The sequence below is a fragment of the Lactuca serriola genome, chromosome 8, assembly GCF_051521515.1.
Source record: "Lactuca serriola cultivar US96UC23 chromosome 8, Lser_US96UC23_V15, whole genome shotgun sequence".
In the NCBI taxonomy this organism is placed as follows: Eukaryota; Viridiplantae; Streptophyta; class Magnoliopsida; order Asterales; family Asteraceae; genus Lactuca; species Lactuca serriola.
Genome location: NC_136415.1, coordinates 258,120,027 through 258,192,115, shown reverse-complemented (window position 1 = coordinate 258,192,115; position 72,089 = coordinate 258,120,027). Strand labels below are relative to the sequence as shown.

The following is a 72,089-nucleotide window of genomic DNA, read 5'->3' as shown; positions in this document are numbered from 1 at the left end:
GTTCTTCGAGCTAAGAAGATTGTCTTGGACTCGCCGAGTTGTATGAACAACTCGCCGAGTCCCTCCATTACTGAGTCTGGCCTCCAACTCGCTGAGTCCACTCTACTACTCACTGGTCCCCACTCGGCATCACTCAAAAAGGGAAAATCGGGGACTCGCGACTCGACTCACCGAGTCGTTCTTCCGACTCGCCGAGTCACATCCATGCAGCTACTCTAAGCTCAATTCTGCTTGAATCCATCATCTAAAACTTATAGATCTGGGCTTCCTTAACTCGATTAGCACGTAAAGATTCTATCTTTACGTGCCCATAAGCGACCAAGAAGATAATAAGGCTCAAAAAGCATCATAAAGGCTAGATCTAGGGTTCTTATGCAAAGCATCCTCAAAAAGGCTATAGATCCGGGCTCTACAACTCTTAAATGAACAGATCTAGGGATATCTCGACCTATTAAGGCATCCATACAACCACAAGGCTTGGAAAAAGCATCAAACTAGCCCTAGAAGAGTTCTAATGGAGGTCTAAAGCATAAAACAGAAGGAATCCGGGAAATACCTCAATGAACTCTGATTTTGCCCTTGGATCTTTGCTCTACACCTATTCTCTTTGCTCCTTTCTTCTTCTTCTTCTTCAAGCCTTCAAAATCCACACACAAAAGCACTTAAAACAATAAGGGATGGATTAGGGTTTTCTCACAGCTCTCTAAGGGTGAAGGAGGGGGGTTTGGGGCACATAACATTGCTTAAATAGGGAGCAAACTGGGGATTTAGGGTTTCTTCCTGGCAGGCAGACTCGCCGAGTCCCGAATATGGACTCGCCGAGTCGCCGACTAACACGTGCACAAAATCCCGTCCCTACTGGGCGAGTTGGGCTATAGATTCGCCGAGTCCCTCTTGAAAACTTCTAATTAAATGCCATGGAAGCAACATACCAAAGACGGGTCGTTACAGTTAAGGCCGAGCACCAGTGTCCACATGGCAAGTTGCAGCCACTTGAGGTTCCCCAGTGGAAGTGGGAACATATTTCCATGGATTTTACCACCAAATTGCCGAGGACTGCGAGAGGCGTCGATGGAATTTGGGTGATCGTCGACCGGCTGAGAATGAGCGCTCATTTTCTTGCTATCAGCGAGAGCTCTTCCGCGGAGAGACTGGCAGAGGTGTATGTGAGGGAGGTGGTATCGTGGCATGGTGTACCGATCTCAATTGTGTCAGATCGTGATGTGCGTTTCACTTCCAGATTCTGGAAGAAGTTCCATGAGGAGTTGGGTACTAGGCTGCATTTCAGTACCTCTTACCAACCACAGACGAACGGACAGAGTGAGCGGACGATTCTGACGCTCGAGGACATGCTTTGGGCATGTGTGTTGGACTTCGGGGGGAGTAGAGACATATATCTGCCTTTGGCTAAGTTCTCCTATAACAGCAGCCACCATTCGAGCATTGGTATGCCTCCCTTCGAGTTGTTGTATGGGAGGAAGTATCGAACTCCCATCTATTAGGGAGAGGTAGGATAGCGAGTGATGGGTAGCATGGAGATAGTGCTTCGGACGACTGAGCAGATACAATAGGTCAGGCAGAGGTTACTGACAGCTCAGAGTCGTCAGAAGAGCTACGCGGATAGGCGTTGCTTAAAGCTCGAGTTCCAGGTTGGTGATTTCGTTCTCTTGAAGGTATCACCTTTGGAAAGGTGTGATCCGGTTCAGGAAGAGAGGCAAGTCGGGGCCTCAGTATATTGGTCCATTCAGGGTTATCGCGAGGGTAGGCAGGGTAGCATATCGTTTGGAGTTACCTGTGGAGTTGAGTCAGATTCATGATACCTTCCACGTGTCTCAGTGGAGGAAGTGTATTTCCGATGAATCGGTGGTGGTACCGTTAGAGGATATTCAGGTGGATGCGAGCCTGAATTATATTGAAAGGCCAATCGCGATTCGGGATCAGAGAATCAAGGTTTTGTGAAACAAGGAGGTGTCCTTGGTGCAGGTTCAGTGGCAACATCGGAAGGGGTCCGAGTTGACATGGGAACCAGAGATTAAGATACATGAGCAGTATCCAGAGTTATTTGCAGAGCGATACTTCGAGGGCGAAGTCTGATTCTAGTGGGGGAGAATTGTAACATCCTGAGTTCGGGTATGTTAATTTAATTATTTATTTATTGTTTTATTGAGAAACTCGAAGAGTTGATGCCTCAACTCGTCGAGTAGAGCCTAATCTATAGGCGCATTTTCACGAACGGACTCGACGAGTCGGGGACCTGACTCGCCGAGTCGGTGCTGATTAGGAAAACCTAATCCCCGGGTTTGGGAGCCTATTTGAAGACATTTATGGCCTTCATTTGCGGCCACCTTTTTCCAGAGAAACCCTAGAGAGCTGAGATAGTGATTTTGAGGGCAAGAGGAGGCTATTTCTTCATCTTTTTGTGTGGTTTTGCTTGAAGGAAGATAGGAGCACAAATATAGAGTGTGAAGGGGGTTGGATCTGAGCTAATCATCTCATGATATCATCTTTGGAGGTATAATCCTTTCCATTTCATGCTATATTGATGGACTTCTTGATTTTAGGATTTTTACCCTCATTTTATGAAAGATCTAGTGAGTATGAGGTCCTCTTTGGGATTATGACATCAGATTTGGACCATGAGAGGTCCCTAGAGTCACTACATTCTAGCTTTTTGAAAGAAAATAAGCAATTGGAGACTAGGTTGCCCTTTCTAGTGTTATTTATCCATTTGAGGCTTGAAATGGGTTGCATGCACGTAAAGGTTGCACCTTTACATGACTTTCGAGTGTTTAAGGGTTAGATCTATGATTGGGCTAAGCAGATTTGACCTCAGGAGGTTGTATGAGCAAGTCAATAGAGGAAACTCGCCGAGTCCATATGTAGACTCGACAAGTCGGACCGGGTTGCCCCGAGGTCTGACTCTAGTGGTGACCCGGTGAGTTCAGGGGTGACTCAGTGAGTCGAGTGAGGCTTAGAAGGGGAAGAGTCTGTAGGGACGATGGGACTCGCCGAGTCGTCGTATGCATTCGACGAGTCTAGTCGAAATGGACAGTTGACTATTGGGTTGACTTTTAGGGTTTGTCAACAAAATGGGCCTTGGGCCTGTAGAGGGGTAGAATGGTCTTTTACCCTTCTAGGGTTTTGCATGAGAGAATATCCAAATTGTCAGAGACATTTATTTAGTGAAATTTATTATTGTGACTAGGCGGAGGCTAGGGCAGTATTCTGATATCGAGATTTTACCGAGATTCCCGAGGCGAGTCTTCTCACTATACTTTACCTAGAGTGGTAATCAGAGCTATGTGACAGTGTATCTTGTATGCTATCTATGTGTTGTGATACTATCTGATATGTGATATGCATGATTTCAGAGTTTACAGAGTTAGGACCAGTGGGTCCACAGAGTTATGGGACCAAGAGGGACCCACAGAGATATTCGACCAGAGGGTCATCAGAGTTACAACCTTGAGTGGCTGATATGTGTTTATGTGGTATTTTGGGGAACTCACTAAGCATTTACACTTACAGAGTTTTGTGTATGTGTTTCAGGTACTAGTGATGATCGCGGGAAGGCGCCAGCATGATGTGTACACACTCATGGAGCTTTTGTTTATATGAATTCTAGGATATGTTTTTCTATGACGATAGTGGATACATTATGTTTATTATTATTTTATGAATGAAAGTATGTTTTAAAATTGTGAAAAATTATTTGAAAATTTTGGGTGTTACATCCTCATATAAGATAAACCTCAAAAACCATTAAATTCGCCACATTATATTCATACTTCCTCATATTAGACCTAGATCAGTCTCCTTCCTTTCCTCTGCAAATCACACATGATCAGTAAGAATTGGTAGCTTTACATGCAGCTTGGCCAATTCAGTTCAAATATCAAGATGTGAAATATTAATACAAGAAGCATGTAATAGTTTTCAGCTTTTTAGACACATCCAATCCACTGTAAAATGTAAATACACCCAAAATAAATAAATATATATAAAACCATAGTTCAAGATTCATGATGAAGTATGACTCATCTTCTTGATTTAACCACTTTAACAAATCATGACTCCTCTTCTTAGCCATAAGTTTGCATTAAGATGTCCTTAGAGGATAAATTGTGATATGGTCTCATAATCATTAAGAAGATCATAAAACATGATACTAAAGTACTCTCCCATCTTTTCAGATTTGAGAAACTTGTATCTTTCTGCCTAATTTAATTCTTCTCATTCGTTTTGTCATACATTGAAACTTTTCCAATGTTTCACATTTAAAATTCAGCTTGTAAGTATAAGCATATTTACTGAACTTTAGTAAATCATGACGAATAATCTTAACGATCTTTTGTGGTGGAATTTGACCAGTGCACTAAAAAATGTACTCGATCCCTTAGTCCTTCACATGACTCACATATACATGTGAACAAGGAATTAGTCTTAATTTTCCAAAGATGAAAATTCTCATTCATCATACAATATAACTTGCGTGATTCCACGTTTTGGTCCAATTGAAAATTGGTTGATTAGAATCTTTCCTTATTTGGTAAATTTAGACACTTCCACAAATGAAAGAATCAAATTAATATTTCTAATATTGCTAGATACATCCAAACATAAATTTTTCATAAGTGCCATTTCAAGGAGATATAAAATAAAGTAAAAAAAAATTTATTTATCTATAAAATGCGGAAAAATTTTCCTTACAATGCAACTTTAAATGAAAACTATGCTATTACATATTTCCTGCGATCTATCATAGCTCCTAAGCAGCAACTCAAAAATCCAATCTTCGAACCATGTGATTGAAATCCATCTTCGCGATTAAATTCAACATACTCTTCCTTTAAGTTTCCCTCCCTTTGCTTGATCCTGCCAAACATCAAAATGCAACCTAGTCATATCTTGTATTAAGAATAAAAAATTAGGAACTTAATTGAGTTAGATAGTGGACTTTACCTGAAACAGAGTCAAACTTTTTGATTCTTCATTCTCTCAAATCTTTCAAGTAGCTAGGGTAGCTTCGTAACCAATTCCCCTTCTCTCGACAATGAAAACATATAGACTCTTTGGGAATGGTACATGGGACTATCACAGACTTAGCCTTTCACTTAACCTTTTGGTCAACCGGGTTGACCAAGGTCGATCCCTTTCCATTGGGAAGAGAATGCATTTATGGACTTCTAATGTTACCATTTTCAATGTCCATGGAAGTTTGAGAAACAGACCTTCCACCCAAATTTACTTTACTAATGCGCCAAACATTTCTGATTCAGCAGCAACAAGCAAATAGTTAAGATCAATAAGGGTCATGTTGTGATCTTTCACGTAGTAGTTCTTAATGAACTCACTATACGACTCAGGAAGTCACTGAAGAACCCAATCAATAGCCAACTTACTTGGAACAACGACACCCAATATTCTCAATCTGTCAATGTGTGACTTTATCTCTAAGATATGAGTACACACAGGTCTTCCGTCTTTATGTTTCATTGCGTGTAGGGATTGAGTGATCTTGAACTTTCAAGTCTTCGAGCTTGTGGGTCAGGGAGAATAAATGGAGGAGGTGGAGGAAGAGAAGAATGATTTCCATGATCCAATCACGGGACATCATCTTCATTAGGGAAGCTTGTTCCAAGAGATTTGGGAAGATCATAGTTGTCTGAACCAGACATCTACAGTGGAAGAAATTCAAGTTAGTTGATTTAAGTCCTTAATAGAACACCCAATATGAAATATTAAGTCTAGGACCCAACACAATATTTTATAACTTGGAAGAGGGATGCCGTAATCCAAGCTATAAAATATTTGAAGGTAAGTGAATGACGATTCACCAATTTCCACCATGAAAAATGAAATAGGAATTAGGTTTTAATTGGTTTCAAACTCCTAGATCTTTTAAGATTCATTGAACTTTTCAATGGCATGTTTAAATCTTGATTGTGCCCCCTCAAGTTTGTGATTAGGATGTCGAGGATCACAAACAAGGTGTGAATAACCATGCAAATATACTTGGTACTCTTGATTTTTATCACCTAATCGATGTGCCGGTGAACCACACGCGCTCCACCGATCTATGATAAACCTTAAGCCACCCTTTGACAACCATGTTAAATGCCAGTTAGCATGCTGGTTAACCACACGCGCTCCACTAACGACTTAAGCAAGGTGCAAAGTTTAATTTCATGGGTTAGCACCAAATTCACATTTTCCTTAAGTAACTAATATTGGGAATTTATAAAACATTTAGTTACTTTATAATAATCATTATACTTTTAATGAGAATTAATGTCATTTTCTTACCTGTTCGGCTAACGACCCTCCACCAGTCAAGGAAGCATTGGGTGAGAGTGGACACCCATTAAGTTGCCATTTTATAGGCAACAACCTTATACCCCCCTTATAGACTGACTTCGTGAACGAGACCTACTAACGGTAAAACGACTTTATCTTATACATACATATATATATATATATATATATATATATATATATATATATATATATATATATTATTAACTTATAATGCTATAAAGTATAAGGGTTGAATTTTAACTTTTAAAATTCTAGGGGTTTTGAAATAAACTGTGAGTGAGACTTTAGAAATTCCAAAACTTGAGTGCAAGTTTTGAACAATTTAAAAACTTTTCGTTTCCATAACTTATGAGTTTAATATGGTTTTTTATGAAAAACTTTTCAAATTCCATAACTTGAGGACAAGTTATGGAAGACATAAAAAAACAGTTTATGATGACATTCAAATTAGAGACTCTTCCATTTTCATAACCTATGACTTTTAATGACACTTTAAAAGAAAAAACTCTTCATTTTCCATAACTTGAGGACAAGTTATGGAGTTCATAAAAAACATTAAGATCAAATTACCCATTAACACAATAATAAAGTAATTTTTCTATGAACAAGATCAAACTCATAAGTGAAGAAAATTCATATCAACAATTTTCAATAATAACTTAGCTAATCACATAAACTAAAACAAGTCTTGCAACTTTGACAATTATCATTTATTTGGATGAGAATGAACATTACCATAACATCAAAATCAAGTTTTATGAAGAAAAACACTTTGTGGTAATGATTCTAATGAAAATAGGCCAAAAAACTAATTTTTTTCAGTGAACAGTCACCACCTCGTGGTGAACTGGCAAATTCCAAAAAAATGATTTTTCTTGCAAATAGCATCAAGTATAATTGAAAACAAACTTTACTCTGATACCACTTATGGGTTTTGAGCATTCTAACACTCCTATGGTGTAACGTCCCAAAATTCGTACCAAAAATTTTCTTTAAATCATTACCAAAACCATGTTCATAAAAACATATCATAAGTCATCACATGAACTCGGAGTATCATTTCCAAGACATATTTTCATTATCAGAGTAAAACATCCCAGCCTGTCTAAACTATGGTGTGTGCCATGCGATCAACCCGAGCTCTTCCCTCCACCAACGGAAGTACCTTAAACCAAAACTGAAAACCGTAAGCACGAAGTTTAGTGAGTTCCCCAACCTACCACATAACCTGCATAAACACATACAACATATACTGGGCCACACTGTGACAACCCGAAATTTCTATTCTGTACAAACAATATCAAGTCAATAGAAGTTAGAACAGTTGCAGTAAATTTTCAGACTTTTGGTATAAGTTTGAGTATTTCAGGATTTACACTTAGAGAGATATCAGGAGAGAGGATGCACTAGGGTATTGTGCAACTCTGTTATTCCAAAACTCTATGATATTAGAGTTCAATGCCTGAATAAAACATTTTATGCCAAATACCCCAGGGGTATATATATGGTTCTTAGCCATATTTATTCATTTGTTACATTTCCAACTAGAGAAAAGCCAAATTCTCTCTCACGGATCTTCGACCTTTCATCCCAAATCATGAGTACTTCTATCTAAGTGTATTATAGGGCTTGATATGTGTCTAGTAACCAAGAAATCATAAGAAACCCACAAGATCAAAGAGTTTACGGCCCAAGAACATCTTGGACCGTATACCCTTCTTTAAAGGGCAAAGAGTGCCCTAGTCCCTTCCTTTTGCAATGAAACTAGCCTAGACTCGTATCCTAATGTATGTAGGACTAGAAAACACCCCATGAACACCAAGAGTAAGGTGTTCACGGCCCAAGAAGTTCTTGGACCATGAACCCCAATCAAGAGTCCCAAAGTGTGCTTTAGCTCTTCATAAGCCTTGGACACTAGCCTAGATTCATTCCTAGTTAAGTTAGGGGCTTGAAAACACCAAAAACACCCTTTCCATGAGAGATTATGGCCATAATCTCTAAGGGAATTGGTTCCAGGGCTGTGAACTCCCCAAAGGAGTTGAAAGGTGCCCTAATCTCTTCCAAAGACTTTGCCATTAAGTAGAAATGCTTCTTAGGGTCTTGTAAAGCCTCAAAACATCAAATGGTCAAGTAAGTATGAGCTTACGGCCGTAAAACCATGAGTTTACGACCGTAAACTCATTGGTTGATGACCTTAGGGCCTTGAACTCCATTAAGGAGTTTTCCTTGAACCCTACACACACTAGCTTTTCCCTACAACAATTAGATGCAATCCTTGAGGCTTATAACACTTGTTAAAGGTGTTTAGCATGTCCTAGGGTGTTTAGACCTTGTTGATTAGTTGTTTAAAGACTAATTTGATACATATATGTGATATTATATGTTAACTAGGATCATAGAGTCTGTTCAAGACTTCACTTGACACCTAGCAATCCTACATCTTCAGTTCATTCGTACCACTCAATACAGGTGAGCTCATACCCCTTAATCAATGTTGTAAATGTTTTTAGATGTTTTTATGGGGGGATACAAGTAGAATCATGCTAGTTATTATATCAATCACATGTGATTAATAAGCAACATTCAAATGATTTATTAATCATTAGCTGTTTTACCAAACAGATTTTCATAAACATTTTATATGTTTAAAACTCCTTATTAAACTGTTCATTATACACTATATGTTTCATTTCAAACTCATTTAGAATTATGTTTCACACAAATGTTTCTTTATACTTATGCTGTTTTATCAAAAAAAAATACTTTCGACCCGTTTTATATGCTGACATCAAGTCGACCTTTTCTTAGATAGTAATCATGTTCAAAGGTGTTACAAAACTTATTTTATGCTTTTATATTGTCAATTGCATGCCTATGTATGTATAGTTATATAAGAAATTTTTAAAGGACTTAGGAAGGCTAGCCGCTCTATTTCCTTTTCCCTGTTGGGATGTGGTCTGGTGAGGTACCAGGTATCCGTCTGAAGGTCGTTTAAATATTAGTTATGTATCATGTGTACATATATAGTCATAAAGGTTCTACCAGTCAGTTCAATACCCTTGGATAGCAAGGGTATACTCCCATGTTCATACGTACCAGTTATATTACTAGTAAGCTACCATATGGGTTGTTTAGGAAGATACTAATACGTTTACTAGAATGCGGAATCATACCCCGAGTCAGTTCATTCATGAGTCTATACATGCTAGATAGAGAGAAACACACATTACAGCTAGTACACATAGTACATTACTATACATGCTAGATATAGAGAGAACACACATTACAGCTAGTACACACAGTACATTACTGTACATGCTAGATAGAGAGAGAACACACGTTAAAGCTAGCACACACAGAACATTACATTACACTACTATACTATTATATGATTACGTTTACATGATTACGTTAAGATGATTACGTTTACATGGTTACGTTTAGATGATTACGTTTACATGATTACGTTTAGATAATTACGCTTACATGAGTACGTTTACATAGATACGTTTACATGAGTGCGTTTACATATACGATAATAGGACAGACATCACTAGGTGCTATAGCATGGAACGATTTCAGGATCTAATTTTACCAATGAATCACAACGTATTGTGATAGTTATATTGGGTATACGTGATCATAGTAATGTGGATGTTCACGGCTTGCAAACATGCATGGGTCGTGTATGGGTCCCAAAATCTCTTTGATAGTGGAGCGTCTAGCCTGGGATCTAGCCATCACATTATGCCTTATCCCTCAAATAAGGAAAATAGTACAAAAGTAGTCACTTATTACAAATACTAAAGTACTTACGAGATTACAATAAGTTAAAGGTAATTAGTACGGTTGTAGTTATTTGATACTACACCATAGTACTATTTCATTTTCCCATTACATTCACTTCGTGAACATTCACACGATGCACGGTAATGTAGAAGCTATATTTTTTGTTAATGATAGACGGATTTGGTAAAATACACACTCTTACAAGAGACACACACAGATACTAGATGCCTTAGTAGAAGGCTACTCTCAGTAGGAAGCATAGGGCTTTCTAGGATGTTCAAAACATTTTCATACTTACAGTTCATATACATACATTTACTTACAGTTCATATACATACAAATACTTATAGTTCATATACATACAAATACTTACAGTTCATATACATACAAATACTGACGGTTCATATGCATACAAATACTTACATACAAATTAAGACACTAAAATACTTATGATCTCACCAACTTTAAAGCTGATACTCGCTTTCAAAATAACTTGTATCCTCAGGTCAACAGTAGATAGGTACCGATGCAAGGTTTAGACTCGTTCAAGACTCATCTTTCATTTTGATTTATACTTTAGTGTTTATCTTAATTTGACAGAACACACTTGTATTAAAATTATATTATTAATGGAATGGATGATGTTGTTGCTTCTTTACTACTTTTCATTGTTGTGATACCGTACATGACGTCCTCCGTACCAGAACGTTTCCGCCGTTCATGGTTTTGGGGTGTGTCAGATTGGTATCAGAGCATTGTTTATAGTGAATTAAGTATATCAACCCATAAAAGATATACATACTATAAATACAATGGGATTAAAATACTCTGACCAAGAGTGTATACTTTAAATAATAAAATATTTAATTAAGTATACGTGCCTGCATTCATACTAAAATCAGTGTCACTAGGACAGTACAAAAGAATTATGATTGTTGGGCAACACAGGTGGACTTAGAAACATATAGTCAAAACTGGAAAGAAATAGCCTGATCAACTATATTATCCGAGGGTTGACTAGCATGTGCCTAAGTGTAGTTGTGAGGTTGCAACAAGTCTAAAATCTTACCAACAATACCAGAATGAGAACAACAGAACATAAACCTAAAATAATATAGGGGTATTTGGGGTTACTATAGGTACTTTATACTTGAGAACTAAAAAGGATCTTCATTACTAAGTTGATAGTTGCTAAGTGGATACACTAAAGTTACATGTAACAAGGATGTTATAGACTTAGAATCTATGAAAAATTTTCTTTACCCCTATTCTTTGTGAATTTGGAGTTAAGGTCACTTATTCGAAGGCCTATCCTGTTTCGATTATATATAACTGGTCTGCACTTCACAAATAGTGATGTAACTAATGAATATTTTCTAAATAATTATCCAGATAGTTCATCTAATAATTATTTTATTACCTCAATTCTCACATAGATAACATGGCTGGACTCCATCCCCACGGCAACCAGTACCTTCCGAACGAAGTCATTGCTGGATGGTTTGGAGAAGAACTAGAGAATGATCATCCTATCCCTTTGAATGATCACCATGGTGAAGACCTTTCGGATGATGCTAACTCCGAACCCGAGGTTGAGAACCTACCCCAGGCAGCTCCCTTTCCAAATCCTAACCCTCGTCCGACTTTTCATGGCCCGACCCCTCTGTGGGTGGAATGCTTAGAAACATGGAGCCAAGGACAAGATCAGCCCATGCCATTTAATGGTGACCGAAGCTTTTATGACCTGAGCAATGGGGGCTAAACAGACAGAATCTTGCCAATCCTGGTCCGTAGAGTGGCTCGAAATGAGATTCAAGGCAGGACAACCCTATATCAGATCACAGAAGTTGTCACCAATGCGAGAATGCATACCCTCCGCACCATTCGTCAAGAAAATGCTCGTGAGAGATCTGAGAGAGACCATGAAGCCCGACTTCAAGCACTAGCTGAATCACGAGCCGAAGTTATAGAACTTCGAGTACGCCAGAGGGTGTACGAAAGACACCTACTTGATGTGGAACGCCAACTGGCTGAATTGAGAGTTCACCAGAGGGATGAACGTCGCCAATAGTAGATGCCTTACTTTATTTTTCCTTGTTAAAAGGAGTCGTTTTCTGTCTATGCCCGATGTGGCATTTTCTATGAAACTATCTTGTACTATAAGTACTTTAGTTAGGCCTTTTTGATCTAAAGGACTATCTACTCTGGATATGATGTAAGACCTTTTACAAGGTCATTTTCCTGAAATTTTACATCTTAAATATCAAAGATATTGAAAGTCGGCTAACTTCTGTGTCATTCTTTATTCAAATACTCTCATCATACTTTCATTGGAGTATATCTGAAACATGCTTTAGTCAAGGCATTGGACTATAGCAATTTAGCTCCGGAGACATTTCCATGTCTCTTTTAGTGGTTGGATCATGTTATTCACCAACCAACGATACCTCGGCTTGAACGACAAGCGTCTTGAGACCATTCTACAAACTTACTTCCACTCATTACTAGGAATGCATCATAGGGATGTAGGTCAACCCTTCATGAACACACTTCCACTCAGTACTAGGACTGCATCATGGGGATGTAGGTCAAACCTTCGCGAACATACTTCCAATCCGTACTAGGACTGCATCATAGGGATGTAGGTCAAACTTTCGAGAACATACTCTTACTCTTTACTTGAACAATCGAAGTACATCTAGGGTCAACCAGAATCGCTGACAAAATCCTTATCTTTCGTATTATAGAATCATGTCGTCATCCAGAAACAGTCAGCTGAACAACGAAACCCCTGTTTTTCCTATGGACACCTCTACTTTCCAAGTCGCAGTTACAGCTGCCGTGATGGCTGCCGTGATAGCTTTCATTGCAAACCGCAGCACTGTCAACGCAAAGAAAACTAATAAAGGAGTTGACAATCTCGATCATGGTAACGATCCGAGAAATCAACAAATAGTAACAGTCGCCACCGCCCAAAACAACAACTCGGAGATCAAGAAAAGAAAACGTCAAGCCCAAGTGGAAAGCAAGCGATTTCAAAGAATTGTCATGCAACAACAACAAGTGGAAACCTCTGCCATCCCAGTACCGAGCAGACCATATGAAGGAACACTTCCGAAGTGCAACCAGTGCAACTATCACCACAAAGGAATTTGCCGAGTATGGCAATGCAATAATTGCAACAAGATGGGCACATTGCTCGTTTCTGTAGAACTACCTCAACCACGGCAGCTAGCCTAGTTTGCTATTATTGTAGTGAGTTTGGGCACTATAAAAGAAATTGCCCGAAGATAGAGATCAAGGAAAGAACCTGTGTCCCCTTAACTCCTACTCAACACTTCACTTCCACTACCGATGCTGGCACTAGCCAGATATGTCATTTATGTGGAGATATGGGACATCTCAAGAAGGACTATCCAATAACAATGAACTTGGGCACAGATGGGAAGATTCTTAGGATCACAGCTGCAGGAGAACCTACTTCGGACCCACGTTAATGTAATTAAGGCATTTCGTTGTAACAGACTTATAAACCATCCAAAACTAGTGCAACTAGAATCTTATCTTTTGCGAGATCTCGTCGGTATAGGGATGCTCGTGTTGCGTATACTTGTCTTTTGTAGTATACCTTGTTCGCAGCAATAGTCTTATAGTAAGTCTACGGTACTGTAACTCGGTTGATGGTTACACAGTTGTGTTTTGTCTGTAACGCCTTATGCTTAAATCTAATGTCTTTAGTTCCCATATTATTCCGACATTATCATACGACTAGATTCAATTTGATCCGCACAAAAACAGCTTCATACGTACACCTCTTTCTTCGAAATCGCCTTTCCAGCGAAGCCGTCATACCAGGTCACCGAAGTACTCATGCATGGAGTACCTCATATTTCTTAGCCCTTCCAAAGAAATCTCCACAAACCTCCCCGAAGTACCACTCGTACAGTACGTCAAGTTCAATCCAAAGATCCATACGGTTCATCTGTCGCTGAAGAATGTATACATAGGGGTGATATATAAACAAGGTTCTACAAGTTTAGAATTGATGATTCCACTTTAACTTCTTTTTCCTCGATGGGATGTGAGCTTAAAGAAGAATTAGTTATTCGACTACCTTTTCAATCTTAATTATATACAAATCGTATACACGAGACTACAATTGATGAACCATGTATAACGTCTAATATGAACGTCAGGACGGAGACTGGCCAAGACTACGAGTAATCGCATCATCATGTAAACAAGCCTAGAGCCCAATACGACTTCTGCAACCAGATCGCCCTACAGTCTAAACACCCACAGAAATACAAGAACAATCCGGACAACTTAGCGAACTACTCAGCAATAGAATTGGAAGACTAGGCTTCTCACCCTGGAGAGCTTCGGTCTTATTCTTCCAGAAGTCGACGGATTGCATCTTTTGTACCTCGGCTATCGAGGACTCCGTCAAGATTTCCATTAGAAATCGTTACCTCTGCCTCGCATAGACTAATCGGTTGAGCAAACGCAAGGAACGAGTTACCTTTCAGAAATGGACCGAGATCCAAATATCAGCAGTTTCGAGTGTTAGGGAAGGATGTCCTGAAGACTACCCTCCGAACTTGATGCGGACACTTCGAGTCCGTAGTGATACCCCTCGGATATGACCAATACGCCCATAATATTCATGAGCTTAATGAGTAGGGTACGCCATTCTTACTTGGATCAATTCGTCATTCTCTTTGTAATGACTTACTTATCTACCCTCATAGTAAGAAGGAATCCATGGAAACATTACCCTCAGAGAAACTTTCGCAAAGTTCTCTAAACACGAGTTTTGGAATTGAAGAGTCAAATTCCTAAGACACACTATTAGTGATTTGGGAATTCCTGAGTACTCTTTCAATTTATCATGACCGTTGAGAATTTGTCGACAGCAAAGACGCCGACAGAAATTCGCCAAATTCTAGGTCTTGCAGACCTACTATCGTAGTCCATTCAGAACTCCTCGCAAATTATAGAAACCCTTACGGCTTTGACCCAGCAGGGGGTGGCCCTTGACTGGGAAGTTAAGCAAGAGAAAGAAACCTTCGAATTCCAAGTAAGAGACCAAATTCTTTAGGATGACTCACTCTGGGAATGGCTTAATACGCTTCGTAAAGCGTGGAAAGCTAAATCCAAGATAGTTAGGACCTCCGAGATTCTTACTAGAATCGGTCGTGTATCTCACAAACTAGACCTACTCCGCGAGCGTAGTAATGTACACTTTACCCTTTGCGTCTCGATCTTGAAAACATACCTTTCCATCAGGACTCTTGTAAGTCCACTCGATGAGATCGAGATTAACGAGATCCTCGCCTTCGTAGAAGAACCGTAGTAACCCTCGACCGAGAGGTTAAGTGGACAAAGCAGCGCCGCCTCCCTTTAGTGAAGGTTCGTTGCGATACCAACCAAGGACCCGAATTCACTTATAAGCACGAGAACCAATCGATTAGGAAATTCCCACCTCATGACTCGATCATTCATACCTACTTCCTTACCTAAATTCTAATTTCAGGACGAAATTTCCTCTAACAGGGGGATGATGTGACAACCCGAAATTTCAATTCTATACAAACAATATCAAGTCAATAGAAGTTAGAACAGTTGCAGTAAATTTTCAGACTTTTGGTATAAGTTTGAGTATTTCAAGATTTACACTTAGAGAGATATCAGGAAAGAGGATGCATTAGGGTATTGTGCAACTCTGTTATTCCAAAACTCTATGATATTAGAGCTCAATGCCTGAATAAAATATTTTCTGCCAAAAACCCCAGGGGTATATATATGGTTCTTAGCCATATTTATTCATTTGTTACATTTCCAACTAGAGAAAAGCCAAATTCTCTCTCACGGATCTTCGGCCTTTCGTCCCAAATCGTGAGTACTTCTATCTAAGTGTATTATAGGGCTTGATATGTGTCTAGTAACCAAGAAATCATAAGAAGCCCACAAGATCAAAGAGTTTACGGCCCAAGAACATCTTGGACCGTAAACCCTTCTTTAAGGGGCAAAGAGTTCCCTAGTCCCTTCCTTTTGCAATGAAACTAGCCTAGACTTGTATCCTAATGTATGTAGGACTAGAAAACACCCCAAGAACACATGGAGTAAGGTGTTCACGGCCCAAGAAGTTCTTGGACCGTGAACCCCAATCAAGATTGCCAAAGTGTGCTTTAGCTCTTCATAAGCCTTGGACACTAGCCTAGATTCATTCCTAGTTAAGTTAGGGGATTAAAAACACCAAAAACACCCTTTACATGAGAGATTACGGTTGTAATATCTAAGGGAATTGGTTCTGGGGCCGTGAACTCCCCAAAGGAGTTGAAAGGTGCCCTAATCTCTTCCAAAGACTTTGCCATTAAGTAGAAATGCTTCTTAGGGTCTTGTAAAGCCCCAACACATCAAATGGTCAAGTTAGTATGAGCTTACGGCCGTAAACCCATGAGTTTATGACCGTAAACTCATTTGTTGATGACCTTAGGGCCGTAAACTCCATTAAGGATTTTTCCTTGAACCCTACACACACTAGCTTTTCCCTACAACACTTAGATGCAATCCTTGAGGCTTATAACACTTGTTAAAGGTGTTTAGCATGTCCTAGGGTGTCTAGATCTTGTTTATTAGTTGTTTAAAGACTAATTTGATACATATATGTGATATTATATGTTAACTAGGATCATAGAGTGTGTTCAAGACTTCACTTGACACCTAGCAATCGTACATCTTCAGTTCATCCGTACCACTCACTACAGGTGAGTTCATACCCCTTAATCAATGTTGTAAATGTTTTTAGATGTTTTTATGGGGGGGGACACAAGTAGAATCATGCTAGTTACTATATTCACATGTGATTAATAAGCAGCATTCAAATGATTTATTACTCACTAGCTGTATTACCAAACAGATTTTCATAAACGTTTTATATGTTTAAAACTCCTTATTAAACTGTTCATTATACATTGTATGTTTCATTTCAAACTCATTTACAATTGTGTTTCAAACAAATGTTTCTTTATACTTAAGCTGTTTTATCAAACCAATACTTTTGACCCGTTTTATAGGCTGACATCAAGTCGACCTTTACTTAGATAGTAGTCATGTTCAAATGTGTTACAAAACTTATTTTATGCTTTTATATTGTCAATTGCATGCCTATGTATGTATATTTATATAAGAAATTTTTAAAGGACTTAGGAAGGCTAGCCGATCTATTTCTTTTTCGCTGTTGGGATGTGGTCTGGTGAGGTACCGGGTATTCGTCCGAAAGTCGTTTAAATATTAGTTATGTATTATGTGTACATATATAGTCATAAAGGTTCTATCAGTCAGTTCAATACCCTTGGGTAGCAAGGGTATACTCCCATGTTCATACGTACCAGTTATATTACTAGTAAGCTACCATATAGGTAGTTTAGGAAGATACTAATACATTTACTAGAATGCGGCATCATACCACAAGTCAGTTCATTCATGAGTCTATACATGCTAGATAGAGAGAGAACACACATTACAGCTAGTACACACAGTACATTACTATACATGCTAGATATAGAGAGAACACACATTACAGCTAGTACACAGAGTACATTACTGTACATGCTAGATAGAGAGAGAACACACGTTACAACTAGCGCACGTAGAACATTACAATACACTACTATACTATTACATGATTACGTTAAGATGATTACGTTTAGATGATTACGTTTACATGATTACGTTTACATGATTACGTTTAGATGATTACGCTTACATGAGTACGTTTACATAGATACGTTTACATGAGTGCGTTTACATATACGATAATAGGACAGACATCACTAGGTGCTATAGCATGGAACGATTTCAGGATCTAACTATACCAATGAATCACAACGTATTGTGATAGTTATATTGAGTATACATGATCACAGTAATGTGGATGTTCACGGCTTGCAAACACGCAGGGGTCGTGTATGGGTCCCAAAATCTCTTTGACAGGGAAGCATCTAGCCTAGGATCTAGCCATCACATTATGCCTTATCCCTCAATAAGGCAAAATAGTACATAAGTAGTCACTTATTACAAATACTACAGTACTTACGAGATTACAATAAGTTAAAGGTAATTAGTACGGTTGTAGTTATTTGATACTACACCATAGTACTATTTCATTTTCCCATTACATTCACTTTGTGAACATTCACACGATGCACGGTAATGTAGAAGCTATATTTTTGGTTAATGATAGTCGGATTTAGGAAAATACACACTCTTACAGGAGACACACACAGATAATAGATGCCTTGGTAGAAGGCTACTCTCAGTAGGAAGCATAGGGCTTTCTAGGATGTTCAAAACGTTTTCATACTTACAGTTCATGTACATACAAATACTTACAGTTCATATACATAAAAATACTTACAGTTCATGTACATACAAATACTTACATACAAATTAAGACACTAAAATACTTATGATCTCACCAGCTTTAAAGCTGATACTCGCTTTCAAAATAACTTGTATCCTCAGGTCAACAGTAGACAGGTATCGATGCAAGGTTTAGAGAAGATGGTGCTCTTTCAAGACTCATCTTTCATTTTGATTTATACTTTAGTGTTTATCATAATTTGACAGAACACACTTGTATTAAAATTATATTATTAATGCAATGGATGATGTTGTTGCTTGTTTACTACTATTCATTGTTGTGATACCGTACATGACGTCCTCCACCCCAGAATGTTTCCACCGTTCATGGGTTTGGGGTGTGACACACACCCGCTACTTCGGGCCTCACCCGCTACAACAGCCCTGTCGCTCCAGGCCCCACTTGGCTTCGAGCCCCGCTCGGATACAAATCTGTTTCACTTAGGCCTCGCCTGTCACTGGGCCTCGCCCGCTAACATATACTAACACATAGGCATGTCACAACACATAAGCTAACATATACTAATAAATCCTGTCCTGAGGCCTCGCCTATCTTGGGCCTCGCCCTTGTCCTGCTACTGATGATTCATGGAACCCCGTCCACACTCCTACTGATAATGAGATACGGGCCTAGCCTACACTCACTCTTTCCCTAACTTGGGCCTCACCCCTGTTTTGCTGCTAATGAGATGTGGAACACCGTCCACACTCTGCTATTGGTGAGATACGGGACCTCGCCCACACTCACCTCCCTACCAGGCACATGCATGTATCACACAGACAACAAGTATAAACTATAATATAAACCATTCCTTGGGCACCCGCCCGCTATCATTGGACCTTGGTCCTGAATATCATTCTAGCATACTGCGCCTAGGGCTAACCCCCGGGTCTTCCTACTCATAACTACATGGGCTGGCATTGTGGCTGTAGACCCATTCACACAAAGGGAAACTCACCTGGTACTGCTGAACTTGCTGGTAACCCCTCTAGATGCTGACTGACAATTCCCTGAACCGCTGCTCCACTAGCTCCCCGAGCTACAAATACCAAAACATATATCACTTAGCTTAACTGTTCTCCAAAAATCAACTAAGTCAACTCTGGTCAAAGTCAACCTTCCAGGTCAACCCTACTCGTCGAGTCTGCCTACTGACTCGTCGAGTTCATTAGCTCATAATCCTTTCATTCGCGACTCGACTCGCCGAGTCAGCCCCTGACTCGCCGAGTCTACCGATTTCCGAGTCCTGACTAGGGCTGTTCACTATTCGGATAAAACCAAATTATCCAATTGGACAATTTGGATTGGACTATTTGGTTCGGATATTCGGATTTTTGGATGTGTTTTCAACAAAACCGAATTATTATTTTGGATTTCGGATTGGTTTTAGTTTATAAAATCAGAACCGAATAGTCCAAAAAAACCGAATAAACATTTATAATTTATCCATTTATAATATATATCTATAGATATTTATTAATTTTGTAATTTGTTTTTCAAAACAGGTTCAAAACGTTTCACCTGATAAAATAAACCATTAATATGCATTTTCTCTCAAAAGTTTTCTATCTATAAGATAATTAAGTTTAATATATCTTCTTATTTGTTGTTTATAAATTTCAAATCACAACTAAATAATTTGTTTTTGCTTCTTGTATAAAGTTGGTTAATATTATAATTATATGTCGTTTTTAAAATGTTTCGGTTTTTGTAAACAAAATTATAAAAACTGATCCAACCGAATTGTAATTGGTTCGGATCGGATCGGATTTGAATTTAGTTTGGACTATGCGGATTCATGTTTTGAAAACCGAAATCAATTTGGATTCACTTGATTGGATCGGATCAAACCGATCCATCCAAACCAACACCCCTAGTCCTGACCTGTCCAATTCACTGAGTCCCCACTCAACTCACTGATCCGAGTCCTAACTTGAAGGGTTTGGGGTTTCGCGACTTGACTCGCCGAGTCCAAGAAAAGACTCGCCGAGTCCCAGGCAATCTTCAACAGACTCGCCGAGTTGTTCTTCCAAATCGCCGATTTCCTGCCCAACTTCATCCAACTCGCCGAGTCCACCCATGTGGCTTGCCGAGTCGCTCCAATTCTTAATCCATTCAGTGGCTTTTCAAGCCATGCAGGGGCTCCAAATCATAGATCCTTACTTCCAAAGTCTATCCCTCACGTAAAGGTGCAAACTTTACGTGTAGCTAAGGAGATCTAGGCCCAAAACACTCCAAAGTTGGGTTTAGGACAACCATGCTTCACCTACACCCCCAAGACTGATACTTTATGACCCTCTAGGCCAGAATACACTTAGATCTGAAGTAGCAACTTCAGATTTGGGCTCTAACTCGAAATGGTTCAAGGACATGGCATGAAAGCCCCAAATCTCATAACAAAGGGAAAACTAGATGAAGAAGGGTGAAAATAACGACTTAATACCTTCAATAACTCTGAAAGATGACCCAAACTCTGGATCTAAATCCAATCCTTGGAGCCCCAAAGATTCCTTCCTTCCTTTTTCCTTTAAATCACCCAAAAATGGCAAGAGACTTGAATATGCAACAATAGAGGCTGAGGGTTTTAGTTTCTGGATGAGAGAGGCTCCAAGGAACCCTAATGGAGAGAATAAGACAATTAAATAGTGCCCGAAGTCCCGGATTTAGGGTTTGCCTCTTCAGACCGGACTCGCCGAGTCCTCTTTGCCGACTCGCCGAGTCGGCTACTTAATCGATCCCCCGGATCCCGCACCGACTCGACGAGTTCCTCCCTGGACTCAACGAGTTGAACCTTTGACTTAGGGTTTTTCCTTTTCTTTCCTGGTCTTTCTGATTATGGGTGTTACATATGGTGTACATGCAACCCTATAAACGTTGGATCTATGTTTTCTCTATTATACATGCAAATATTTAGTATTCCAAGATTTCATCCTAACTAGCATAATATGTAGCAACTATACTACAAAAGCCTAGTTAGATAACATACCTTTTGATGTAGCTTGAAGTCTTAAACTTTAAGAGCATAGCCCCAATAGTGTGGAAGCCTCAAGTGGAATCATAAATCACCAAAAACACCTTAGAAAGCTTGAGAGAATAGTAAGCACACTAGAAATTGGCTCACTCTTGTTTACTCACACACTAGTCTCAATTCATGTGCCAAAGACCTCTTTATATAGTATCGAGGATTAGGGTTACATTCATGTAAACCCTAATACCCATGACCTTTCATTTCCATAGGATCCATGGGTTAAAAACTCCATGGACTATCCATGCAAGCTTAGCCCAACCTAAATGAACTTGGCCCATCCTATATATAAGAGTCCATATTTAGTTAGTTCCTTTTTATCACTAAATTAATTCTAAATTAATTCTTGATCAATACTAATTAAATAATATGATTCCATATTAATATATTAGAACTTATAATATATTAATATAAATCATAAACACACTATTCTCAAAAGACTATCCATATAAATTGTTCCAGTGAAGTGCAATACCAATAATAGTTATGGGCTTAGACATCTAATCCAACAGGTAAGCCCTGAAAAAATGTAAGGAAAAGAAATAATTGGTTATTGATTATGATTTTTAACATCAACAAGGTAGATGACTTTTGACCTGTTGACATTGGGTTCACTTAGTTGTTTAATAACTGATTTGGCAATGCTACAATATTTTATATTCTTTTCAATTTGTGGGAGGGACATGGGCAAATCCCAAAGTCTACGTTTAAGATTTAGGTGTTGTTTCATTTTTACTTAATGGTTACAGCATTTAATCTTGTAATCTATATATGGGTTTTTTTGTTTTGATAGATAAGAAACAACCTTTGTTTATACAACATTTCTTTTAAGACGGAAAGCTAAATCAGTCATTTAATCTCTTTCCTTTATAAAGAGAAACAATATATGTTCACACAACACTTTTCTCAATCAAATATGAGGGTGAAATGCTCATTTGTTCTCATCAGTAAAAAGAAGAAAAAACCTTGGTTCATACGACACTTGTTTCAGACAGACACATGGCTAAAAATAAAGTCTTTCTTAATACAACAATTTTTTTTTCAAACAGAGAGAAGGGTAAAGCAGTCATTTACTCTCATCAGTAAAAGAAACAACCTTTGTTCATAGAACACTTTATTCAGATTTAGAAGACAGAAGGGTAAGAGGTCATTTTAGTCTCATGATTAGTAATTGTGACTATTTTTGTTGTTATACAGGATTACATGGAAGACTATGAAGTATTTGTTCCATCTCAATCCTTACAAGATCTTGAATTCCACGTAGACGCCATTTGCCGCAACAAATCAGCAAGTGACACGTGTCCTACAGATGTCCATGATTTTGAGGGGACCAAACATACAGTGCAAAAACGGGGCATGATTTCAAACTAACAAAAAATTTCAAAGACACAGATGCTTCAAGTTATGATGGTCTTGTCATCCATGGAGGCCTAGCTCCAAAATACTTGGCACTAGACCAAGATGTTATTAAAGTTGGTCAAACATTTCATGGATGCTGGAAAGCCCATAAATTCCATCTGCCATGGTAAACAGATTCTATCAACTACTAGTGTTCTCAATGTAATGGAAATATTTATATATAAATTTCAATCTCTCATCTGTACAAAAGAAACATCTTTGCCTTTTACTATAAATAATAGGTTTTTTACTTTGAGTAACCAACCAATGGTGAGTTGTTTTGACTTTTTACTATTGGATTTAAAAGGGGAAGAAATGTACTGCATATCCTGCTGTGAAATTGAATGTGGTGTTGGGTGGTGGAACATGGTTAGAACCGGACCCAATTGATCGTTGCTTTACGGATGGAAATCTTGTAACCGAAGCCGCCTGGCTAGCTCACCCTCAGTTCGTTTCTCAGTTCATGTCATTGCTTGGTATTCGTGTATGTTTCTAGTAACATTACATGGTTTTTTTATCACTTATATTATATACACACTAAAATCCGTATGCCTTTGGGACTCTAGTGCTCACAGCCCACCTGTGTTTATAAAAAATACCAAGATAATTAGATAAACCAGGTAATGATAGTACACCACCAATTTGTTAAAACTTATATAATAGCTTATATATTATATCCTCACAGTTACCATACTTTTTTTTCAAATTTATAATAGCTTATATATTATATCCTCACAGTTACCATACCTACGTGTCACATGTGCTACTTGTTACTTGCATCAATTAAGTAGTTGGAGATCTAGTTGGATATAAATAGTTGGTGAGTATCATATAAGAAAAGTAACAAACAAGGTTAAAAACTACAGAAATTACAAAAGTAACAATCAAGGTTTAAAACTACAGAAATTATAACAAAGTAAATGGATTTGATTATATAATTATGAAGTGTCTAACCTCCAATCCACCATGAAAGCAGAATGAAAGGAGATCTTTAGACCTTAATGGAAGCTGTTTATCTGGAGGGTAGACAAAAAGAACCTGAAAGTAATGCAAAATGATAAGAAATCATCATATCATATTTCATAACAATGGAAGAAAGTCAAAGTTTTGAGTTTTGACCAGTAGCTGAGGCTCAAGATTTGGTTCTACACGAAACTGATGCCTTCCTAGACCTTCAGATCTTCTTCCAAAATACTGCCTCTGAAGTGCCTAAATGTCATAATTTGGATGCAATCCAACCACTACCATGCTCTCAAATAGCCTAGAAGGTTCTTTCAATATCCTTTGATGATAAAAGATTTGGAAATGATAAACAATCATCAAGAATTCAAGTTTCAGGAATGAAAGATAGGAGTAGAGAAAAAGAAAAAAAATAAAGATATTACATATTTACATACTAGGGCATCTGAAAGCTTGCCCGTTGATGTTTTTGGCTAGTTAATACTTTTGGATTGTAAGTTGTGCTTTTATCTTAAAAAGGAGGAGATAAACCTTTCAGTGCTCTGAAAACTTGATTCTGAAGCTTTTGAAGAGGACTTGTATCCTCTTTTGATGAGAATACCACTGAAGGTATTGGTGAAGGAGAAGCAGGAGTAACAGTAGTTCCAAAAGCATCTTCAGGTGTCTGCACCAAAAATGAAGCACCCCAACCTGGGCTACTTGCCATTTCATGAGTTCCATTCCCTTTCTCCATGAGTGGAAGTGGAATTCGAAGTCCTTTTTGTTATTAATATTAGTATTTTGTTAATAAAAATTGCAACAATACCTAGCATAGTTCTTCCTTTGCCAGGATTAAAACATGGTTTAAAAGGGAAAGATAAAACAGAAACGCACCATTTTTAGATCTTGGGGAGTCAACTGAGATGATACTGCCGGTCGGATTGAGGGCGTTAGGGTTTCCATGAAGATGAAGATGGTAGACTAACACTGAAAGAAGAACAAGAAAGGGGTTTGAAATGATAAAGATGCAAAAACATGAAAGAAGAAATTATACTCTATTGAGGAGAGACTTACCTAAAGTCGCATGAGAAGAAGTGTTTGTGCAATCAGAGTAGTTTTAGGGTTTCCTTCGGTTACTCCCTTCACATCTCCGACAATCTTCATCTATGGAGGAGAGAGATGAGAGAAAACCCAGTGGAGGGGGAGAGACGAAAAGGTGGATGCATCGATAGGGAGAAAACAAACTCAGAGAGTGGAGTGAAGTCAGATTTAGGAGAAGTTGTATCAATTTTATGGAGAAATCAAACCAGTTGGTCTTTGTTGTTGATTTTCTTTATCGGGATTACTGGCTCGTGAATAGAGAGAAAGATTAGGGTTTCTTGATTGAGAGAAAGGTTAGGATTGATAGAACTTGCGAGAAAGATCTTGCAAAAGGAGTTGATAAAGCCCGAGGCTGTGACAATGACCATATGAGATAACAAACGGCTGACTCCGACGTAGGTGCAATATGCGTGCACTGATGCTTTTTCTGAGTTTTAGAATGGGGAGGCTCTCTATTGTGAGAATCTAAACTAATTCGAAGTTGAATTAACAGTTTTTGATCTAAGGCACCGTTTCTCAAGAACAAATTAGGGTTCTTAATATTTAGGGATTTATGATTTAGGGTGATTTGGGGATTTGTAGTAGGCGGGATGTTTAATTTTTTTGGGAATGGAAAATGGTTATGAATGATTTAGGGTTCTTAGTAGAGGATTTTAGAAGCAGAAGAAGGAGTATCAGGCGAGGTGTTTAATTTTTTTGGGATTTCATTTCCCAAAAAAATACGGAGAACACGCCTTCTTAAAAAATATAAAGTGACACCTTTATACGACACGCTTTTTATGATAGGTGCCCTCCATGTTTTTTTTCTTGTATGACACTAATTTCAGGGCACGCATAAATGCTTGTCCTCTATCCTTCAAATTGTAGAAGAGATGACATAATTTTTAGGGCACACACTTTTGCGTATCGTAAATCACTGCGTGTCATTGTTTGTGTGTCATTAAAGGGCTGTTTTCTAGTAGTGATGAGGATGACTACAGTGACATTTCAAAAAATATTAATCAACACATGATGATTCCTTTTCAACGTAGTTTCATTAAACCTGTTTGGCTATTCTAATATCTTAAATTAATAGTCAAAACTTGAGCTCTATGCCTCAAATTTATCATTTTTTACAGCTTCTCATAACAATGGAACAATTCCCAGAAAGAACATTGTTTGGTGGAGCAGTTTCCACTATTTTCTCACTTAGGTTGGAAGTTAGTTTTGTAATTTACCTTTTAGGTCTCTATTTGTTTAATATACATTCTTCACTCTATAAGAAAGTTCAAAATTTCAATTGTAGGATGTAAGCAATAGTCGTGAACTTCTTGATCATTAGCTTTGTTTTTTTCTTCCATGCTATTACAATTACACAATTGTATCCAACTTAAGTTTAATCCCAAATTGATAGATAAATTGTGAATCTAATTATTATTTTGTATTTGTTATTGGATATTTATTTGTTCAGGAGGTGTTTGTGGATCTTGCACGTGATGAAAGCCTAATGGAAGTGGTACTTCGTTTTTACATGAACTTGCTAGAGAACAAGGCGCCGAGGGCAATATTGTAATTTCCTTCCCCCCAGTATTGATCAAATATCTTAAATACCTATTATTTATGTTAAAAAGACAAATAAATCTTTTGTTTTTATTTATCGGATCCAAGTGACTGAGCAGTCAACAGTGTTTGAGGCTCCTGAACTCCAATTTAGAAACTTGTCAGCTGTAATAACAACTGCTATTACCCAAATGGTATAAAAAATAAATCTTTTTTTTATTTTTCTCTTAATAAACCCATATATTCATAACTAATAACAGATATAAAATTATTCAGTTTTTGTGTTTGGATTTCATTATTTCCATGGGAGGATAGAAAGAATTCAATTCCATCCTGCCTTTTCATTGAAAGACCAAAATACCCTTACTATTTACTTTAAAAGCTGATATAAAAAGTCAAACCAGTTATTTTGGTAAAATATATGAAACTTTTCTGGTTTGATTGAAAAAAAGAAAGTATTACTGGTCAAATTGCAAAAGTGGTCGAAATATAATATTTCTTCTTTTTGGTCAATTGCATTAAATAAAAAAAAATTCAATATTGTGTATTTACAAAAAATAATATATACATATATATATATATATATATATATATATATATATATATATATACTCACACACACACACACATGAACCAAACATATTGTAATTCCTTTGACAAATTCTGATTCCTTTATTGTTGTAGGCCATCTCTAAAGCAAGACAATAAAGAGAAGCACAAAATCTAGTGATGATATCTTTTATAATTTCATTATCCAATCCTCCATTAAATTGTTTTTTAAATAATATATATATATATATATATATATATATATATATATATTATTTAGGTATACTTGGTGAATTTGAGAGTCAAAGGAGTTAGGACAGATGTAGATATTACTGTATATGAGCTTGTCTTCATAAAGTATATCTTTTTTTTTTAATTTATGAACTACATTGTGGTTGCAGCCCATTGAGTGAAAGTGCGACCTCGGTTGGAGCCGGTTTAATCGTTCCGGCTGCACATTCTGGTCAAACCGTGATGGTTGAAGTTTTTAAACAAGCGGTCTCTTACAACTTCACATGTGCGCCGCCAAGGTGGCCGACGGTTGCGACAGGTTGCGTAATGATGACGTGGAAAAAGGAGAACATGTTCTGTTGATTTGTTTTTTACATGTATTTGGAGTTGATGGGAAGGACATTTTGGGTTGTATAGTTGGAGTGGTGGCTGATGAGGAATTACATGGTGACAAAGATGCTCTAGTTTATAGGATTTCACGGGGTTGAGGGATTATAGACCTCACTTAAAAGATTAAAGTACTCTTTTGTGTTGTTTTTATAGGGTCTTTGTGCTTTCGTTGCTAACATTTTTGGTCCTTGGTGTTGCAGGGAAAACAAGTGATAAGAACAATTCAGAATGTGATACAGAAAATTAGAGGATTGGAGGAACCTGATAGGTAAACTCTAATAGTTATGTACTTTAACTACTTTATTGCATAAAGCATGTTAAATCATAATATGATGTCCAGATAAGAAAACAAAATCCAAAGTAGACAAAAACGAAAGTGAGAAGGTTAATTGTGTGTAAAGCTTATCATTACATTTATAATATTAGGTAATCATCGAGATTCTGAATAAAATTACTTAATTGCAATATTTGAAGGTTGATGATGAGAAAGGAGCTAGAAGGATTAACCTATAAAGAGCTTGAACACTTAGAGCATCAACTTCATGATGACATGTTAGCTGTCAAAAATCGAAAGGTGTTAACTTTTACATCATTTTTATCATCAAGTCAAATAAGTGTTTCTTTCTATTTTCAAACTTAATAATGTAACAGCCAGAAAACTAGGCACCCTTCTATTTAGCTCCTTCATCTTTGTTATGTTATCATTTTAGGGTTGCATGTTAGGCGAGTACACTGGGCGTACAAGGAGTACGCTGCGCGTACTCGTGCGCTTCATTTGGACGCGTTCACCCTCAGGTACGCTGGGCGTACCCAAGGTTACGCGGGGCGTAACCGGTCCAGACCTAAAAACCCTAATTCATTTGGAGGGCTATAAAAGGAATGTGTGGCTCGACTTCTCAGCCACCATCCCTCAGAAAGAAACCCTAAAGAGAGTGTGCATCCATTCTTAGGCCATTTGTGAGTATTCTAAGCTTGGTGGTGCCATTTCAAGGTAGCAAAGGAGAAGAGGAGCTCATTGGGAAGGCTAGAAGTGGTACTCAAGTGTAGATCTGAGCTTTGCAAAGGTTGAGGCTTCATTATAAGGTAAAAAGCTCAGATCTTGTCCTATAGTTCTTGTAATATGCTTCATGTACCATTTTCTAGGGTTTTAGTCCCAAAGGTGGAGACTTTTGAGCAAATGGTCTCCATAAGCTTAGATCCTTTGTATCTCTGGTCTATTTGAGTTGTAGACTCATAAAAATGTAATCTTGGTCGTGAATATTGCACCATGCATGAGATCTAGGTCCTTGAGTTGGATTAGAGTGATGTTATGAAGTGTTGGAGCCTTTACAGCCATGCCAAGGCTTAAAGGTCTCGACTTTATGGGTATAGATGCATAAGCAGAGTCGGATCTAGAAGTTGGAGTAATGGCTTAACCGATTAAGACCAGAAATGGTGTATGTTAGAATCTGATGATTACGCTGGGCGTAACTTCCAGTACGTGCAGCATACTGGGTGGAGACCCCGATCCATGGTTGGCGATGTACGCCCCGTGTACATCAAGCTGTACGCCCCGCGTACTCATAAGGTTGACTTTTGTTGACTTTTAGGGTTTTGGTCAACATGAAGACTTTGGGTCAAGGAAGGGTAAAATGGTCTTTTACCCTCTGAGGAATGATGATAAGGGGTAAAGTTTTATTGTGAAAGTCTTTGATTATTAAAATGATATTTTTATGAGTACGCGAGGTAGAGTCGTCGTTGGATTTTGGGAGATAGCGAGTACGCGAGATCTTAGACTTTCCAAGAGGTGAGTCTTCTCACTATACGTTACCTTGAGTGGTATTTTGAGTTGACCAGAGGGTCTTATGTGCTATGTATGAGATTATGTGTTATATTTGAGATTACATGCTATGTGTTATTTGTATGCTGTATGACTATATAGACCGGACCGGAGGGTCCAACAATTCAGACCGGGTCAGAGGGCCCAATGAGCTATGACTGGACCGGAGGGTTCGACGAGCTGCGGGACTGGAGGGTCCCGCTGAGACATCTTGACCAGAGGGTCGGGTTAGCCTCGAGTGGCGTATTTGTGGTATGTGGTATTTTAGGGAACTCACTAAGCATTATGCTTACAGTTGTTGTGTTTGATGTCTCAGGTACCAGCGAGGACCATGGGAAGGCGACGGCTTGACTCGTACACACTCACACCGATGGAGTTCACTTTTGAGAGATCTTGGGAATTTGTTTTGAAAACACTGTTGTTTCGGATTTTAAATTATGATATGATATACATTTTGTGGTTTTAAAAATTAAAAATTTAATTGGAAATTTTACGTTGTTACAAATAATAATAATAATAATAATAATAATAATAATAATAATAATAATAATAATAATATGTGTTTTCAAATGATCTTTCATAATCACAAGTAACATAAAATTAACATGAATATACTTAATTACACCTATGTTATTACATAATTCTCTTTAGTTATGCCTCAGGATATGACATTGATGGAAGAGATCGAACAAACTAAATTACGGGTAATAAGTTTGTTAATACATAAAAATTCCATGTTAATGTATTAAGATACTATGCGTTTACCTATTTGTCCTGTTTTTTTCTCCCAACTCAACTCACATTAAAGTTGACGTGTATTATGACATTTGGTTTATGGAATGCAAGGGTAAATTGGTAATTTGGCCACATTTACATGGTTGCCAAGGACACAGGCTGTACCCAAGTTGCACAGGGATTAATGACCAAAATCTATAGATGGAACTAGATCCTGGATTATCCAGATTCAGTAAATCATGTATTTTCTGAAGCATTTATGTTGGTGAGTTTCTATATATTCTGCTACTTATTAAAATTACTTTTTTTTCTAATTATTTTTTGTGGGTTCTACTCTTTTTGCAGCCACATTATAACTCTCATTTACTACACCCTCATATAACCAAAAAAAAAAAAAAAACTCAACGCCAATGGTGCAACTAATTCCATCTAGTTACTTTTAAAGCACTTTAGGTAAGTCTATATGTCGAGTTTTTTTGTAAAAAATAGGCACTTTTCAAATCTGTTTGTAAGAAAGGGGCTCTTTCAAACTCTTTTGTAAAAATGGGGTTGTGGCCCCACTTCTTTCCACAAGATTTATATTTAAGTTACATATACGGTCCTTTAAGTATCATCTAATTATCATTTTCAGTTATACATTTGCTTTTTTTATATTTTATATTTTAATTTTACACCTTGATTTATAAATAATATTTTTTATTATGATATGTTATTAAATTTTATATATAGACCTTAATAATTTATAAGATTTATAATTTTCTTTAACTTTTAATCAATATTAATATTAAATATTATTAAAATTATATTTGTTGAATAATTAATTTGATATTATTAGAAGTAGAGATAAAATAAATAAATATACAAATTTTATATATGAATTTTATAATCACTAACAATGCCTGTAAAAGCAATTTCAAAATAATTGAATAATCCAAAATTGTCATTGTACATTTGGTACTTTATTGTGGATGAATTGTCATTTCAATTCTTTGTAATAGGGTATAGTTTACTTTTTGATGATATAAACTCCAATTACTGAATTGAGTTTTTCTCATCAATCCTACAAAATTTTCTCTTCTCATAGTTGCATCCTCAGTTTCCATACATTTCTCATCTTTGTATCATCAGTTCTATTTCTATCTCAAACATAGGGTATGTATTATATATATATATATATATATATATATATATATATATATATATTGCATATATAAATGATGTCACCATTAAATTTAAGATAATAATTTATGTCATTTATCCTATTATTTGCAGTTAAATTCTCTTATATTCGTTGTTATGGCTCTAAGTCGTCCCTTTTATGATCATTTTATATTGGGGTGGTAATATTGAATGTGAGAATGGATTGATCAAGGGTGACCAATCAACTTTGTCAGCTTCAAATATTCTTAGGCACAAAATACGGTATGAACAATTTAAAGATTTGATTTATACACATGTTGGAGTTGAAAAGTCTACCTAAAAGTTGAATTTGTCACTATGTTACCAATATTGTGGGAAATCTAACATGGAACCCCTCTTAAATGATTCATCCTTAGACATGATGTATTATTTAGATGAGAATGATGAAAGTTATTGTGGCCATATTTGTGTTGACATAGAACAAATAACACCACCAACAAACACTAGTTTTGTAGATCTCCTTCGTAATTGTCAAACACCATTTTCTTTGCCGAATGATAATATATGTGAGACAAATAACGACTTTGGATTTGATGAGACCAACTCAGTGTAGTAGTGAATCATTAAGCAATATTGGGGTCGATTCTAATGATGCAAGTGACACTCTCATTGTGAACTTTATGAATAATGTTGGAAATATAGGGGTTGGTGATATAGAAGACATAAAGGAAAACATTCATATAGTTATTTGGAAGGAATCCAAAAACAAAATTAGGCTAGGAATGCAATTTGAAAGTAAGTTGCAAGTGAAAAAGGCAGTACCACTTTGGTCTATCAACCAAAATAGAGAGTTTAAAGTGTACGAAAGTAAAAGTACCAAATGGGTAGCAAAATTTAAGACTATAGGAGATGAAGGAGAAAGCAGTAGTTCTATGCACCATGCACCACCTTGTCAATGATATATTCGTGAAATTAAGAAGAAAAGTCATAAAATGTGGCAGATTACACGTTGGGTGGATGCACATAATTGTTTTGGATCTTGTATTGGCAATGATAACGAAAATTTGAACTCTGCAACGATTGCTTCATACATCCTCCACTCAATTGAAAAAGATGTTGCTTATCCAGTCAAACATATACAAACAGATATTAAAACTATTATGCATGTTGATGTTTCTTATGATAAGGCATGGCATGGTAGGAGAAAAGCCATAGAGAAGATTTATGGAACTTGGGAGAGTAACTTGCTGAGTTGCCCAAGTATATTGCAACTTTGCATTATTCAAACCCTAATACAGTTGTCACGTGGCTTTATAAACCAAATGTAACATCACATGTAGCAACATTCAAATATATTTTTTGGGCTTGTGGATCGACCATTATAGCATTTCATTTGTGTCAACCTGTTATTTATGTTGATGGTACTCATTTGAAGGGTTCATACAAAGGAAAAATGCTTGTTTTTGTTGCAAAAGATGCTAATAATCATATATTACCAAATACTAATGCTATTGTTGATGAGGAGACTGTGCATAGTTGGTGTTGGTTTTTTGCTCAGTTTAGACAATTTATTGCTCAAAATAGACAATGATGTGTTATTTCAGACAGGCATCAAGGAATAATTCATGCATTGGCGAATTTACCAGAATGGAAAGAGCCATTAGCATACCATTTCTTTTTTCTTCGGCACATCAGAAGTAATCTTATGAAAAGGTACAAGAACGTGCACCTTAAATGATTATGTTGGTCTATTGGTAGCACCACACAAAAAAAGAAAATTCATCAAGTATATGAAAGCGATAAAAGAAATCAATGTTGAAGCTTGGGAGTATCTAAGTCAAATCAAAAAAATTTAGTGGTGTCTTTTATATGATAAAGATCACCGGTAGGGTTCCTTAACGACAAATATCTCTGAGAGTATAAACAATGCATTGCGAGGAGCAAAACAATTACCGATTAGGGCAGGTATTGATCTTACATTCAATAGAGCTGTGCAACTTTTCATAAAGCATAGTGATGTTGCATTGAAATGCAATACACCTCTACCATCGTGTATGTGGCATCTCTTTGTTAATCGTGACACTCACGCACAAAGTCATACTTTATCTCAGCTTTACTACAATGAAGGTGTATACATAATCATTACCAGGCCACAAATAAATGGAACAGGTGGAATTACGCATACTGGCCATTATTTCCATCACATATGCACCTGTGGTAAGTGACAAATGGAAAGGTTTCCATGTTCGCATGCTCTTGCAGTTTGTTGAAATAGAGGGGATAATCCTATTTCAATTGTAAATGACATGTACACTAGCGCTACCTATAAACTACAATATAATGCAGGTTTTGCACCACTTCCCCATGTTGATTATTGGTTGGATTTGAAATGGGCGATTGAAGCAGATTACTCAAAATTTTATGTTGCTCGAGGTAGGAGGCATGCAACTGAATACGTAACGAGATGGACACGCATCATCCCGGTGAACCTCGTAGATGCGGATTATGCCACCAACCAGGTCATAATCGAAAAAATTGTCCAAATTCTCAACCAATGTTTAATACGATATAAGCAATATATTTTATTGATCTAGTAATTTCAAGTTTATTGATCTTGTAAGTTTATGTTTATTTGATTTTGTAATTTAATGTTGAATTGGTATGTAATTTCTTAATGTTATAAATATGATGTGAAATATATATTTTATTTATATAATTTTAGTAATATGTAATTTTGTTATTAATGGAAGATGTTAATGATATATTTTTAGTTGTATAAATTAATAAGGTCTATATATATATAATTTAATAATATATTTATAATTAAAAAAATATTACATTAATAATACATTTATAATAAAACAAAATATTATGTATAAAGTTGGTAAAGATAGAAAATAAAAATAGAATGTAAAAGGTAAATATATAGTTGAAAAGTTGTATAATATAAAACTAAAAATTTTAATATTAAATAAGGGCCATTTATGTAAATAGAAACTCTTACGTATAATTTCAAGTGGGGCCACAACCCTATTTTTACAAACCATTTTGAATCAGCCCCATTTTTAGAAATAGTTTGGAAAAGAACCCCATTTTTACAAAAAAACCTCTCTCTATATGTCCTACAAAAATACCAAATTTGAACAAAAATGATTAGTAAATCAATTTCCTTTTCCTTAAATACACTTTCTTCCAAGCCTTTTGATATCTATCTTGTTCATAGTTTATCGATTTTATTATAATCTTATGTGTATCTTAACAATGCATTTTAAAATTAGAAATGTATTTATCAGCAATACATCTTTGTCTTCTTCAACATAAATTGATTGGTACGATTTTAGTAATTAAATGCACAAGATTGAAACCTAAGTCAAATCGGTCGTTTTTTGTGGCTATAAGAGTAATTGATTATTTGCATCCTATCCTTTTCTTTGTTTTGTGAAATGTGTTCACTCATCCGAACCAAATGCGACCTAAACGGTTGTGATGCCATGCCACCTTTTCAATACACCCATAAGACAATGCAATTTTTTTCTTGAAAACTACATAATCATGTGATTAATCAGACAAGGGTGTCACTTAGAAACATACTAAAATTGTCATGTACTCTCATGAATTCAAACATTCATTAAAATGTGATTTTTTCATAGGTAATATCAAATACCAAACTCCATATATACACACATGCAACATCACAAAAATCACAAAGATGATTTATTCATATTTAAACAGGCTCAAGCTTTGTGTGTTTCATTTAATATATTTGTCTAACGTCTTTAACAAAAGCTGAGATGCTCCTCCTCAGGTGCGGTATGTTGGAATGGCTAATAAAGGCTCTGCCCTAGGGATGGTTAATCCAAACTTTTCTTTCATATCCATGTCACTTGGTGACATGCCGTCTGGTAGCTCCCAATCAAAACAATGTATCATGTTGGAAATCACCAAGCCAATGTTCAGCAACCCCAAATTCATTCCTGGACATCCTCTTCTTCCTATGCCAAATTGTATTAGCTGACAATCAGGTCCACGAAAATCAATATCTCTATCAAGAAACCTTTCTGGAAGAAATTCCTCCCAGTTTTCAGACCAAACTTTTGGGTCACGTCCAAATGCCCAGTAATTTATAAGAACTCGTGTCTTCTTAGGAATATTGTAGCCATTGATAACAATGTCCTCCATTGATTCATGAGGAATCATAAATGGAGCAACGGGATAAAGTCGAAATGTCTCTTTAATTACCATGTGTAAGTAGCTTAACTTTGTCAAATCCGTTTCTTCAACCACTCGTGCATCTCCGATCACAACCGTCAACTCTTTTTGGAGCTCCTTCATCACTCTAGGGTGTTTGATAAGTGTAGCTAAAATCCATTCAATGGATGTTTTTGCAGTGTCAATGGCGCCTGCTACCATATCTAGTAAAATGGCCTTCATGCTAGACCTATCAATTGTATAAGACAACTCGTCATGGGTGTTTGAATATTGGCCCTTTAGTGACAATAATACATCAATGAAATCCATTTCATCAGGCTTTTGAGAACCGATAAGACTACGTTCTTCATGCTCACAAATTAATTTCTCGAACAATTCATCAATGTCCTTATTTAATGCCCTAAAGCGTTTAGTCAAGCCCTGTAAATTCAAAACACGAGAAAGGGAGACTTTATGTTAGATTTCTCTAGACAAAGAACTCAAAGCAAATCATGTCTATATATAATTATGAAATACATGCTTTTTGTTTATTCTTTTATTAATACTAGTAAAGAGGCTTGAAATGTAAAATGACTCGAGTCAACAATTTTGCATGCATAAAAAAAGGAATCACATAATTATACATACAAATCACATATTTATATGGTTATATTAAATATAATAAGTTTTTGGAGAGTTATATCAATACCTAATAACAAAAAGATAACAAATAACTCAATATGTTTCATGTCCAATCTGAAAAAACAAAGCATGCATTGGCCATCTCCATGTCCAACTTCACTGCCATGAAGGTTTTCAAGTCGGTGTAGCCTCGATTTGATGTGCCTTATAGAACGCTGTTTTTTTTTTCTAAAATCAAAGTGAAAAAAAATTATTCTAAAATAAAAAATGAACCTATGGTTTTTAAAGAAAATATGGGTTTTCTCGATTTGTAGTGCAATTTAGAATCATTTTCATTTCTTTGTTATGCCATCCATTCTCTTCGACATATTATGGCACCCTAGGGATAGCCTGAAACTTGATTATTTTCATCAAAACCAGCTCCTCGAAATTCCTTGTCATTATCATGACCAATATCAATCATTTATATTTGGGGAAGAGTAAATGTAAAGAACAATAGACAGTAAAACACATCATAATTTTCGCATTAGCCATGGGAAAATCACCTTACCGTGTACCATGATCAATGCATACATATAGTGACACAACCAATAGACATTTATGGGGAAGAGTAAATGTAAAGAACAACAAATAGTGAAGCACATCATAATTTTTGCATTAGCCATGGGAAATCACCCTACCGTATACCAGGATCAATACATACATATGGTGATCATGGTCACCTGATGACCATACTTGAAGCAGTAGCCTCACATGATCACTAGATCTAGCATGCTTTCTTTGGTTCTCCAGGTCCGCTTAATGACATCAACATTCTTAATAGGTTATCACTACTCTACGACATCTACGACAAATCTACACCATATTCTTCCTTTTAAATGCATGGAGCGTCATACAAGTGCATTTATTATCTTGTTAATGAGATCTATCCTTACTATGATATATTTGTTAAATCATTTTCTTGTCTAAGTGACACTAAACGGAAAAAATAAAAAAGCTCAAAAGAGATATATGAAGGATGTAAAATGGGCCTTTGGAGATCCTAAGAAACATCGACATATACGAAAAAAAACCCAACACTTTTCTAGGAGGAAAACCTTGAAGAGGTGATATATGTAAGTATCATATTACGTAATTTGATTATAGAAGAGTGATATGTAAGAATGACGAAAATGAAACTATTCTAGAGACGCAACTAGTAGACATTAGTGGGGAAGGGTATACATGTAAAGAAGAGGCGACAGTGAAACACATCACAATTTTCGCAATCGACTTGGTGAAACATATTTACAGACTTTAAAACACTGATCTCAACATGGATCCCTTAGATGATTTAGCATTTTGGACGAAGACTTCTTTTAGCATGTTTTAATTATTGGTGTTTTTTTTGTATTTTTGTATTTTTTGTATGTTAAGTTTTTAAGTTTCTATTTCTTGCTATGTACCTTATTATTACAATTAATGAAATTTTAACTTTTTATTTAAATTAAATTGTTTAAATAAATATATATCTAACCATCTCTTATAGTGTAGGTCAATAAAATGATTGTGGTTCAAGATATGTTATTTATCTTTAATCATATTCATTTGCAACTTCCAGATTTTCAACTTATGTCATGTAAATGATTATTTAATCAAGATATTTTTGTTATATAAGAAACACTTGCCTCTTTTTTCTTTTCATTTTCTTTATCTAACATGCATGCGAATAGATAAGTTTCAAATAAGTTTGTTGATTTATTCCACATCTATTTTCCTTATATTTTCTTTAAATTACATAACAAGTTTATTGCATAGAGGATTCAACCTAAAAGCTTTTGGTATTTAAATTAGAACAAAAGTTGTATTTTTATGGCTTTTGCAGATGAACAAGAAGTATGTTTGCAAAAAATGGATGTTCTTTTCATGGCTTTACCTGTAAAAAAAGTACAAGGCCAAAACACAAAGATAATTATGAATTTGATGTGTTTAAAGTATCTTTGCAAAAATATATATATAAACAACCCAGTATTTTTAGATGAATGTTATACATTTAGAGAGAATTTTTTTTTTAATGTTAATGTGTAGTATGTTTGAAAAACAATTTTATTAATTGTAAATTGAGGTTGAAAATTATCGATAATACTAATTCTAAATCATTGAAAATTATTATTTCTAAAATTTTACTATCACATTCTGTATTTATATGATTGTTGCAAACTAAAATTCTATAGCCTTAAGTTTAGAATGTAGTTATGAAACTGTTGTCACAAATATATAACTTTGTATTATATATTTAATTAATTGTTTATAGAAAAAAATAACATGCACTCTTATATAAATAAATAGACAAAATATTAGAGATACATAATTAAGTTTTTAATAATTGGTATGTAGGATTTTGGTATAATATTTGGTTTAAACATTAAATGATTAGATTATTCAGGAAACAAATTTTTAATAGTTTAATCATATTTAATTAACTCTTATAAGTACCATTTAGTAGGAATTTGGAAAGTTGAAGTATTAATATAGAACTTTAATGCAATTAACAAATTTTCATTTAATTATTATATATATATATATATATATATATATATATATATATATATATATATATATATATATATATATATATATATTAAAGTTGTGAAAGATTTTAACAGTAAAGTTTTAAACTTCTGACTTTTGCCACTAATGTTTTAACTTCTGAATTGTTTGGGATTGGCAGAAATGGTCCCCCAAATGAATTTGGGTCATTTTGTGGCTTTTTTGATGTTATCTATATTCTTTAGGGTATTTTTTGACATTATGTATATTCTTTATGTATACGTGTGTATACGTGTTAGCAATCTAATACACAGATTGTTTCCTCTTCTATCCACCATCTTCCTCCACTCAAGAAATCTCCACTTTTCTTACCGATCTCCTTTTTTGTATTTCTTCAACCTTTTGTTACCGACTCCTTTTTTCTCCATCCACCGCCATCGTTGTTTGATGTTGCACCTTCTGTCTTCAATCGGTTACCACCCTCAAATTCATCTCTACCCATTGTTTTTGACTTTAACACACCGGTCATCTTCGTTTCCCTTTCCTGGCTTCCAATCAAACGATTAGGTCGATGCTTACCAGTCACCGCTTCCACCCGTTACATCCATTATCTGATCAAATACGTACACGAATGTAGACCAGATGGTATCGTCTCCATGTTTCTTCTCATACGCTTTCGTGTCCGTTTACACCTATTACAAACACGGATTTTTGTTCTCTGCGTTTCGTTATTTTCGTTTTCTGTTACCATTGGTGGTGGCCGACCAAAGCCCTAATATCGATTACAATAGAAAATCAGGTTTTTTTTTTCTGTACGGGTCTGGTTGGATGTGAGGATGGAAAGATGAGGTTCTTACCTTACAGGAACCCAACACTGATGTTATTGTAGGTGAAATTGATGATTTTCGCTGGAGAAATCTTTGAACCCTAATTTCCCCTTTATCAAAGGTCATTGATAATCTCTATATTTTTGATGTTTTCTGTGTACAAAAAGAAATGAATCGGATGCAACTCAGGAGGAAAAACATATAATTATTTGATTATAGTTCATTTTGGCGAACCCTATGGCATTGTTTCGATGCACTACCACCACTGCGGTTTGGCGATTTTTTTTTGACAAACTTTCGCCCTCTCCGTTGTCGCCCCCTGTCGTTCTGCCAGTGTTTTATATGTTTTGTTAAAGGATGGAGAACCTCAATGTTTAGATGCGACAAAGTATGGAAATGTTACAAGGTTTATTAATCACATGTAATTAACTTACATGTGTTTATAAAGTTACGATGTTTTACTAGAATCTTTATAGCTCCTCTGTTCTCTTTTTTATATAAATCTAGATGCTTTGATTAAAATTTGATTGAGATCCCTGTTGATTTGAAAACACCTGATCATCATTAGTATTATGTATGTAATATGAAATCATTTTCTGCATTTTTTGTTTTTAACAGTAAGTATATTTAGATGTTAGACATCTGATTTGTGTTTTGGTTTATAGATTGCTTTTTCACTAAAACAAATGTCAAGAAGAAAGTACTGAAGAATGATTGCTGAGAAAAAGGGTCCTTTGGGAAGAAATTATTGGAGGTATCAAAAGGTAATTTTGTCATGAGGATGATTATTGTTATGGTTCAAAAAATATTAAACAACAAAGATGATTCCTTTTAAATGTAATTTCATTAAAGCTGTTTGGCTATTCTAATATCTTAAGCAATTATGAAGGCTTTTCCTGATCTTGGAGAAATGTTAATTTTAATTCACTTTGGAGCTTCTTTGGATGCATTTAAAACTGTACGAAGTTGATGTTTACTTTTTCTTACATCATTTGCTGCATTTATTTCTCTGCTGCATCTTTTTAATTATTATTTAGGAGAAAAACAAACATATTACATATTTGCATATGCATGATGCATCGAATCAAATTAATCATTTAATTATTACTTGGTTAGAAAGAATGTTTTAATGCTCAAAGAAGCTCTAACAATGAGATGAATTTTGAAGCTAATGATACGTATTGGCTTGAGTAAGTTCTGATGAATTGTGTCATTTTTATACTTGCATCTTTTGTTGGTCGAATGCCTAAATTCAATTTATATTCTCATTCTTTAACCTTTGTTACTTCTTCAAATTTGATTTTCCCTACTTATGTTCCCCTAGCAGTTAGTTTCAGGTTCTGATATAGATGAATGTTGTATGGTAAAATTACATCTGGTTCAGTGAATTAATGTTGTGAGAATGTAATTAACTTGATAATTAGTTTTTTACTTTTTCAGGTGCTCATTCAAAAAGGTTACAATAGTGCAGCGACTGATGTATAAATACATAGAACATGCTCTGATACAGCTAAGGTATGCTATGTAACACAATTACAACCCTGGTCGTTTTGGTAACCGATTATGTATCATTCTGCTGATGTTTTTTTATTCTTTTTGCAGGTAGACTTGGAGTTTGAACATCGAAATAGTAAAGATTGTAACTACGGTCCTCAGTAACGGAGTATGAATCAGGTAGGATACGTGATTTAAAACTATAATATTTACTTTTTGCAGTCGAAACCTATATAAAAATATCCATATTTTTTTTTATTTATCTTGATTTAGTAAATTTGTTTTTATCGTTTTTTAGGGTTTACCTTTGGGTTCCCCCATCTTCCGATGTGGGTGGGAATTAACATGATCAAAGCTGACAAGTAAGGAAGCAGATGCATATGAAAACGAACACACCATTGAAACTAATAAAGTAGAAAAAACATGATAGTTTGTTATTGATTTTTTTTTCCGATTGACTTATAGGAAAAGCTCTACATGTTTCTTTATTTATTTATTTATAGATCAGTTAAAGAGGGAAGCAATGAGCAACTCAAACTATAAACATTTTGTCGCATCCAATCCCCGCAACACGGGGGTTCCCCTTCTAGTTATGGTTATATATATATATATATATATATATATATATATATATATATATATATATATATATATATATATATATATATATATATATATATATATATCTTATCAATATTAATTTAAATAATTACAAATTTATGTAATAACTTAGAGTTTATACAAGTAATCTTACATGAAAAATACACATAAAATATTGGACGCACATAATTAAGTTTTTAATAGTTGATTTGAAGGTTATTTAGTACAATTTTTAGTCTATAAGTTAGATTATCATAATTCTTTTAATCGACAAAAACAATTTAAATCAATCATATTAATTAATTCTTATAAGTATCAATATAAATAAAGACATATTTAGATGTATTTGTTTAGTTTAAATAGTATTTAGTTAAGTTTGAAGAGTTGTCATATTAAATAAAAATTCAATGTAAATTAATAAATTATGTCGCTTTAAAAATTGAAATCACATATATTAATATAAGTTAACTTAATTTGTTTTTATATTGTAGCTTTCAATATATAAAGTTTGGTATATCGAAATATATCATTGATACCATTTTATTTTTTCAACCTTAAAATATAAATTTCTATTGCAATATGACATAAACAAACGACATATTAAATATTTTTCGTCCAATCATTTTCTTACTTCATTACAAAGTATATTTTTTGTACATGTTCTTTATAAAATACATCAATTTTATGATCTTCACTGTAATATTTATATAACACATTCATCATCATTTATAATCAGACATGTTACATAAAATATTGTATCACTTATCTTCTTCATTTTCATTGACAAATACTTGTTTATAAAAGTTATTGATAAACAATATGGAACATGCTGGAAAAAAACATAGAAAAATCGTAAATTTTAACATATTTTAACCATTATAATTGTTTTACTATATAATGGCGTAGAGATTTGCCTAATATCTATTATAAAGTAGGCCAATTTGCTTTTACCATATTATTTTGAAGCTCTCGTGTATTTTCAAATTCTTTCTAATAATGGTTTTAAATTGATTAATTGTCCATTAATTTAATATTACAACTCTACAAATTTCAACAAATTAAGTATTACCATCCAATTTTTTTTTTAAACTTATGGTACTTATGATTATTAATTACCTGGTATAGAGTTATATATAGTTCAAAGAGTGATAGTAAGTTCTTAGGGTTCTTAGAACAAGATGACGAAATAAGATCTGAAGATATATAATGATCAACATTAATGGTGCACGTTTTATAATGGAGGAGAAAACGAGGAAGGGATATATGTCACACTGAAAGATATAAATTTGTACAAATTAGTTTTTTTTTAAAGGAAACTTCCCTAACGAGGGTTATTTATAGTTTGAGTTTGATTTGTATTTGATTGATGATCGATACAGTTTATATGTTTTATGTAATATTTAAAGATTTTTGAAGATCAAAAAGTTAATGACTATTTAGGATTTAATATTAACTACTTTTATTTCCGTTTGATGTTTCAAGTTTTTTTAAGCATCTAACATTCTTATTATAATTTAAGAGTAAATAATTGACATGATCGTATTAACCCTTATGATATCTAAAAAGTAATTATGTAGGTGTAGATTGTAAATATTTGACATATATAAGAAACATTGTTAGTATTGCTTATGTTTCTACTTTTAGTTTAGATCTTTGAAGTTTTACTTTGTTTTTATTATTCAATTCAATATTAGTTAAAATTTTGATTTAAATTAAATTTAATGTTAAACTTTATGAATAATATTTTCAAATTTAGGAATGTTAGATACCTAATGAAATTCATATATTTTAGCTCTTTTTAATATGTTTTTCATAACTAAAAGAATAAATTACTGAAATCGTCCCTGTGGTTTGGTTAAAATTGCACGTTTGGTCCCTAACTTTTTTTTTTGCACTCGGATCGTCCATATGGTTTGATTTTGTTGCGTTTTTCGTCCTTGTGGTTTGATTTTGTTGTATTTTTCGTCCCTTACATACATAAAGTTAGAGACTAAACATGCAATCTTTACCAAACCATAAGGACGAAAAACACAACAAAATCAAACAACGGGGACGATCCGAGTGCAAAAAAAAAGTTAGGGACCAAACGTACAATTTTGACCAAACCACAGGGACGATTTCAGTAATTTACTCTAACTAAAATTAGTATTGTATTATCATATTTATTTTCTCTTACGATTTTAGATTTTTAGCTTGTTAGTGTAGCTATGTTTCCTTATATTTTAATGTTAACCTAATAAGTTAATATTTTATTAATTAACCATAGAATAGTTAATAATACATGATTTAAGACGAAAAACCATTATTTTGAGTCGAATTTCCACTGTATTTTTAGTTAACTATTTTTTGTATTTAAATTCTTATTAACGTATTAGTCATATATGATATGTTTCATTTTGACCCATATTAAAATAATTATGAGTTCGTCTCTACTTACAACATAAAACATCCTAGGAACCGAACATACTCAAGTTATTTTGAATAACATATAAATTTAGTATTTTAACCATGTAATTTATTTATTGTGCAACATTCACCCGGTTAAAAAAATAAACGTGACATGCCATGGTAACCCTCTCTTGTGTGTGGCAAGATATAATGAAGGTTTGGTAAAATTAAGGTGACATTGAGGTGGAGTTTATGTGACAGATAAAATGGAGTCATAACTATGACACAACTCCTTACAATCTAAAAGAACATTATAATAGATAAGTCTTTTTTAGTGTCATTTAACCGATAACTACGATCATAATGTTGTAGATTTTTTGATAGATGTAGAATCTTTAACATTTAAAGCCATGTTTGTTTTCTTTTTTGATTTTTCTAGCAGTCAAGACAATGTTTGACTTTATTACTGAGCAGGGTAACCTTAAAGCAGTGAACTTCATAAAGTTCAATGGATTGACACATAATCATTATATATTTCATACAACTCTATCAATTTTTTCTTATAATGCATTCAACTCTACAAAACTTAATGAAAAAAAAAAATCACAAATACTAACTTATAATAGACAAAATTATGTGGTTAGTCCATGTGATTTGCCAAAACAAGTTGATTCGGTATAATTATCTAAAGGACAATGCACTTGGTTCTTGTGGTTTCATTTTATTGCGTTGTAGTCCTTGTTATTTCATTTCTTTTCAAAATTGCTCTAAAATTACTATTATACACAAATTTGATTTTCTTTTTTATAAATTTTTATTTCATTTTTTAATTTGAAAATAGTTATTTTATAAGAAAGTACAAAAAAGCCACCATCTTATTTCTTGATCTCTCTATAGTCTTTAAAGAACTAGCCACAACTGGCTCCACCTTCAACGACAGTCATCACCACCACCATCTTTAACCACCCCATGATTGCTACTATAGTCACCACCACCTTTTCAACCGGTGCTTTTAACCATTACCACCATCACCTTCAACCATTGTCATATATCCTTATCTCTAGCTAAGAAAAGAAGAATCTTGGGCACAATTTTGTCCACCCTAAGCTTAAACCACCTTTTAGGAAACACAAATCTACTGTTAGAGATGTGTTTAAAGAGAAAGAGGCGGAACTGAAGATGGTTTTAGAGAGAAAAAGGCAACGCTAGAAACACATACTAACTTTGCAGATGGTTTTAGTGAGAAAGTGGACGCATCAGGGATAGTTTTAGATGGGAAGAAATATCATCCGTGGGTATGCTGATGAAGATGACAACTGACGATGGTGCCGTTGACTGTAAAGATGACGGGCACCGACCACCGATGACGGAAGATGAACATTGTAATTTAATAAGGTTTCATTCGGATATGGGGGTTGATGGTTTTCTTTTACTTTATAAATTAAAACTAGTTACCGTAAAAAAATAAAATAATTAATTAAAAAAGGGTATAAAGATTATTTTACATGTCTAAGAGCATCTCAAACTCACTCTCATTTTCCAACTTTTCTCCCATTTTTCCCCCATTTCTCTCCAACCCAACCCCATTTATTCCCCCATTTTGGGGGAAATGAATAGTATAACACCAAATATGGTGTTATACTATTCATTTCCCCTAAAATGGGGATGAACTTTGAGTTGTCAGTTTTATTAATTCTTTTTATATATTTATACATTATTAGTTTATTTTATCTACTAATTATAATTTAAATGTATTATTTATTACTTATAATATTGTATTATGTATTAAATTATATTAATTAATTATAAATATAAAGTTTATTTTTTGTTTATCAAATTCATATGAAAATTTAAATACATATTGAAATTTTAAAATACGATAATGTATTTTACAAAAGCTTAAAATTATGTGTTATAAATATAATCTTATTTATTTAGTAGTATTGTAATGAAAAAAAAATATAGATTATATATTTGTTACAACCAAATTAGTAGAAGGTATATAATTGACAATCTATATAGGTTGGAAAAATGGAATATACTAGGAATATATTTTTTGGGGGTAAAAATTGGGTAAAAAATGAAGTAGGGTTGGAGATGAAACACTATTTACCTTATTTTTTACTCCATTTTTGGGAGAAAAAATGGGAGTGAATTGGAGATGGTCTAAGAGCATTCACAATGAAGAATTTAATGGAGAGTTTAATGAAGTGACAAACTTATTTGGTATTTAGTGGATGAAATTCTATCATTGTGAAATGTCACATTAGTATTCAGTAGATTTAGAGTTTAATGAAAACTTTTTTTTCTAATACTTGAATAAATATTTAAATATACTTCATTGAACTTTGTAGAGTTGGTACACTCAAGAAAAAAATTGATAGTTATATATATATATATATATATATATATATATATATATATATATATATATATATATATATATATATATATATATATATATATAATGACGATGTACCAATTTGTTGGACTATTAAATTAATTGGATTGTGGATGCCTAAACGAAAAAACCAGAAGGACCAAGTGCATAATATAATGGTTTAGATAGTTGTATAGGATCATCTTGTTTAGGCGAAACACCTAGGCCAACCGAATAATTGTCTTTATAATATATATTGATGTGTTATAAAACTTTTCTATATTGGTATCCAAAATTAAACCCATGGAAAAAATTGAGGGGAAGATGATGTTATTACCTGAAGGTCAAACGGAGCTAACATAGGCACATAGTCCGCCAAATTGAAGGCACCTGTTGCTTCCATGCTTTCATCAACTAGCTTCTTGAAAATAAACCTATCATCATTTTTCTTACCAAAGATCATGGTACACGTCATGCCTTCAATCAACGTGCCTACAATCTCAGTTAAATTCACCACCTTATGCGTTATCGACGCAACCCTCATTTCGTCTACCATCAGTCTAATCTCTTCCCTTCTCATCCATGCAAAACCATTAATTTTGGTAGTACTCAGCAGTTCAATTGTACAAAACTTTCTTACACTCCGCCAGTATGGTCCATACTCTGAAAAAGTCATTCCCCTGCTGCCATAGGAAAGGTACTTTGCGGCTTCAATTTTAGGACGCGAAGCAAAAATGGCATCATGGGTTCCGAGGAAGAGCTTGGCGGCTTCAGGGGAAGAGACTATTACAAATTGGATAGACCCGAGGCGGATGGACATGATAGGACCATACTTTTGAGAGAGCTTGTGAAGGGCTCGATGAGGGAGGTTTCCTAGTAAGTGGAGGCTTCCAATGACTGGCAAGGGCATAGGGCCTGGTGGCAGTTTCTTGCGGCTGGGATGAGCTGAGAACCATTGCCAAAACAAGATTCCTATAAGAATTAAGAGTATTGCAAGTGTAAAAGAATACATCGTCACCACTTGGTTCAGGTTTTCTAACAGCAATTATATTTACCACGTAAATGGATAGATATTAGATATATACTATATAGCTTGGGTTTATAAGCTTTGTTGTTTCCATTCTGGTGTCTTCTCGGTGTTTTTAATCATAAAACTTAATTGGCATCTTCAATTATACGCATTGTTTGTATCGCTAGTATGCTTGTCCCTACTCCCTTCAACCGGCCACATGTACCATATTTCTTCACGTTATCTAGTTAAATTGTTCATAAGCAAGAAAATTGTCATCATAGGAATAACTTCTACCTACATATGAGCATCTCAACGTCGTTACAAATCAACGAACAAAAGTATTGCACACTTTAAAATATCGTATTCACGGTTTAATAAACATATAAATTCACTAATACACAGTTTAATATTTCATACCTATCTTCATTCATTTTTTAAGACAAAGTTTGCTTAAAATATATAACTTACATTACAAAAAAACTAACCTTTAGCGGCGACAAAAATCGTCGCAATTGGTCATTTCTGTCGTCACTAGTATTAGCGACGACATGTCGTCACTAAAGCGACGCTGCAATCGGCTAGTAGCTAATAGCTCGTTGTCGTCTCTAATACTGTCGTCTCTAATACATGTCGTCCCTAATACACCCTTGTGGTCTCTAATAGTGTCGCCTCTATTAATATTCCGCCAACCGGTAGGAGTTTTTCCGGCAATACTCGTCGGAGGTCCATGCGGTCGCAATTGATAGTAGTCGTCTCTAAAGGCATCGCTGCTAATGTTTTTATTTTTTTTGAAAAAAAACTTATTTTTTATAATATTAATTTATATATATTATAAAATGCAGTTTTGATAAAAATACATAAATAAATACATACCACATTATATAAAAACATCAAAAATACCATATTTCATAAACTATTTTCCAAACAAACATCAAACATACCATATCTAATAAATCTCAAACAAACATCTAATATATATCATACATAAACTATTTTCCAAATCCAAAATAACATACTCCATATCATTAAACAAGAAATACTAGTTGTCTTCGTCTTTCCACCGTCCTCCTCATCGTTGTTTTCCTCGTTGACTTGGTTTTTAAACGAGGGAATAATGTCTCCAATGTCCGTCACAAATGTCGAGTTTTGAAGAAAAGCATTCACATCAACATCCTACAATTAAGTCACAAATAAATTAAGTCATGAACAATTCAACAAACTATCAAACCATCAAAGCACCAAATCAATTAAGTCTTTAACAATTTAACAAACTACCGAGCTACCAAAAATTACTACAAATATATTAAGTTCTTAACAATATAACAAAGCAACCAAATTCTTTAAGAATTTAACAAGTACATGTGTTGGTTGCGATGCTTGTGACTGTGACTGCCATTAGGATGGAGCACTTGTATCCGCAGCTGAAGAAGCTTTAGGCCCAATGCCTCTCACATGCCCCCTTCGAGTACCCAATACCTTCTCAAATATTGTTATCCAATCAATGGTGTCTGGATCACCACCAGAGTCGGCTATGTGATGAGTCTGTAGAGCAACCTCAACAACTAAGACATTCTGTATTTCACAAAGATTGTTAATATACGTTAAAACTAACAAAAAAAATTCAACAATCTACTTTATTTTTAAGTCATAATAACTTACATATTGCTCTTCAACCAAAGGATCAACAAATTCCTCTCTTTTATTTACATGCGCACGATGAAATACTTCAAGTCTATTCAAATTCTGTTTAACATTACAAAATATGTTATATTTGAATAAACATTAAAAAATATGTTATAACCAAATAAACATTATTGTAACTTACTTTCTTGAAACAAACAATACCGTAGCTGCACGTCCCTCCACGATTCTTCACTACTTGCTTCTTCGGGCATTCTTTGTTTCCAGCGGATCGTTTTTGATGTTTTTCTGTTAAGAAATGCTCAATAGCAGCATTCCAACGCTGCTGATCCATACCCCTAGGGGCTTGAGCCCTTGCTGCCTCCACATTCCCTGCAAAATTATTAAAATGGTTTTTTGCAATATTTTTGCGGCCTCTATATCGCGCACATATCCGATTGTTCAGTGATGCCCAATAAGTTGAATCCATGGGATGATTTGTAATCGCGTCAAAATCAAACCATGTCTACAGAAAAAATAGAGAAATTAAAAATAAATCAAAATTAAAAAATATTAAATATATAACTTTATAAATAATTTACCGAAAGATACTGCAACATTCCAACCCTTTCGGCTTCAGAAACCTCTGTCCATGGGTTTGTATCAAAACCGATGTCCCACCACATATAGCTCCCAACCTCCCGAATGAAACATTCGTACACCTCCCCAATCGGCGTGTTAGTATTTACGTCAAATACTATCTTAAGAGGCCGTTTACCGTTAGCTTTATAGAGTTTGTGCATTTTTTTATTTACCGCCATGCCTCTTCGTTTCGGAGGCACCACTGCATAAAAAAATATTAGTCAGAATAATTTTTTATATACATACAATGTGAAATACAATGAATTAGAATAAATCTTAATTACCATCGTTCTGACGATCACCAAAACCTCCACTGAACGGATGTGGTGCCTCGTCACCACCGTCGCCTCCATGACCCATTACAGCAGCCATGAGATGGAGCAATGCAATCCAAAAAAATGACATCCTGAAAAATTATAACTGAATATATATATATATATATATATATATATATATATATATATATATATATATATATATACACACACACACAAATACAAACCTTATTTTACTAATTAAATGTAAAAAGATTTTTTTAATCATTCTCGCCCCAGGCACTTCAGTGTCTGCCGATACATCACTATCATAATCATAATCTTCCTCATCATAATAAGTCTCGCAATCAGACACATTATTAATGATGCCTGTCGGTGGGTCAATTGCAATAACATCTTCAACCGATTGAGAATTTTGAAAGTATTGACTAAAGTCAATTGAGAGAGTGAAATTAGAAGAAGCATTACTAAGAACGACATCGGTTGAATCATTGTCGACATTTTCAATGGGATCATGATCAACATCATTCATCGGTAGATCCCAAATTCTTCTATGATTAACATTTTCAACAACCCACCGTTGGGTGTCATTTTCGTCACTTAGAGAAGGTTCTTGGATGTAAAATACTTGCTTGGCTTGCATATCAAATATGAGTTGATCTTCGCTGCTTAATTCGCGTTGTGGGTCGATACTGGTGAAATTATTAACATATTTAACTCCTGCAGTATCGAACCACTTGCAACGAAAAAGTACGGTGGAATATTTATGAGAATAATGCAACTCGATAATCTCTTCTAGCTGACCATAATATTTCTGCTTATTCTCTACCTCAGTTAGAACCCTCGAGTTTTGTGTTGATCGTTGGGCATCACACATAAGTACCATATAACTAACATCATTCACTATGCAAGCGGTGTAAGTAAAGGCATGCGCATGCACACCGATTGAAAGAGTTGATAACTCCTTGTTAAACTCTGGAGATTTTTGTTTTTGCATATCATAGACCTTACGAAGGAACCATTTAAGAAATTTGGTTTTTTCATCACTTTCAGGATGTAATTATTTAAATTCACTACATTGATGAAATATATATATTTATATATATATATATATATATATATATATATATATATATATATATATATATATAGAGAGAGAGAGAGAGAGAGAGAGAGTTAGGTTCAAATGTTTTCACTATCTATTGTGTGCCCGTATGATTGATTCTGGACCAATCATTTTAGTTATTTTAAGAAAGTAATTAATGCATATTAAATGCTGAAGATGTAATTAATACCTATTATATCTTCAACATGTAATATGCATTAATTACTTTCTTAAAATAACTAAAATGATTGGTCCAGAATCAGTCATACGGGCACACAATAGATAGTGAAAACAAAATAACCTAACCCTATATATATATATATATATATATATATATAGTAAAAATGAGAAATTAAAAAAAGACAATGAATTAAAAGATAAGAACACTTACGCAATATACTTTCTGACTTCCTCACAATTATGAAGCACAAACCAATGTAGACGTTTTCTCTCCTCTAGACTGAGATTTTTCATTTTCCTTGCGCTAGTCGGTCGACACTTAGACTGAAACACCCATAACTTGGTTTCTTCTATGACAACATCCTCGTTTCTTTCAAGGCGATTGAATCGAGTCTCAACATCTTCAAGGTACATCGAACAAAATGATAATGCCACTTCAGCGACATAACCCTCAGCTATAGAACCTCCCGGCCTCGCCTTGCTTCTGGAATAGTTTTTTAGTTTTTTCATATACCTTTCAAAGGGATACATCCATCTCATACATACTGGGCCTCCAGAAATAGCTTCATCAGGTAAATGCAAAACTAAATGAACCATAATGTCAAAAAACGCAGGAGGATAGATCACTTCTAATTTGCACAATATTTTAATAATGGTTGGTTTCGCTTCTTTCATATCCTTCACCGACAATGTTCTTGAGCAAAGTTGCTTAAAAAACATACAAAGCTCTATTATTGGTGTATAAACACCTTTCCCCAAAAGACCTTTAACTCCAATGGGTAACAAACGTTGCATAAGAATGTGATAATCATGAGATTTCAACCCAATAATGTTAGTATTGGTTTCATTCACTTTCTTACCGATGTTAGATCCAAACCCATCTGGCAGTTTCACATTTCTTATAAACTTACAAAAACGAATGCGGTCAGGTTTCGTGAACGAGTAAGGTGGATGGGGTTTATGGAACTTGTTTCCATTCTTTTTCAGCCATAGATTTTTCCTAATGTTCAGTTTTGTCAAGTCTGCCCGAGCGTTTGATGTGTCTTTAGACTTATCATTCATGAGAGAAGTACCCACAAGACTCTCACCCACATTTTTTTCAACATGCATAAGATCGAAGTTGTGCTTCAGCTCCAAAGAAGACCAATACTCAAGTTCAAAGAATATGCTCTTTTTGGACCAATTCAACTCAAAATCCTCACGATCTCTCTTAATACCAGCTCGTTGAGCAGCTACTTTACCCGGTGGACGAGACAATAGACGAGCATGTTGTGCTTGTATTTCTTCCTCACTAAACTGTCTTGGAGGACCTCTTGTCTCATGTTCGCCATTATAGTCCAATTTTTTTTCTCCATGGATGGTCAGCATCTAAGAACCAGTGATGACCAACATATACGACTTTATTTGATACTCGGTATGACGGAGTGTCTTCGTTGCAAGTCGGACAAGCTTTGTACCCTTGTCCGCTCCAACCGGATAAACTACTACGAGCGGGAAAGTCGTTTATTGTCCATAACAACATCGATTTCATATTGAAGAATGTATTTGTCGCTGCATCTTTAGTACATACTCCAAAACTCCATAATTGCTTCAATTCATCCACCAACGGCCTAAGGAACACATCCAAGTCCTTCCCGGGTGCTTTGGGGCTGGGAATCAACAACGTCAACATGAAAGATGACTCTTTCATGCATAGCCATGGTGCAAGATTGTAAGTGGTAAGTATGACCGGCCACATGTTGTGATGATTACACATGTTACCAAACGGATTAAAACCATCAGCAGCAAGCGCTAAACGTACGTTTCGAGGTTCCCTCGAGAAGTCAGGATACTTCATATAAATTTTTTTCCATGAAGTACCATCAACGGGATGAATCATCGTACCATCTTTGGATTGTCCAGTACTATGCCAAATCATATCTTTAGCTGTGTGTCTTGAACAGTACAAACGTTCTAGTTTGGGGGTCACGAGAAAGTATCGTAAAACCTTATGAGCCACCTTCTTACACTTTGTATTTTCATCAACCCACCGACTCTCATTACAAATTGGACATTTTTGCAACAACTCGTGTTCTTTCCAGAAAAGAAATCAGTCATTTTTACATACGTATATTGACTCATAACCTTAGCCGATCTTTTTAAGTGTCTTTTTGCTTCGTAATGTGACGGGGGGGACCCTGTTTCCTTCAGGAAATGCAGTTTGAAACAACTCAAGAAGCTGATTGAATGAACTATCAGTCTATTTGTTGATCACCTTGATATGCATCAGCTTTGCTAAATAGTCAAGGGACGAAAACGAACATCCTGGATATAATTTGAATTGGACTTCCTCTAACAGCTTTTGAAATCCATCATCAACACCTCTACCGTCTATATCTAGGTTCGCTTTGTTGCGGTTGGTATCATTTTCAATCACACCCCCCATAACATCATCAATAACATCAGCCATCTCGTTACTACGCGGTATGTCTTCGACAACCGGGTGAGTTGTATTTTCGCCGTGATACTTCCATATAATAGAATGTGGACTAAACCATGTTAAAGTAAATGGAATTTCATTATGGCTAGTAGTATAAATTTATTGACATTACATTTGTTACACGAGCATCTAATTTGACCTTTGTTATCGACATGTGGTTTGGACCTCTCGAGAAAAGATTCAAGTCCTTGTTGGAACAAGGTAGAGTTACTGTTTTCAATAGTAGTCCACGTTTTATCAATAGCCATGTTGCAACTGAAACATAAGTTATGTTTTAGTGTTTACTCTACAAGAAGTAGAGTTTGGATTGAATATTCATAAGGATAGAGTAACCGCTCAATCTGATGGAATAGAAAACCAAACAACAAGAGATTATTCACAAGGGTAGGCTTCTAAACGGACTTTTTGAATACCTTACCTCATATGCAAATGTGTATTACATGATTAATCATTTAAGAAAAATTCGGCATCATTTCCCTTTAGCTCCTAAGTATATATAAAATTATATACCGAGGAGCAAAGAGAAAATAACAACCGAATATTTCTTAAACAATCAATCATGTAATACACATATGCATCCTAAATGAGATAAGGTATTCAAAAAGCAGTCCCAAAACGGGGACAACCCGAAATTAATTTCTAAATCAATTTCGGGCGAGTATTTCTAGGCTTTTGATGATTTAAAAAGAAGAGGCTTAAACTAAAAAAATTATTTTTTTATTATAGCATGATACTTTAAACGATAGTATATATATTTGTTATTTATATCATTTTTTTTTTCATATTTGGATTTATCAAGTTATTTTTTTTTTCTATTTTGAGTAATTATAACTTAGTAGATTTAATGTTCTAATTTTTAATTTTTTTATTATAACATTTTACTTTAAACGATATTATATATTTGTTATTTATTTAATTATTTAATTATGGTTTATTATTATTCTTCTTCTTTTTCTTTTTAAAAACTTTTTGACAAATTTGATTTATCAACTTATTTTTATTTTTATTTTTCTATTTTGAGTAATTATAACTTAGTAGATTTAGCGTTTTAATTGTAAATTTTTTTTATTATAACATTTTACTTTAAACGATATTATATATTTGTTATTTATTTAATTAGTTTGTTATTATTCTTCTTCTTTTTCTTTTTAAAGCCTTTTTGACGAATTTGATTTATCAACTTATTTTTGTTTTTATTTTTCCATTTTAAGTAATTATAACTTAGTAGATTTTCTTTAAAACCTTTTTGAGTACTTTAAACAATTTTAATTTTTTCTATTTTGAGTAATTATAACTTTGATTTATCAATTTTGATTTATTTTTCTATTTTGAGTACTTTAAACAATTTTAATTTTTTATTTTTCTTTTTAAAACCTTTTTGACCAATTTTAATTTGTTCTATTTTGAGTAATTACAACTTAGTAATTATATATTTGTTATTTATTTAATTAGTTTATTATTTTTCTTTTTCTTTTAAAAACCTTTTTGACCAATATTTCTTTATTATCTTATAGAAAAAAAATTATCTATTATTGTGACATCCCCAAAATCTCGGCCAGAAAAGACCGATTTCATTTATGCTTTTTAAAACATTTTCAGAGTAAATCCGATTGATTTTAAAAGAGATGCGGAATTTGTTCCCAAAAACAAAACATGATAAAATAAATATTTATCAAAACATTTCATATAGAAATATGATTTCATTTCATAAATCAAAAGTCGGGATGTCATGTTCCGATATAGATCATAAAGCATAAACGATGATATTACAAATCGTTCAATAAATATATACATATGCAGACTTGTAAACAAAAATGACTTGATGATTCGCCCATCTTAAGCTCTTGCGCCACTTCCTGTAATACAAATCAACTGAGTGGGTCAGGCTTGGGAGCCTGGTGAGCATATAGGGTTTTCAAACCCACAATAATTATATTTAATTTCATCAATCAACAATAAACCCGATTACCCATTCCCGTTATCCTCACCTTACGTTCCTAAAAATAACGTCTATTATAAGGAACTTATATTCAGGATTTTCATCGGGATGGACATTACTGCAGAGGGGCTTCCTCAACAATAAGTGTCCTAAAGGCAACCATGTGGGGGATAGAGTACACCGGTGAACACGTCGTTCACAACACCTACAGGTAATGAGCCTGCTAGTGTTCCACAGGACAGTCTAGAATAGTCCGTGGTCGTCATCCATACTCTGCTGAATGACTAGAATAACACCAATAACACCGAGGCCTCTCATCTGTTTATTTCACACCAATTATCTACCCAACATATTAGTAGATAAAAATATACATTTTTATACATTGTTTAAAAACCTGTATAGCATGCTTTAATCAATACATATTCCACATAACAGATGAGGCATACACACATAACACGTATTTCATAGAGAATATATCAGATCTATGAGATAGAAGAGAGTGAATATACATTCACACATATAACCACAAAATATATACACGTAGCACGTATTTTATATTAAATACTTCATAATATTGCGTTTTGAAAGAAAATAACTACACACTCACTTGATCAGAAGATGATCCGACAGCACTACGGCTTATAGAAGTAGCGTCTCTCCGTAGATCTGGAAGATCTTCACAAAAACCGGCTCCTCGCGGGCAGGGCTTCGGCTCGGGAATAACGCTCTTCGGGATTCTCGGGGCTTCGGATCTCGCTTCGGGGCTCGGGAATAATACCGGGGCTTCAGGATATGATTGGCACGCAAATCGAGGCAAAACTTAGAGAGAGAGAAGAGTTTGAATAAGAGAAAATGGCTGATTTCGAGTTCTATTTATAGGCTGAGGTTCTGGGATTACGCGGGGCGTAATCTTAAATTACGCAGGGCGTACTCAGTACGCGGGGCGTACTCGGTTACGCAGGGCGTACTTTGACGTCACTGCATGCGTCGATCTGTGGCACTCGAGCATTGGTCAGACAAGTTGCATCCGACTGAGTACGCGGGGCGTACTCAATTACGCGGGGCGTAATTGACTCGTCGAACTTCTAAATTGCGTAACTTTCGCATACGAGCTCCGTTTTCGACGTTCTTTATATCCACGCGAAGGTCAGACCATACTCTACAACTTTCATTTAGACTCCGTCGGCTAATTTTGACTTTTATTTTTATTATTTATTTTTAGAAGGCCGGGACAGAAAAACTCCGTTATAAATTCATAACTTCTTCGTCTGACGTCCGTTCTCGCCTAACTTTTCATTGTTTCGCTACTAACAACGAGATCTTCGATTCTCATTTAGATTGTTTCGGCTAAAAACCGCTCGATCTCAAATCGAGTATTTGGGCTGCATACTGCTAAGTCAAAACTTAGAAAAATCATAACTTCCTCATACGAAGTCAGATTTGGGCGTTCCTTTTATGCACGCTCTCGGTTTAACGAAATCTACGACTTTCGTTTAGATCGCTAAGGCTAAATATCGTCCTATCTTAAATTCATATTTTACGTCACTCGACGTCGTGCCGGTTCTGTCGCGAAACTTCGACAGGTCATAACTTCTTCGTTATAACTCGGATTTTGGCATTCCTTATATCTCCGGAATCCTTGTTTCAACCACTACAACTTATGCAAAGATATCGGGCTTATCTCACACTTTAATTTTGACGCTTATTTTATTCTTAATTCATTAAATTATAATAATTAAGAAAATAAACACATAAATCACATAATTCACATAATTCACAAATAATACATTTTTATTATTTCAAATTGGGTTACAAAGGTTAACCTAGACTATTACATTGCTAAAAATGGCAATCCCAGAAACACGGGCGTTACAATTCTCTCCACCTTAGAATGATTCCGTCCCCGGAATCACACACCAGCAAACAAATGCGGATAGCGACTCATCATGTCACTCTCCGTCTCCCAGGTGAGATTCGGCCCATTCGTGTGTTTCCATCGGACAAGCACTAACTCAACCATCTTACGTCGCAACTTCTTAGTCTTTCGGTCAACGATTGCCTCCGGTTCCTCAATCAACCTTTTGTTCTCATCGATCCTCAACTCCGAAAGTGGAATTATATCGGGAACTTCTCCCGTGAACTTCCTCAAGTAACACACATGAAAAGTGTTATGAATTCCATTCAGTTCTTCTGGTAGTTCGAGCTTGTAAGCTTGGTTCCCAATCCTCTGAAGAACTTTAAACGGTCCAATAAACCTTGGACTTAACTTTCCCCTTTTACCAAATCTTATAAGTCCCTTCCACGGCGAGACTTTAAGCAAAACCGAATCTCCAACTTCAAAAGTCATCGGTCTTTGCTTTTTGTCAGCATAGCTCTTTTGACGGTCCTGAGCTGCTAACATTCTTTCTCTAATTATTTTCAACTTTTCTGCAGTTTGATGGACTATCTCCGGCCCCATAAACTGCTTTTCCCCAGCCTCAAGCCAACAAGACGGTGTACGACACTTCTGTCCATACAATGCTTGATAAGGTGCCATCTTTATGCTCGAGTGAAAACTATTATTATAGGAAAATTCTACCAAAGGCAAATGTTCATCCCAATTACCTAGGAATTCCAAGGTACACGCTCTCAGCATATCCTCAAGTGTTTGTATCGTTCTTTCACTCTGACCATCAGTCTGCGGATGGTAATCTGTACTTAAACACAACTTGGTACCCAATTCCTCTTGTAGACTTTTCCAAAATCGTGAGGTGAAACGACTGTCACGATCCGACACAATCGTTAACGGAACACCGTGAAGCCTCACAATTTCCTTCACGTAAGAATTCGCAAGCTTTTCCATAGTCCATTTCTCCTTTGCTGCTATGAAATGCGCACTCTTAGTGAATCGATCGACGACCACCCAAATCATGTCGTGACCACTTTTTGTTCTGGGTAGTTTAGTGACAAAATCCATAGCAATGTCTTCCCACTTACCCATAGGCACAGGTAATGGTTCTAAACTCCCGTATGGTTTCTGATGTTGTGCCTTGACTCTTGCACAAGTCACACACTCGGCCACGTACTTCGCAATGTCGAGCTTCATCGTCGGCCACCAATAATAGGGTTTCAGGTCCCTATACATTTTTGTGCTACCGGGATGAATCGAGTACATGGTTTTGTGAGCTTCTTCCATCAGAAGATCTCTGACTCCTCCTGCCTTAGGTATCCAAATCCGATCTTGGAACACCTTCAGTCCGTGACTGTTTACACCGAACACCAACGTTTTGCCCAAACGTTCCTCCTTTCGGTTATTCTTCTCAGAAGCTTCGCTTTGAGCTTTCTTTATACTTTCCAAAATAGTCGAGACAACTTCAATTCTCAACGCTCTTGGCCTTTTCTTTTCAAGGTTGACCTTCCGACTGAGAGCATCAGCAACAATATTGGCCTTACCGGGGTGGTAAAGTATCTCACAGTCGTAGTCCTTAAGTAATTCCAGCCAGCGTCGTTGCCTCATATTCAATTCTTTCTGACTAAAGAGATATTGGAGACTCTTATGATCAGTGAAAAGTTTGCACTTCGTGCCATAGAGGTAATGCCTCCATATTTTCAGTGCGAAAACTACCGCTGCCAACTCCAAATCATGAGTCGGGTAGTTCTTTTCGTGCTCTTTCAGCTGTCGAGACGCATATGCGATCACCTTATCCCTTTGGGTCAAAACGCAACCCAATCCAACCCCAGACGCATCGCTATAAACAGCGAAGTCTTCAACCCCATCGAGTAGAGAAAGTATCGGTGCCTCGCATAGTTTCTTCTTTAGCTTCTCGAATGCTTCTTTATGCTTATCATTCCAAGCATAAGTAGCTCCTTTGTGGGTCAAAGCTGTTAATGGACTAGCGATCGAAGAAAAGCCTTGGATAAACCTTCGGTAATATCCAGCTAATCCCAAAAAGCTTCGGATCTCCGTGGGACTTTTCGGTTGTTCCCACTTCATCACAGCTTCGATCTTCGCTGGATCAACCATTATCCCTTCTTGGTTGACCACGTGACCCAAAAATTGGACTTCACGAATCCAGAAATCACATTTGGAGAATTTCGCATACAACTTCTCCTTCTTCAAGACTTCTAACACTTCTCGTAAGTGTCTGCCATGCTCCTCTTGGCTTTTTGAATAAATCAGAATGTCATCTATGAACACTATCACAGATTTATCAAGGAACAAATTACAAACTCTGTTCATTAAATCCATGAATGCTGCTGGAGCATTGGTTAGTCCAAACGACATAACCAAGAACTCATAGTGTCCATATCGCGTTCTGAATGCAGTCTTCTCTATATCCTGCTCTCTTACCTTTAATTGATGATATCCTGACCTCAGGTCGATTTTTGAAAAATAAATGGAACCTTGTAGTTGATCGAATAGGTCATCAATCCTCGGCAATGGATATCTATTCTTTATTGTTGCCTTATTCAGCTCTCGGTAATCAATGCACATCCTCATGCTTCCATCTTTCTTCTTTACGAATAACACCGGAGCTCCCCAGGGTGATGAACTAGGTCTAATGAAACCTTTGTCCAATAACTCCTGAAGTTGCATCATTAGCTCCTTCATCTCCGTCGGTGCTAATCGATAAGGTGCTTTTGCAATTGGCGTTGTTCCGGACAACAAGTCGATACGAAATTCTACTTGTCTATCGGGCGGTAATCCAGGAAGATCTTCGAGAAATACTTCCGGATAATCACACACAACAAGAATATTTTGCATCACCTTCTTTTCCTTCTTAGCGTCGATCACGAATGCTAAGTATGATGTACACCCCTTGGTCAAACATTTTCTGGCTTTCATTAGAGAAATGATTCCAGAGTTTACTCTGCGTTTATCTCCGTACACCATAAACGATTCCTTCCCAGGTGGATTCACTTTCACTATTTTCTTCTTGCATAAAATTTCAGCATCATTGGCGCTAAGCCAATCCATTCCCAAAACGATGTCGAAACCGTTAAGCTCTATAGGCAATAATTCCTCGTGGAACTTATTCCCATTCAGATCAATTAAGATGTTTTTCATACGATGGCTAACAGGTACAAACTTGCCACTAGCAACTTCGACTAATAAAGCATTATCTAGTCTATCAACAGGCAAAGCTAGTTTTCTACCAAATTCATGCGATATAAAGGAGTAGTTGGCTCCAGAATCAAATAAAATTTGGGCAGGCAATTTGTTAACGAGAAAGGTACCTGAAGCGACATCAGCTTCATCTTTAGCAGCTTCCAGTGTCATCTGGAATGCTCTCGCCTTTGGCTTTGGCGGAATGTTGGGTCTTGCTGCTTCCTTCTTTTTCGGACAATCCCTTGAGATGTGCCCCTCCCCACCAGAACCATAACAAACATTCTTGGTGAAGGTGCAGTCATTGGCATAATGCCCTGGCTTTCCACATTTGAAGCATGTGGTTTCCCCGCCACACTTCCCATAATGCTTCTTCTTGCACTTGTCACACCATTTCGCTTATACCTTTCCTCCACTTCCCCTCGAACTAGACTTCGAGAATTTACTTTTCTTGCTGGACCCTGAAAATCCATCGATTTTCCTTTTCTCGCCAACCTCTGACCTTTCCAGACCTTTTTCCCTGATCTGGGTCTCAACATTTCTAGCAGCCCAGATGGCGGCTTTCAATGTGGTTGCTTGCTTAACCATTGGACCATAGTCCGCTGGTAGTCCAAGGGCAAACTTGTTGACCTTAGAGAGTTCTGTAGGCACCAAATATGGGATAAACTTCATCTTTTCTGTGAAACTTGCAGCGTATTCAGTAACGCTCAATTTCCCTTTCTTCAAATTCTGAAACTCATTACTGATTTCCAGAAGGTCCTGCTCGGAGCAGTATTGCAGTTTTAGTTGTTCCACAAAGTCTTCCCAAGACATTTTGCTTGCTTCTCCCTTGGGCATAGAGTCAGCTAACAGCTTCCACCAACTCAACACGCCAGATTTTAGCAGAGGGATCGCAAGAGCGGTCTTCTGCCTGTTGCTGCATTCGCAACTTTCAAACATAGTCTCCATTTCGGAGACCCAGTCCATAACTTGCACCGGCGTCGGGCTTCCGGATAGACATGGTGGTTTGGATGCCATGAAATCCTTATACTTGCACCCACGACCATCATTTCCTCCATACTGGTTATTGCGTCTAACCACTGGTTGTTCGTCTTGACCAATGATTCCACTAAAGTTTTCTCCTTCAGACTGCCCTCCATTCTCTTCGGGCTCTTCCGCTTGAATTGACGGTTCTTCACGATTCTGCCTAAGCAGGCGTCTTGTTTCTTCCATCTGACGATCCAACATCATTTGAATCATCATTTGTACACCAGCCATTGTTATCGGCTCAGGTGCATCAGCTACGACAGGTACTTGTTGAATTACAGGCGGTTGATTCCTGTTTTCATCAGCATTTCCAACTCCGCTTCTTGTTCTCACCATTTTTTGATCTACACACCGAATTATTTCACCTTATTACTCCAAACGATTACATGCTAGTTCTAATATCGTATACATACGCTTAGAATCCTAAACACATAAACCTTCAGATCCGGTTGGCAACAAACCGTAGATCCGAACAAATAATATCATATATGGCAACATATAACATTTAGCACATCAAAGCATTTTAGGCAACTCTCCTAAAATAAACTAGTGCTCGTGTCTAAAATTTATCAGACACACACCTCACAATCTCCATTTAGCATCTTAAGTTTAAGTCTAGAAATCCTACAAATTCCTAGTTCGCTTAAACTAATGCTCTGATACCAACTGTGACATCCCCAAAATCTCGGCCAGAAAAGACCGATTTCATTTATGCTTTTTAAAACATTTTCAGAGTAAATCCGATTGATTTTAAAAGAGATGCGGAATTTGTTCCCAAAAACAAAACATGATAAAATAAATATTTATCAAAACATTTCATATAGAAATATGATTTCATTTCATAAATCAAAAGTCGGGATGTCATGTTCCGATATAGATCATAAAGCATAAACGATGATATTACAAGTCGTTCAACAAATATATACATATGCAGACTTGTAAACAAAAATGACTTGATGATTCGCCCATCGTAAGCTCTTGCGCCACTTCCTGTAATACAAATCAACTGAGTGGGTCAGGCTTGGGAGCCTGGTGAGCATATAGGGTTTTCAAACCCACAATAATTATATTTAATTTCATCAATCAACAATAAACCCGATTACCCATTCCCGTTATCCTCACCTTACGTTCCTAAAAATAACGTCTATTATAAGGAACTTATATTCAGGATTTTCATCGGGACGGACATTACTGCAGAGGGGCTTCCTCAACAATAAGTGTCCTAAAGGCAACCATGTGGGGGATAGAGTACACCGGTGAACACGTCGTTCACAACACCTACAGGTAATGAGCCTGCTAGTGTTCCACAGGACAGTCTAGAATAGTCCGTGGTTGTCATCCATACTCTGCTGAATGACTAGAATAACACCAATAACACCGAGGCCTCTCATCTGTTTATTTCACACCAATTATCTACCCATGTTCTACCCAACATATTAGTAGATAAAAATATACATTTTTATACATTGTTTAAAAACCTGTATAGCATGCTTTAATCAATACATATTCCACATAACAGATGAGGCATACACACATAACACGTATTTCATAGAGAATATATCAGATCTATGAGATAGAAGAGAGTGAATATACATTCACACATATAACCACAAAATATATACACGTAGCACGTATTTTATATTAAATACTTCATAATATTGCGTTTTGAAAGAAAATAACTACACACTCACTTGATCAGAAGATGATCCGACAGCACTACGGCTTATAGAAGTAGCGTCTCTCCGTAGATCTGGAAGATCTTCACAAAAACCGGCTCCTCGCGGGCAGGGCTTCGGCTCGGGAATAACGCTCTTCGGGATTCTCGGGGCTTCGGATCTCGCTTCGGGGCTCGGGAATAATACCGGGGCTTCGGGATATGATTGGCACGCAAATCGAGGCAAAACTTAGAGAGAGAGAAGAGTTTGAACAAGAGAAAATGGCTGATTTCGAGTTCTATTTATAGGCTGAGGGTCTGGGATTACGCGGGGCGTAATCTTAAATTACGCAGGGCGTACTCAGTACGCGGGGCGTATTCGGTTACGCGGGGCGTACTTTGACGTCACTGCATGCGTCGATCTGTGGCACTCGAGTATTGGTCAGACAAGTTGCATCCGACTGAGTACGCGGGGCGTACTCAATTACGCGGGGCGTAATTGACTCGTCGAACTTCTAAATTTCGTAACTTTCGCATACAAGCTCCGTTTTCGACGTTCTTTATATCCACGCGAAGGTCAGACCATACTCTACAACTTTCATTTAGACTCCGTCGGCTAATTTTGACTTTTATTTTTATTATTTATTTTTAGAAGGCCGGGACAGAAAAACTCCGTTATAAATTCATAACTTCTTCGTCTGACGTCCGTTCTCGCCTAACTTTTCATTCTTTCGCTACTAACAACGAGATCTTCGATTCTCATTTAGATTGTTTCGGCTAAAAACCGCTCGATCTCAAATCGAGTATTTGGGCTGCATACTGCTAAGTCAAAACTTAGAAAAATCATAACTTCCTCATACGAAGTCAGATTTGGGCGTTCCTTTTATGCACGCTCTCGGTTTAACGAAATCTACGACTTTCGTTTAGATCGCTAAGGCTAAATATCGTCCTATCTTAAATTCATATTTTACGTCACTCGACGTCGTGCCGGTTCTGTCGCGAAACTTCGACAGGTCATAACTTCTTCGTTATAACTCGGATTTTGGCATTCCTTATATCTCCGGAATCCTTGTTTCAACCACTACAACTTATGCAAAGATATCGGGCTTATCTCACACTTTAATTTTGACGCTTATTTTATTCTTAATTCATTAAATTATAATAATTAAGAAAATAAACACATAAATCACATAATTCACATAATTCACAAATAATACATTTTTATTATTTCAAATTGGGTTACAAAGGTTAACCTAGACTATTACATTGCTAAAAATGGCAATCCCAGAAACACGGGCGTTACAATTATGATGTATTTATTTTATTTTTTTAAGGTAGAATAAAATATATTTCTGATAATCATATGAACATTCTTAAATTTTACATATAAACTCACGCTAAACATACAATAGTTTCACATATATATACATCAACTTCACATATAAATTCATCAACTCATACATGAACATACATGCTCAACACGTGAAACATATCAATTTACATATAAATTCATCAATTCTTACATTATCAACAAATGAAACATCAAACTAATCAAAATACCATGTTCCTGCATACAATAGTTCCCATACATTCAAACATATCAATTTTACATATACATTCAAACAAAGTTAACAGTTTCAATCAATGTTACATATATATTCAAACAAGTTAAACATTCAACATACATTCAAACAAGTGAAAAAAAATCAAAATAACCAAAGTCAAAATCAAAATCATATACATTCAATTTAACAGTTTAATGTCATACAGTTTCCATGAATTAACAAAGTTAACAAGTTTCAATCACATACATTCAATCAATTTTACATACACATTCAATTTAACAGTTTCATTTCATATGAATTTCACACATTCCAAATTTCAAAGTCAAAATAAATTTCACAGTTTCATGAATTATGAATATCTACATACAATCAATATTAAGAACTGAAACAGATGAAACTAACCTCTTCCCTCCCGGAAAAACAAAGGTAAATGCAGTGGTGAAGCTGCAGTCGTCGATGTCCCGACTGGAATGAGAAAAAAACACTTGAAATAGAATTAATCGGTGATTTTTATGTGTGTTAACAGAAGAATTGAAAGAGAAATTGGTCTTGAAAACAAACCTCGCCGGAGATATGAATAGGAAATCAAAGTTTCAGTCGGAAATTTGGCGGCAATCGACGGCAATCGGCTGAGGAGGTGGTGGGACTCGGCTTTGGAGACAAATCGAGGGTGGGAGTCGAGTTTGGAGCCCAATCACTGGTGGAAAAAAGTGGTCGTCACCGGAGATAACTACGATCGATCACCGTTTGAGTATTTTCAACAAATGGGAGCAAATGGAGTCTGGGGAAGACAAACTAGAACTAAAAGGGAAGGGACCATTAGCGGCGACAAGGAAGGGGCTATTAGCGGCGACAAGGGGCCATTAGCGACGAAAAGCTGGAAGGAAATCATACGCGCGCTTTCTGGCGATTCCCAACCGTTGGATTGGGAAAGCATCGTAGGGCCAGTATTTGGTCTAAGGTTGGTCAACGGATCGACACCTTTAGCGGCGATGTGTTGCCTCTAAAAGCGTCGTCTCTAATTCTTATTCACAGGAACCAATCCTATCCGTTGGATTATTTGCCGAACCAAGGGTGCGGATTGAAAGTAGCATGTCTCCGACGGATAGCCGGTGGTGATCTTTAGCGACGACGCTATTAGCGACGACATGAATCCAAAAAGTTTACATCTTTATAGAATAAATTAATAGTTTAATACACAAAAGTATAATTTCACAGTCATATTATCAACTTAAAACTCTTAGTATAGTTAATTCATAGTTTAATACACAAATTTCACAACTTAATATAATCAATTCACAATTTAATACACAAAATTCATCGCTTAATATAATAAATTCACAGTTTAAATAGAAATTCATAGCTTAATGAAATCAATTTACAATTTAAAACATAAAATCACGGGTTGCAAAAATAGGGTTACACCATGTAAACCTTAATGGGCATGAACTTCCATATTCCTTAGGCTTCATGGGTTTAAACCTCTATAGATCATCCATGGGTTGTTACATGGGTTTAGCCCAACATAAGGAATCATGGATCATTGACCCACACCATAAAATGAATGATTTACTGTAACAGCCCGGATTTCCAGGTATCTTTTATGTTTATGTTTTTGGTGTTTTGAGAAGGGACTCGGCGAGTTGGAGCTCAGACTCGCCGAGTAGGATCGCGGTTCTGGACGCGGGTTCGCGCCTGGACTCGACGAGTCCATGGTATGGACTCGGCGAGTCTGCGCTGTTTAATCAAATCCTAATTTCTCAGGTTTGGGACCTATTTAAAGGGCCTTTAGGCCGTCATTTGTGCTCACCAGTCCTTTGAGTGAAACCCTAGCAAGTGTGAGCGTTTGGAGCAAAGTAGGAAGCCATTATTGACCTTGGAGGTATCATTTTGCAAGGAAAAGGAAGAATTAGCTAAGGGAAAGCAAGAGGAGCCACATCCTGAAGGTTTGAGGTCCAGAGCATCGCATTTGAGGTATTATCTTCGAGCTATTTCTGTTATGTTGAGATTTATATTGACTTAGGGCTTTTTGAGCCCTTTTATGATAAGATCTAGTGCTTCCTTGGTCCCTTGAGTGAGTTAAAGTTGTAGATCTGGAACTTTGGAGGTCCAGAGTGTCCCTTTTGCCCATGCTTTTATGAATCTATGAGGGTTTTGGATTGGAGTCTTTGTGCTTAAGGTCAAAACTCCATTTATGAGACATAGGGTGTGTTATGAGCATCAAGTTATGGACTTTACGTGATGAATTAGCTTAGGAAGGCCAGATCTATGAGTTGTTGGAGCGGATCTGACCTCAGAAGCAAGTTTGAGTTGGTGCATGGCATGGACTCGCCGAGTCTGAAGAACAGACTCGGCGAGTAGCATGAAGATTGTCCTTGACCACTCAGTGAGTGGTCTAGCCGAGTTGTGAGTTGACTTAGTGAATCAGGGAGAGTTAGAAGTTGACAGGTGGACTGAGTCGAACTGGAACTCGGCGAGTTGTTCTTGAGACTCGGTGAGTTGAGTCAGGGTGGCCCCGCGATTCTTACCAGGTGGAACTCGTCGAGTTAGGGGAATACTAGACGTGTTAAAAAGGGAATCCTAGAGAGTTGGTGAAAACGTCTAGACTCGCTGAGTCGCCTTAGTGCACTTGCCGAGTCCGGTCAAAGTTGACCGTTGACCAGAGTTGACCAGTGTTGACTTCTTAGGGGTAGTCAACCTTAGTGTTAAAAAGTTTTAATTAGAGACATATGATGTTATAGGAGGATTATAGCTCGGAGGATCGAGCACGAGGGATTTCAGGATTCGTGAGTCATCGAGATATGCGAGGTGAGTCTTCTCACTTTACTTTACCTTGAGTAGGTAATCAGAGTTATGTGTCAGAGTATGTATGTTATGTGTATGCTATGTGTTGTATTGCATAATGTCTATGTGATTAATGCTGTACATGATTATAGAGTTGGAACCGGAAGGTTCCCAGAGTTAGAACCTGAGGGTTCACAGAGCTTGGGTGCACGGACCCATAGAGTTATAGCCTCGAGTGGCTAATATATGTGTTATGTTTGTGGTATTTTGGGGAACTCACTAAGCTTTGTGCTTACAGTGTTAGTGTTGTTGTTTCAGGTACTAGCGATGACCGTAGGAAGGCGCCGGATTGATCTGTACACACTCATGGGATTTTGATATGCATTTGATCTTGGGATTTTTGTATAATGTGAATTGAGATTTAAACTTAATGTTTTATGAAAAGTTAATGAGAAATGTTTTTATAAATTGTCAAAAATTATTTTGAAATTCACGGTGTTACAAGGTGGTATCAGAGCCTTGGTTTGAGGGATTCGAGTACACCTTCGGGCGTATTTGAACTCAAACTGAGGATTTGAGAAGTATTTTCAAAAAGAATAAAAGATTTTGAAAATGCAGAGCAGAGTTGTGTGTACGATCAGTCCGCGCCCGAACGGTGATTTCCCAAAATACCCTTATGTTATGTGATATTGATACTGATATGATGTATTCACATGCTAGAGTAGGCTAGGTATTCCTATTAGAACTAGAGTGGCCTGATTTGTGATGCCTTAGCCTAGGAAGAGGTGAGCTGCTATGAGATGCTTGAGAGTGAGTAGGTAGCAGCGAGGGGCTTATGAGAGATCTATTAGAGGGAGGTCTATGCATGATAGAGTACTTCGAATTTGGGATCCGAAGAGGAGGACTTGGGGTGTATTCTGATACAGTGTGGACAGTAGTATTGGGCCCGTACTACTGAAAGCACCGGAGCGGTGTACAGCCCAAGTAAGAATCTTTGGAATACCAAGAATCAAGGAGGAAAGAGTTGACGAGTGTGAGTGTGCTCGTATGGGTTCTAATTTATCGTATGTTGTTTTTCAGAGGTAGATCATGGTGAGGACACGTTTGATGCCCGAGAGCAGTGGTACCAGTGATGAGGAGATCCGCCGGATCATCTATGAGGAGGTGGCTGCGGCCATCAGGGCAGAGATACCGGAGATGTTTGGGTCTATTAAGACCATGCTGATTGAGACTTTTGACGAGCGTTATGCCGCTCTTTTTGAGGCTGTTGTTGCAGCGGCTACCGCAGCGATTGCTGCTACGAGGCCGCAAGGTGGTGATGCGTTGCTATTCTAGGAGTTCAGCAACACAAAACCACCAGAGTTTGATGGGACCCAGGATCCGGTGGTAGCGATGAGGTGGCTATCTGATATTGAGGGGTGCTTCTTCACTTGCTCATCTCCTGAGCATTTGAAGGTCCGGTTCGCGCTGAACCAGCTTCGCTTGGGAGCGAAGGACTGGTGGAAGTTTGTGACGGCGCATTATACGCCTGCTGAGCTTGCGGTAGTGACCTAGGAGAGGTTCACTGTTATGTTCCGAGATGAGTATGTTCCCCAGGTGGAGAGGGAACGTTTGGCACAAGAGTTTCTGACCCTCAAGCAGGGTACTGAGTCAGTTACAACGATCATGAGGATGTTCCATGAGAGGGCGATGTTCTGCCCTGAGCACGTGTCCACTGAGCAGGCACGTATGAGCCGTTATTTGAGCATTTTGAGACGGGATATTCGGGAGTTCGCTGCGAACTCCTCGTACCGGACATTTGCTGAGCTTCAGGCAAATGCCCGGAAGAGGGAGATTGAGCTTGAGACTCAGGACAGGGAGGAGGCGGAGTCTCAGGGGAGGGATCGGCGACCGGCACAGTCTCAGCCGGCAGCCAAGCGGGCCAAGCCCGCTGATCCCAAACCAGGGAGCCAGAAGGGCCGCACTTGTGGGAAGTGTGGCAAGGGTCACGATGGAGTTTGCAGAGAGGGATCTTGCTACAAATGTGGCAAGGAGGGGCATATGGCCAAGGATTGCCCCAAGGGGTTTGCTATGTGCTTCCACTGTAATCAGACCGGAAGGCAGAGTGTCTGTAGTTGCGAGGGTCATCTCAGGGAGCACCTCAGGGATCTGCCCCTGCCACCATCAGAGCTACAGAGAGTCGGCCAGTGAAGGCCGAGGCGCCGAGGGCATGAGGGAGAGCCTTTCAGCTGACCGTGGAGGAGGTCCACGCAGCGCCCGATGTCGTGGCTGGTATGTATTCTTTCATATATTTATTTTGATGTTGAGATATTATGCTTATTTTATGTTATGCGTAGGTACTTTCTTGTGAATTCTGTACCTTCCTTGGTGTTATTTGACTCGTCGGTCTTTTGTATCTTTGGCTTTTAGTCAGCATATCAGTGTTAGTCGTGAGGCGTTGAGTCGGCCTCTGAGAGTTTCCATAGCTGATGAGAGGGTGATATATGCCACGGAGGTTCTCCGAGGTTGCGTAGTCGAGATATTCGGTGTTGAGTTCCCGATTGATCTGATTCATATTGCTATGGGTGATGTCTGTGTCATTGTGGGCATGGATTGGTTGAGAAGATTCGGTGCAGTCATCGACTGTGAGCGACAGTTGGTGACCATACGAGACCCTAGTGGGGGAGTTCTTTCGGTATACGGCGAGGGTACACGTTTAGGATCGGCGTTTTGTTCGGCCGCTAGAGCGAGGCAGTGTCTAGAGCAGGGCTGTAAGGGTTTTGTGGCGTATGTGATGGATACGCGGGTGGTTTCCGAGAGGCCGAGTTCAGTTGAGGAGGTTCCGGTAGTGCGTGAGTTCCCGGATGTATTTCCCGAGGAGTTGCCGGGTGTGCCTCCTGTGAGGCAAGTAGAGTTCAGTATTGATTTGGTTCTGGGGGCTGCGTCTATCGCTAAGGTGCCTTATTGCATAGCACCTCCATAGATGCAAGAGTTATCCTCGCAGCTTCAGGAGCTGCTGGGGAAGGGATTTATTCGGCCGAGCAGCTCGCCGTGGGGAGCACCTATCCTGTTCGTCAAGAAGAAGGATGGTTCACACCGGATGTGTATTGATTACCGGGAGTTGAACAAGCTGACGGTCAAGAACCGTTACCCACTGCCGAGGATCGACGATTTGTTTGATCAGTTGCAGGGAGCATCTTGGTTCTCCAATATCGATTTGAGGTTTCGGTATCATCAGGTGAGAGTGCGGGATGAGGACGTCCAGAAGACAGCGTTCAGGACGCGTTATGGGCATTATGAGTTTGTGGTGATGCCTTTTAGGCTCACCAATGCCCCGAAGGTGTTCATGGATCTCATGAACCGAGTGTGTAGGACGATGCTGGATCGGTCGGTGATTGTGTTTATCGATGACATTCTGGTATATTCGAGATCTAGAGAGCAGCATGAGGAGCATCTGAGAGAGGTCCTCGGAGTTCTGAGATCGGAGAGGCTCTATGCCAAATTCTCCAAGTGTGATTTCTGGTTGCGGGAGGTTCAGTTCTTAGGATATCTCGTTAACCAGGAAGGGATTTTGGTCGATCCAGCCAAGGTGGAGGCAGTGATGAGTTGGGAGGTGCCGAAGTCACCCTCCGAGATCAGGAGTTTCCTAGGGTTGGCAGGGTATTATCGGAGATTTATCAAGGATTTCTCCAAGATCGCAGTGCCACTCACCAGATTGACCCGGAAGGGTGTTGCTTTTTCATGGGGCCCCGAGCAGCAGGCCTCCTTTGAGACACTTCGCCAGAGGTTGTGCGAAGCCCCGGTGTTAGCTCTCCCGAAAGGGATGGAGGATTTGTGGTATTCTGTGATGCATCGATTTTGGGATTGGGAGCGGTGCTGATGCAGAGAGGGCATGTGATAGCATATGCATCGAGGCAGCTGAAGCCTCATGAGACGAGATATCCCACCCATGATCCAGAGTTGGGGGCAGTGGTGTTCGCCCTCAAGATTTGGCGTCACTACTTGTATGGGGTTCGGTGTATGATATACACGGACCATAAGAGTTTGAAGTATTTGATGGATCAGCCCAACCTAAATATGCGTCAGAGAAGGTGGTTGGATGTTGTCAAGGATTATGATTGTGAGATACTGTACCACCCAGGCAAGGCTAATGTGGTAGCCGATGCGTTGAGCCGCAGGGCGGAGAGCACTCCACTACGGGATGTGTGTTTGAGATTGACCGTGATAGCTCCGGTATTGGACGCCATTCGCGGGGCATAGGCCGAGGCTGTGCACCCTGAGATGCAGAAGAGGG

At 36.7% G+C, this 72,089-nt stretch overlaps 1 protein-coding gene, 1 long non-coding RNA gene and 1 pseudogene across 5 annotated transcripts; 2 read left to right on the top strand and 1 right to left on the bottom strand.

Moving 5' to 3' along the window:
• The first annotated feature begins 12,858 nt into the window (after positions 1 to 12,858).
• Positions 12,859 to 23,454, top strand: LOC145068052 (protein DJ-1 homolog D pseudogene; annotated as a pseudogene).
• Positions 23,455 to 35,085: 11,631 nt separating this feature from the next.
• On the bottom strand, positions 35,086 to 47,461 carry LOC145069294 (cytochrome P450 CYP736A12-like). The gene is made up of 2 exons (XM_079016234.1): positions 46,787 to 47,461; positions 35,086 to 36,030 (listed from the first exon to the last, which is right to left on the bottom strand). Exons 1-2 carry the CDS (start codon positions 47,459 to 47,461, stop codon positions 35,203 to 35,205), a joined length of 1,503 nt encoding a protein of 500 aa, XP_078872360.1. The 3' UTR covers positions 35,086 to 35,202.
• On the top strand, positions 39,088 to 41,670 carry LOC145069295 (uncharacterized). 4 transcript variants are annotated; one of them, XR_013689423.1, is made up of 6 exons: positions 39,088 to 39,708; positions 39,807 to 40,008; positions 40,253 to 40,351; positions 41,028 to 41,102; positions 41,190 to 41,261; positions 41,380 to 41,670. It is a non-coding gene; the product is annotated as an uncharacterized LOC145069295 (long non-coding RNA). The 4 variants fall into 4 exon arrangements; XR_013689422.1 differs by having other exon boundaries at positions 39,088 to 39,975; XR_013689421.1 differs by having other exon boundaries at positions 39,088 to 39,993.
• Positions 47,462 to 72,089: the final 24,628 nt, after the last annotated feature.

Bases quoted from the DNA above. Each gene is read 5' to 3' on its own strand.
- LOC145069294 (XM_079016234.1), bottom strand. From the start codon at position 47,461: ATGTATTCTTTTACACTTGCAATACTCTTAATTCTTATAGGAATCTTG. The intron at 36,031-46,786 runs GTAATAACATCA...TTGAATTTACAG, and splicing joins TAGCTCCGTTTGACCTTCAG to GGCTTGACTAAACGCTTTAG.